The sequence below is a fragment of the Ostrea edulis genome, chromosome 5 (genome assembly GCF_947568905.1).
Source record: "Ostrea edulis chromosome 5, xbOstEdul1.1, whole genome shotgun sequence".
NCBI lineage: Eukaryota > Metazoa > Mollusca > Bivalvia > Ostreida > Ostreidae > Ostrea > Ostrea edulis.
The window spans coordinates 15,189,899-15,254,089 of record NC_079168.1 but is presented as its reverse complement, the minus strand read 5'-3'; the positions used below and the strand labels follow the sequence as shown (position 1 = coordinate 15,254,089).

The 64,191-nt window shown below is 34.9% G+C and overlaps 2 protein-coding genes and 2 long non-coding RNA genes across 13 annotated transcripts in view; 2 read left to right on the top strand and 2 right to left on the bottom strand.

Moving 5' to 3' along the window:
- The first annotated feature begins 4,855 nt into the window (after positions 1-4,855).
- On the top strand, positions 4,856-34,100 carry LOC125650467 (uncharacterized). Of its 2 annotated transcripts, XR_007360996.1 has the most exons (3): positions 4,856-5,236; positions 6,234-6,319; positions 33,990-34,100. It is a non-coding gene; the product is annotated as an uncharacterized LOC125650467 (long non-coding RNA). The 2 variants fall into 2 exon arrangements; XR_008803432.1 differs by lacking the exon at positions 33,990-34,100 and having other exon boundaries at positions 6,234-6,469.
- On the bottom strand, positions 23,234-45,558 carry LOC125650441 (dynein regulatory complex subunit 7-like). 4 transcript variants are annotated; one of them, XM_048878753.2, is made up of 18 exons: positions 45,177-45,558; positions 43,521-43,692; positions 43,186-43,311; positions 42,323-42,517; positions 39,525-39,683; positions 37,355-37,573; positions 37,102-37,221; positions 36,699-36,728; positions 34,274-34,352; positions 34,056-34,184; positions 33,569-33,697; positions 33,060-33,292; positions 32,685-32,900; positions 30,298-30,408; positions 29,475-29,585; positions 28,824-29,018; positions 28,285-28,424; positions 23,234-23,572 (listed from the first exon to the last, which is right to left on the bottom strand). In XM_048878753.2, exons 1-18 carry the CDS (start codon positions 45,344-45,346, stop codon positions 23,491-23,493), a joined length of 2,616 nt encoding a protein of 871 aa, XP_048734710.2. In that variant the 5' UTR covers positions 45,347-45,558; the 3' UTR covers positions 23,234-23,490. The 4 variants fall into 4 exon arrangements, with proteins under 4 accessions (XP_048734710.2, XP_048734711.2, XP_048734709.2 ...); XM_048878754.2 differs by lacking the exon at positions 36,699-36,728 and adding an exon at positions 36,379-36,396; XM_048878752.2 differs by lacking the exon at positions 36,699-36,728 and adding an exon at positions 35,660-35,713.
- Positions 45,559-61,169: 15,611 nt separating this feature from the next.
- LOC125649683 (calmodulin) overlaps positions 61,170-64,191 on the top strand; it is an 11,221-nt gene continuing 8,199 nt past the window's right edge. For 3 of the 6 annotated variants that reach the window (XM_056166780.1, XM_048877392.2, XM_056166779.1), the window contains exons 1-3: positions 61,170-61,216; positions 61,388-61,467; positions 61,576-61,708. In XM_056166780.1, coding sequence (XP_056022755.1) covers positions 61,706-61,708 — 3 coding nt within the window. In that variant the 5' untranslated portion in view covers positions 61,170-61,216; positions 61,388-61,467; positions 61,576-61,705. Of the gene's footprint in view, positions 61,217-61,385; positions 61,709-64,191 lie in introns of those variants that run through there. The other 3 variants (XM_048877391.2, XM_048877390.2, XM_056166778.1) reach the window with 2 other exon arrangements.
- The window catches only part of LOC130055159 (uncharacterized), a 6,641-nt gene continuing 4,079 nt past the window's right edge, over positions 61,630-64,191 (bottom strand). The window contains exons 1-2 of the long non-coding RNA XR_008803431.1: positions 64,145-64,191; positions 61,630-64,007 (exon numbers count right to left, since the gene is read on the bottom strand). The exon at positions 64,145-64,191 is cut by the window's right edge and continues 4,079 nt beyond it. This is a non-coding gene — a long non-coding RNA (uncharacterized LOC130055159). The remainder of the gene's footprint in view (positions 64,008-64,144) is intronic.

The window sequence follows — 64,191 nt, the reverse complement described above, 5'->3', positions numbered from 1 at the left end:
ATCAACACCCACCTCAGGAAATTCAAAGGTATATCGAACTTATCGTCTATAGACCACCACTTAGTCACGAGTGCCTTTGGTCGGACAGGTGAGATATACTCCATTGAAAAAAAAATGCTAAGAGAAAAAGAAATTCCCCCTGGAATCTAATTAAATTCCTTTTGTAATTTTGAAATTCTGTTTTACAATTTCCAACAGCTAGATAAATAATTTCCTAAGGAAAAATAAACTCCTTATAGAAGAGATACAATTCCTTTAGTACACTGTAAGAAATCCCACAGATTTTTTGTTTTGTTTAATTTTTCCTGCAGGATTTTTAAAACAATTCCTCTACATGTTATTATTCTTCTATGGGAAATAAAATTTACAATAGGAAAATCAAAATTCCTATCGGATTCTTAAAAAATCCCCATAGGATTCTAAAATCCTACAGGAAATTTAAAAATTCATAGGATTTGCTTTTCAAAGGTGAATTTCCAACCTGCCAGGTATCTCACCTGTGACAAAGATAGATCGAAAGACTACAGTTGTTGCTTCATTCCATGGCATCTTTGATTTTCGTGAGATCTGAGAACATGTTCATGAATAAGATATGTTAAAAATTGAAGAAAACATGGAACAACTTTTGAGATGATGAAAATCGGATTTTTATGAATCATACTTCATCATTGTGATCAGATTTCGTAATTTTCAAATCTTGGGAGAAAATTAGAAGCATGTATTGTATTGTTTATTACCAAAAACCAGTACTGCTTATAGGTTAAAAAGAACATGTATTACAATAATAACATAAATGAGGAAGACGTCAATAAGTTATAATAACAATTTGTAAACACGAAATAGAGCACGCGCATCAAATAGTATAAAGAACATATGTATTTGCGGTACTATTTACAAACTTTGTATAACATATACTAGTATTCGGGAAAACGAGGCTATCAAATATAACGATCGCCATTGATGCTTATCATAGATGATACCGTAACTATGTCACCCTTTGTTAAGAGAATAGTACATTATACGGATTAATTAATTGTTAAATAAGCACTGTGTACGCATGAATGGGATGTGTTCAATGTTATGGAGTCTGAATTGGCTAAACTATTTTCATATTTAAAGAGTCCAGATTGCAAGTGTCTAAATAGACATATACATGTACATCAATGAAGTTAGTTTACTGATCTTAAACATGAACTGGCTGGTTGTGACTGATCAGGATGATCAATGCAATACCTCGGGGACTCCTGGAGATAAATCTGTTCATTTTTACTTGAAAAACAATTTTTTAATAAAACAATGAAATAAAAACAAAACATATACACAAATTGTTATATAACTGTATATTTTTTAACGAAGTAATACATAGACCTTTAAATATTGGCTATAGTAAAATTTTACATTTTTTTACCTTTAAAACAGATATTAAATATCTCGTGTTTTAATCCGTATCTAGTGGAAAAATCAAATTAGACAAAGTGAAACTGAAGCACAAATCAGTTATAGCACACTGAGATTCGCTGTAGATAGGTGAAGTACAGATAACGTTATATGAATAGCTAGGCCTTGATTCACTAATTTTGACACTTGAATGTTAATCAGATACGGTTTCTTTTTCATCTGAAGGGTCATTCTTTGTTTGAAAATGCTTTGAAAAAAGTTAAGATACGGTTTTCATCATGATTAAAAAATTTCACTTCAATATATACTTTTCAAACTTAATATCACTTACAATCATGAACAAATTTCGGTGGATAGAAAAAATTCTTTAGTTTGAACAAAGCACATATTCAAAAACTCAGATCTGCAAAATGTATTACTTATCTATGCAACAAGGGAAAATAGCATGCATTTACGAACAGGGGACTACGTTGGTGGTCCCCGGAACTACTGGAGAATTTCGTCTTGTCGCGTCAATCAATAATGTGAAATTGCACCCCACATCGTGATGTTTAGTGACCAACGAATTTTTAATGCGAAAAATTAATGGGTAATTTTTTTGTTATTATTTAAAGTACATTTCCATATATAAATTCATACCGTGGCTGAATAGAGACAAAGTGAAAATAGAATATCTAAGAAATTCGGTCAAATTGTTCTTGGAATTGCGGGAGACAAAAACCAGAGGCAACAACATGAAACGAATTCGTAGAAAACTTAATCGGTATATTGTAAGATCACCTCTTTGCACAGATTGTGAAACTTTTGAAATAGAAAATTGAGTCCATTCACAGAAATCGTGTTTGATGATAACATTTAATTATCACCACACCTCAAACAATGATAGTGCAATATGCCACCGCGGAAAATATGCTACTTTGAAAAGATTTATAGCCAAACTAAATGTAGATTTTTAAAGATTCCGTAACAGAATAAAATATTTATTGCGAATATACAAAAGTATATATGTTTCCTTCAGATAACCCTTTGGGAGGTTAAATTAAATCCTCTTGATTGGAATCAAGAAGTTATCTTCAAATTTGATAATTATCGCACCACACACATAAAAATATACACATAGCAATAAAGAGCAAAAAATTTATTTTCAATCATATCTACTATCAAAGGAGTTCTGGAAACTGACACCGATCCACGTTTCCTGGCGTGGTCACGTGATCGGGCCATGACGCAAGCCAAAGAGATATAAACAAGCATTGGTTGCTACTCTTACTTATCAATAAATATGTTAACCGTGTGTAATCTACTCAATTTGCATGACTTGATTTATGTGAAAGGCATCCAGATTTAAGAAATAAGAAATTTCGGTCATGTTTTTACGAGAGGGGGAAAATAAGTTTATTATGAATATATATATATATATATATATATATATATATATATATATATATATATAAAATGAAATCGATTGAAAACAAAAACAGGGTCTGTCTTTTGTGAAATTGTGAATAGGATTGAACAATATATATAACTTTGCAGATATTTTATTCAATTAAATAGGTTCAATGATAGCGCAAAGAATTTTTACAGCTAACACATGATTTATACATTGACAAAATCAATAAACCAAACAAAAAGAAAACGAAAAACCAAAACAAAACAAAAATTAAGTGTGCTGTCACGCATAAGTCAAAATTAAGTATGGTATCACGATTCCCTCCCGGTGCAATTATCAACAGCTCTATGGTTTTAAAATTTGAACATTTCCCAGTTTGTTAGTTTTTTGAATTATTATTATACAGTATTGACATGCATTGAACAAATAATACCGTGCGAAAGAATTAATCTTAAGGAGGTACACTACACCGTCATAATGGCTGACTTCCTTTTAAAACATGAATGAAAATATAAATATCAGCAATATTTGTCTATTCATTTCAACATACATCGTCTAGCTGAGTAGCTCAGTAAGTTAGGACGTCGACTGCTGAACTGTAAATCGCGGGTTCGAGTCTACCAGAGTTTCAATTTTTCCCCAGATTGGTTTCTACTAAAATTGCATTTTTTGACTAAATAAATTTTTGAAAGTTTTCAGTTTCAAAATATTGTTGTACATATCCTCCACTTTTCATCTATATCAAATTTCTCCGATGTAGAATACCTCCTTAAGTGTTAGAGTGTAGCCATTAACATGTTCGACAAATCACTTTGGAAGGTCTAAGCATTCAATGTAAAAGATACAACTTTCCTTCATTGAATTTGGCTAACCACTAGTTAACTGATGGCTATCGGTATAGAACTCAACACTCGATAAATTCTATAATTCATAAAGACTTTGAAAAGAATTGTTGTCAGCGAAGAATCTAGCTGTCATCTAAGGTCAAGAATATGCACACTGGTATTACAAACAACAGAAAACAACAGATCATATCGAACTTAAACATCTGACTTCATTTAGACATACGACTATGAGTATTATACATGGTTGTACACTATATTGCACTCCGCTGTGATTGGTATGTTAGTCATGGAAATCATGAAACACACAAGGTGCATGGGAGAACAAATATTCACCTTTTGTCACCTGTGTCGAAAGCTCCAACATTACTTCCTATCTTTTATATTGTTAGCGAGTGACCGTCTCACATTAAGACATTTTAGGGTTAGTATTGTAAGTAGTCTGTTTTAGAATCCATCCCAGTATCTGCTTTATACGCTTAGTACAGTAATATGTAGTGATAGTCGTATATAACATCATCACAAGTACGCAAATGATGTTACTATGGGAAAAAACGCCTTCCATGAAATGCTATTGGGAGAAAAGCGTTCTATCGTTATCATTATATCAAGATATATGATTAATGAATTAATCATGAAGTTATATACTTTTTGAGATTTGAAATTCTTAAAAAATACATTTAACTGCTCTGCCTTCTGATTTTGATAATTAGAGACAATTATAACATCGTCAATGACCTTCAGTCATGAATTGTTAACACCCCTCTCCCCTCTCTCAACTTGTTAATATGGAATAAATTATTATGATTCAATTTTACTTCGTTTCCAATCAAACACCAGCCCAGTTCAGGGTGGCTGTAAAGTATATCTTTACTGGCGCAACATTCATTGAAATCTTATAAGAATATATCGATTTTCAAAATATTATTATGAATGAAAATGTTAATAACAATAGTAAGTAATACGGTATTACTTGTACATTTCGTACAGAACAATATCGGTAAACTGCAAGCATATACATGTAATAGGTTTAATGACAAACATTGCATACATAATATATATAAAAAAAAAAATAATTTCCCAAAACAACATAGATATAATTAAATCTATATAAAACACAATTTACAAACACCATTCATGAAAATATTTTAGTAAAATGATGAAAAAAGTTATATCTGAAAAACGTAATAATTTCTTTCAAAGTGTGACTGTACTACAGAACAAGCATATATCAACCGTGTATGTATCATAAAACGATCTAAGTGCAATAAACGTGTTTTATTGTTGTGATTGCATCTTTCGCTGCTAGTATTGCACATGTGTCTGCAAACAGGGCGTTTAGCTGTCCTCTTATCTCAAAATGCGGAAATGATCGTATATAAACATTTCTGCTGTTGACATGCAATGATTTGTTGACCGTTAAATACAATATATTGCTTTGGTTCTGTTTTATATATATTTAAAAAACTTAACAGATTTAGGTGAAAGTTTTATAATTCAAGAAATATGTTTCGCATTAACTTTAATTCTTCGTTTTCTGTTTGGTTCAGAAACTTATGCAGGAACAAATTGATGACTTAATTGGAATATTTATCAATGAATGGTGAGTAAATTAACAATAAAACAATATATAAGAAACGATTAGTGCCCAGATTTTGTAACTTCAAAATGTAATATTAATGAGTATTGTATTGTTTATTACCAAAAAGCAGTACTGCTTATAGGTTACAAAGAACGTATTACAATAATAACATAAATAAGAAAGACATTAATAAGTTATAATAAATACGAAATAGAGCATGCGTCTCATATAATATAAAAAACACATTTCTTGAAATGCTGAGGATAAACCTCGTTATGTGGTTACTTCTGATTTAAGTTTAAAAGCCTTATATTAAAATTTCCCCAAATTACACACAACACTTGTATCTGTATTTCATTACAGTTGTAATAATTCATACATTGACGGGTTTTCATGATAATATTTACTAATGTATAATTTTCTTAGTTTTTCATATCAAGGAGAAATAAATGTAATGTGATATTCGTCTTCAATATATTTATTTGTACACAATTTACACGTTCTGTTACAGTCAGGTATATCAAAATATCTCCCTCTTTCGATTTCCAGCTTATGAGAGGACAATTTAAATTTACTTATACATTGCATATATTGAACTGGAATAAGTTTTATTAAATAATGTTGCAAATCCGACCCATAGTAAATGTACCTATACATACGACACTTCGATGAATTATTGAAAAAAACCTGATGTTTACAATGATGTATAAAACTGATATCCATGTTGTAGTAATCACAGCCCCTAACTTTAAGGGCTTTGAGAGTGGTATTTTGTATCGTTGCCAATGGGACTCATTTTACGAAATTAAGGTCCAACTTATAATTTTGATTGATCAAATATATTTCCATTTTTATGTAGAAAAGATGGTTGTATAAACTTCTATTCTTTATTTATTTAGAATTGCCATAAATTTGCACAATAGGGTAAGGTGCATATCCAATGAATGGCAAAACATATTGTGGTCTTTATTTGTGGATCGTTATGAAAAATGGGCTTCATGATTTTCTTTCATTTTAGACGCTCGGACACTGGATCAATATTTACATTGAAATTTTGCTTTACTTCACCTTTTCTGAAGAGCGCACTTGCAATCTCTGAATACTGTATCCTTTTAGCGAACAAAGCAGCATGTGAAGGGAGTTAACTCATACTAGTATATAATATAGATGACAAGTAAATATTCATATACATATATTATATTTACAAAATGTATCAATTTTCCTTTTATATCCGAATTTTTAAAAAAAAACAAATGAAGAAGAATTAATTGCAACTATTCCTCAGTAACGTGGTTGTGCTTTCTGATCATAAGAATAAAGTGATGGATTTGACAGATTTAATTTCTCGTCATTCATTTTTAACACTTCCATACTGTAAATATTACAGAAATGTTTGTGTTAAGTGTTAGATCTGACAAAATTTCCATTACATGGTAAACACACCCAGATAAAACTTTAAATCGGGTGATAAAAACTCACAAACTTTAAAAAGTCAAGAGATACAACCGTTGTTTAATGAAATGGGAAATGCGATGAAAGAAAAAAAATTTACTTGATGAATGATTAAACTGCATGCGTGACGATTTGCACATCCCATATTTTCAATTTCTTTCAGACTGGACATCATATAGATTTCATTCTTCTACAAGACATTGAAAAATATAGAAGTTTAAGAAAACAAATTTGTTCCATGCATTTACATGTACTAGAAAAGATCAATCCATTAGTGTAAACAAATATACATTTTTTTCTAGCAATGATCGTATGCATTAGACATAATAAAAAGTGGTTTTTTTTTTTAAAGGAATCGGAAAAAACCCAAATCTGTCTGCTATGACATGAACATAATATGCAACAAATATAAATAAGTTGTCATGGTGTTTGGTAATATCCTCAAACAAAAAAGAGCACATTATAAACTTTATTTTATGGAAAGAACATCTCATGATATATATAAATATGTCAACTATTATGAATTTAACAACTTTTCTTTCAACACACATTGGATTTGGTTAATTTTGATGTGTAGGTACTGGAATGAGGAGGCATGAATAAATAAATATACATATATAACAAAATCCACAGTAAATTACATATAAAAAGTAAAGAAACACGAAAATGTTTAGTTAAACTTTCACTTTAAATCTTGAAAAGCTTTATAAATCTTCTGAAAATATGAAATGAAAGCGCTAAAGCTTTACTACACGTATCCGTGTTTCCTTCGTTCTTAATATCATAATTATAATATATATATATATATATATAGGTAAAAAATAAAAATGAAACACGAAGACGTTTAGTAAAGCTTTAGCGCTTTCATTTCAAATCTTCAGAAGCTTTACATTTACATTTACAAATGTAAAGCTTCTGAAGATTTGAAATGAAAGCGCTAAAGCTTTACTAAACGTCTTCGTGTTTCATTATTATTTTTTACCTATACTTTTACCGATCATTGCGAAAAGTAACTATTATATATATATATATATATATATATATATATATATATATATATATATAAACACGGGACCTCCTTTTCAAAGATCATACCCTAAAGACCCGTAAGCCGAGTGTTTGGCGAAGGAGCAATCACTACCTAAATTGTATGTTTGTGTCTTAGGTTTGACCTCACGACCTCCCTGTTACGTGTACATATACTTTCTGTATATAAAATTCTGCTGATTTACCCAATATGATTAATGTGTATGTAGTTTCATTATTTTCAAACGTCGTGCAAGTATGGATCTGTATTCATGTAGGCTGCATAGATATGATCGCACTTTTCATTTTTTAGTTTCTTATCGTTGGAAAATGACCGAGAAATTAAGCACTAATGTGTGCGAAGTATAGATCTAATCAGGAGTTGAATTGTGGTTCTGATAAAATAATCCAAGGAATTCCGAAAGTTAATAAAACTATCATCCAAAACAAATATGTTTTTCAAATTTAAGTCCAATATGATCTGACGAATTACGTTACAGAAAACATACATAGCTCTGTACCCACTTGTTAACGGACAAGTACAGACAGTGGTAGAAATGGGATATTACAATGACACAGGGGAAAATCCACATTTAAAAGATAAATACAAGCGTTAAATGTTTATTTTTTGACATCCTTATACTAATAATACAAAATGATATACAGACAACGTGTTACCTAATTAGAACTACATGTACAGTTGTACATGCATGAATTACTATATGTTTATGATATACATGTACAAGGGCACTTCTTAATAATTATCAAAAGGAGGTCGATTAGAATTTTAGGTTATTCGCCGGAAGTGCGTATGTTATCACGTACATGTCTTGATACTGCAGTCTGTATTATTCAAATTGTACAATATACTTGAATGATATTACTATTTAAATACATGTCTTCAAAATCAAAGCGAGGGCATGTTCTGCGTATGATAATTTTTTAATCAAAGAGAGTTACTGATAAATAAGTTTATGCTACAGGGGTTTTAACAGTATCGTTTAAAGTTAGCATTTTACAAATTCTATAATCGCTACATGTAAATTAATCTAATTTGCAAATACGACATATAGTTAGGTCGAATGCTGTCCGACGTGTTTCATATCAATTTTAAGCCGTTCTTTACATACTGATTTTATTATGGGTTACTCCGTTTACCTGGTCAAGATATAGGGCTCACGGCGGGTGTATCCGGTTAACAGGCGATGCTTTCTCTACCTGGACACCTAATCCCACCTCTGGTGTGTCCAGGGATCTGTATTTGCCTCCCCTCAATTTTGTATGCTTCTAGTATGCATAGCATTCTCAACACCACACCATAAATATCGAGAAATGTACATGGATATATTTTTTTCATATTAAAGACGCATGTCCATTCAAAGGTTAAATGTTTCCTTTATTATAATGAATCCCCCATGATTTCGATAGACACATTGACTGAGTATTTTCAGTGTATGAAAGTGTAGAGAAATTTTGTCAGATTTGAAAAATAGACATTTTTATTGGTGGGTACTATTGTTGAATGAGTTTCCTGACTCGTAAAAAAAGAAAAACAGCACGATAATTATTTATATGCATTTGCACGAATGCAAACTTCCGGTCAGAACTATGACAGTTCGACAGTGTTTACTCGACTGAAAGGTTGGGGGTCCTGTACGAATCCTATCTACGTGAATGATCTTTATGATTTATCTTCAAGAAGAAATGAAGGCATTTGTCAAAATTTGCAGTTGATGTTAGACTTATGTGTTTGCACATGTGGCTTTTTAAAAATAAATTGAAAACCTCTTCAAAGTAGGCTTAAATCTCAAATCGCAAAGACACCTCTATTATAATTTTTTTTTTTTTTACAATTATCAAAGAAAGTGAATGGCCTGTTCACATGTTTTATAGGGGGTAGGGAATTAGAACAACAATTGCAAGAACCATTCGATTGATTGATAGTATGTTTAACGTCTCACCCAAGAATTTTTCACTCATATGAGGGCGTCACCAAGACCGATGAAGGGCTTCAAATTTAGGCCTATGCTCGACGCTTACGGCCATTGAGCAGTGAGGCTTCTTTAGCGTGCCACACCTACTGTGATACGGGACGTCCGTTTTTAAGGTCATCTCCGAGGACCCGTGACATTCACACCTGATGCCGAGCGTTTTGCGATGTAACTGTCACTACCTGTTTTAACGACTTAGGTCTGTCGCGGCCGGTATTCGAACCCCGGCCTTCCGCATGCGGGGCGAACGCTCTTTTTTTAAGGGCGAACACTCCAACCTCTAGACCACCGAGGCGGTCTGCAAGAACCATTCGAAACACACGAAAGTCTGTGTAGAGCTATTCAGATACTCAAGAGTAATAGTCAGTGGACAATACAGCTTGCCGGCTGGAATAAACAATCTCCTGGGACAAATCCATGTAAATACAGTGTATGAATACAAGAAATCAACATAACACAAGCGTCAAAGATATCAGGCTGCTGGAGATGAAAGAAATCATTTTCCCATTCTTCTTTTCTTTCTTTCTTTCTTTTTTTAATCGAACCACACTGACGATATTCATTTTGTGCATTCCTTCAGGACGAAGAGTTAAGTGTGAAGTCATACTTTTAATTCAAATACCAATATCTTTTAAAATTATCTTGTGGAAACAATTTTATGTGGAAGGGTAACGCTTTTAAAAGGCGTATACAGTGTATATACATGTACATATGTTTGGAGCTTTCACGTGTCTGGACTCCCTTTATCACCTCAAGACCACTTTGTTGATCCGCAAAAATAGTCCACTGGACACCCTTTTTGTATTTCATGAATGAATAAATAGATATAAGTAATTTAATTTAAACATATTTTATTGAGAAACTCAACAGGATTGGGCAACAGGCAGAGCCTATGTAGGCCCTTTCCCAAATACGAAGGTCAAGTACAAAGGTACAATTGATAAAAAGGATTTTTGAAGATTTAGCAATATTGTAATGAGGTTTACATGAAAATATTTAATAAAAGTTTTGTTGAATTTTGCTTTGAATTGACTTTTTTTTTTTTATAGATCAACATGTTCTACACATACACACATACTTACATAACCCTCCACCTACAGTCACACACTTACATATAACATATAATATAGATCAATACTAACGTAGATCAATCCAGCCCGTTAGAAGAAAAAAGAAAATAAATAATTTGTATATATATAAAAAAAGAAGTAATAAATGAAATACTGCGGTAGCCCAGTGGTAGAACGTTCGTTTCGAAACCGGGAGGTCGTGAGTTCGAGCCCAGCTCGTGCCATGGCCGCATCAAACCTAAGACGCAAGCAAAGGTAGGGATTGCTCCTTCGTCAAACGCTCGGCATTTAGAAGTGAGAATCACGGGTCTTTCGGATATGACTTTTAACACGGAGGTCCCGTGACGCGGTAGGCTTTGACATCACTGCTACGGCCCCGAGTGCAATGCATAGGTCTAAACTTACAGCTTATGAAAATTTCTCGACGGGACGTAAAACAAAGAAACAAAAATAAATTTAACCCGAAATAACGCAGTGAATAGATAAAGATAGCGAACAGTGATCAATCTCATAAAGAATACAAAGTTTAAAGTAGGGAAAACACGGACCCCTGGATACACCAGAGGTGGGATCAGGTGCCTAGGAGGAGTTAGCATCCCCTGTCACACTAGCAGTGAGCCCTATATCGATCGGATAAACGGAGTAAACAGTAGTCAAAATTAGTGTACAAAGAACGGCCTCAATTGGTTTGAAATATGTCAGACAGCTTTTTACTCAATGACAGATTGTATTGGTAAATTACATGTAGATCGTTATATCGACCATACAATTTGCGAAATGCTGACTCTAAACGAGACTATTGAAACCCCTGTAACATCAACTTGTTTGTCAGTAACCTGCCTCGATCTAAGAACTGTCCATATGCAGAACAAGCTGTTGAATCAGTTGAGAGACATAAACACCATATGCGGGAGACAGTGGAACATTGCTACACAAATATTGGAAGTTGACGATGGAGAAGCTGAGGTCATTCCGTTTGTAATAAAGCCACCGTCAACATCCATGCTCAAGAAGCAGTACAAGTTGTAAACTACTTACATGTACATATGTACAAATTGACAACTACTTACATGTACATATGTACAAATTGACAACTACTTTCATGTACATATGTACAAATTGACAATTGACAACTACTTACATGTACATATGTACAAATTGACAACTATATTGTTGTTACATATATTACAGCGACAGGCCTACATTTTGTTGTAAGTTGTTAAAACAGGTAGTGACAGTTTCATCGCCAAACGCTCGGCATCAGGTGTGAATGTCACGAGACCTCGGAGATGATGTCCCGTGTCACAGTAGGTGTGGCACGCTAAAAAAAACCCTCACTGCTCAATGGCCGTTAGCTCCAAGCATAGGCCTAAATGAAGCCCTTCACCGGTCTTGGTGACGTCTCCATATGAGTGAAAAATTCTCGAGAGGAACGTTAAACAAGATACAATCAATCAATCATGTAATACATTTTGTTGTTAACACGCTTGCTTTATTTCCAGAGATTATACAACTCAAAAGCGAATATTAACAATAACTTTAATCCCCAATTAAATATGTATTACATTAATTTTGGAAAATAATTTTCAAAATACATTCAAATCAATCTCACAGTTGTTGTTTTTTTAAAAGCGTTAATCCGCAGAAAAGCATGTTCAATTTGAAAACCCATATCAAACAGGCCGCGTTCTTGCGTGGCTTGTAATATCAATGAAATATATCTTATCTAAGAATATCGAATAGTTCTACAGTTAATGAGGAACGAACTTATAATTCATAAAAAATTTACCCTCAGCGGATTGTCATTGTACATGTACTATATTTGTCTGCAACAATAGACTATGTAGCGACGTAACTGTGTATAATGGTTATGTTTAGAGTAGTATGCGTCTTAAACTACCTCTGAAATATCGAAAACAAAATACATATATGTATTCAATTATCGAAATTTTCAGGTCAGTAACATTAGTATTAACCCAAGAGAAATGTCGATAGTTGTTGTATTATGACACTGAGTGAAGTAGAGCATTGAAACTGGCAACTGGAGCCTTTAGAACGATACCTGGGCTGGCCGGCCATGTTGATATACAGCTAGACTGCAAGCCCTGGTCGAAAGTGATTAGAGATGTGAGGTTTTGGTTTTTCTTTTTGTGAGTCAACTAAATGATTGAAAGCATAGAAACCGGCTACTAGAGCATGTATAACTTACCAAACGATGCCTGCTCTGACATCTTTAGATCGGGTTCAATATCGTTATACTGTTACGTCAGTTCATGGTAGGATTCTCTCTCTCTCTCTCTCTCTCTCTCTCTCTCTCTCTCTCCGGGTAACAAATTTTTAAAAAAAATTTATTGGATGGATTTGGTTTAGTCTTTGCAAAAGGCTAATTCATATTTGTTCTAGGTTATGACTTTAGGCCAAACAAATTCACTAAGTTGTTTTTCACTCGATCATCGCACTGCCTTCAGTATGTGGATATAGGAGTACGTTTTTAATATATATATCTCTTATAACAAATATACGATGTAGCATGTTTAAAAGCATTTTGCGTTCGTTATTTCATTTTCAAACGATATTTCATATTTATGTAATGGTAATAGCCTGTCGTACGTACTTGAGGATTAATTGCTCTTTTTTTTTCTTGCAGCAATAAAACATGTCACTATTGCACGATATCAAAATTCTGAGGGAGTGTAGCTACTGTTTCACAAACAAGTTCTCGAGTCGCACAGAAATGTTTGCCCGGCATGTTTTTATACGCGACACATGTATTCGAGTCGAGTAATACAGAATGGTTATATTGTCCTCTAAATAAAGTCTGTTATCTTGAGATATACATAGTAGTTCCACTTGACTGCGTTTCGAATCCACCTCGCGCCATCCTCTTACATTTTAACAGATTCGTAAGGAAAACATTAATTAGGTCAACTTTGACAATTAATTTCACAGCATCGATTCCTTTTTGTGCAAGATAGTCGAAATCGAGATTAAAAACGCGAGTATTCATTAAGTGACCAAAAATGATAATCAATTGTATGATTTTGGAAATTTTCAATTTTTTTTTTCCTGGCATACTACTGCCCATTTTTTAAACATGCCATTTTTCTATAGATTATGCCAAAATACAACATATAATTATATTGACATGCAACATAAATATATATCAACATGTAACTTAATTATGTTGACATGCAAGAGAAATGCGATCGGATATGATTTAGAAAAAATTAAAAAAAATAATATCTCCAATGTGTGACATCTAACATGCAGACTACATATATTAACATGCCTCTTAATTATGTTGACTTGCAATTTTTCTGGTCAGTTTGTGCAGTGTCAATAATTAAGCTGCATGTTAACATAGAAATTCCGTGCAGTTTCAATTCTTCGGGACTACTTTCCCACACATGACATACATGTAACAGGGTATACCGAGCTGAACAGAGCTTGGTTGATATAAGTAAGTTTCATGTCAATCTAGATAAGTTACCATAATCAAGTTGCATGGTAACATAATTAAAATGCATGTTGACATAAATGTGCTGAATGTTGCACGCTGGCTATATATATATATATATATATATATATATATATATATATATATATATATACATTAAATTCTAATTCGCTCATACCCGATCAAATTTTTCTTGCATGTTCGCATAGTTAAACTACATGAACATGTGTATATGATGAAATACATGTATTTATGTTGCATGTCAACATAATTATCTTGCATTTTGATATAATCTATAGAAAAATAACTTGCTTTCATGGGGCAAAAATATCTGCAGAATGACAATTCGTACCATCAGGTAGGACCAGGGGTCACTCGAAAGTAGTTCTTATATCTCGAAATAAATGCGCGTAATGACAAATGAAAGTGAAACGAAAAGGTGGGAATATACCTACTTTCTGCATGACAGTGTCTAAGCTCAAATCTTTCGGCAGACAGACAGGCGCCTATTTACTTCCTGTTATGAATTCTTGTATTAGGTCTTTCCACTTTTCTGTGTTTTCCTTATGTTTATCACTATCATAATTATCTTTCTATATTTCTTTTGCTGACGGAGTGATTTTTTGTTTCGATGCTTACAGAAGGATACACGTCATCATTGTATATGCTTCAGTGAGACCATCTCGATAGAGGGAAATTGTTCCCAACTAGCTGATTAATGGTTCTACAAAAGTCAACATTGATGTATTGGTCATATAAAGGGTTACCTCTGGTCAACATTGATGTATTGGTCATATAAAGGGTTACCTCTGGTCAACATTGATGTAATGGTCATATAAAGGGTTACCTCTGGTCAACATTGATATAATGGTCATATAAAGGGTTACCTCTGGTCAACATTGATGTATTGGTCATATAAAGGGTTACCTCTGGTCAACATTGATGTAATGGTCATATAAAGGGTTACCTCTGGTCAACATTGATATAATGGTCATATAAAGGGTTACCTCTGGTCAACATTGATGTATTGGTCATATAAAGGGTCACCTCTGGTCACCATTGATGTAATGGTCATATAAGGTTACTTCTGGTCACCTTTTGAAGCGCAATGATTATAAAAGGTCACCTCTTGAAGCAATAGTTATAAAATGGTTACATCTGGTCACCCAATGATGTAAAGGTCATATAAGATTACGTCTGGTCACCCATTGATATAAAGGTCATACAAGGGTTATTGCTGGTCACCCATTGATGTAGGGGTCATGTAATGGTTACATCTGGTCACCCACTGATGTAATAGTCATATAAAGGAAACCTTTGGTCACCCATAGATGCAATAGTTATAAGAGGTTTACCTTTGGTATACCCATAGGCGCCTGGGTCAAGGATATTGCACTATAACCTATATGTAAACAATGGAGGAAATTCGAACCACGAATAAATATTTCTCTCTGATCTATGTTGTCTCTTTATACATTTTTTCATGTTCCAGGAAGCTTAAATACACGTGTCATTATCACAGAACACTAATTTATCCACGTTTTAAAAAATGTCTCGAATCAGTGGAGTATGACATTTTTTAAAACGTGGATAAATTAGTGTTCTGTGATAATGACACGTGTATTTAATCTCCCCGGAACATGATAAAATGTATAAAGAGACACCATAGATCAGAGAGAAATATTTATTCGTGGTTCGAATTTCCTCCATTGTTTACATATAGGTTATAGTGCAATATCCTTGACCCAGGCGCCTATGGGTATACCTTATTGTATATACTGTATAATTTCACATCATATAAAGATGTCCTGAGGTAACTGACATTTCAGTGCATGGATGACCTTAGGTCACCCTTGTTTTATATTTCTAATTCTACTTCAATTACATAGAGACCACATGATCAATCTCCTGCTTCCGGTATGTTCGAAATTCATACTTCCCGTTATCTCTTATACACATCTTACATGTACAAACAAACCTTACGTATGCTTTAATTTCTATTTACAACAATTCTGTTGCACAGTTACAAAGTTAAAACATTATATAATTTAGACTAACTACACATGGACCATCTGAACATTTTGGACAATCCTTACCTAAGGTTTTGTGAAAATATGCCCAGTGGATAAATTTGAACAGTTTACAAACGGAAAGACAAATGGCATGTGATCAAAAAAGCTCATTTTATCCTTTGGCTCAGGTGAACTAAACATTTCACCCCCCCCCCCCCAGTGCAACATTGCCACAGTATCTTAATTTTTTTAGTTATCTGTAAATAAATGACAAAAATTAAACAAATAAAAGGATAAGTTTCAATTTCACTGCATTGTTTTAATCATACACGTATGATAGGTGTTCATATCACATTCTAGTGTTTGGGAAAATTCGGGAGATGCAGAAAACATTGATTATATCATTTAAATTAATTATTTTTTTGTTTAGAAATGATGACATGTAAATGATCCATAATGAGTTGCTTATGTAGTGTGCATATATATACACATGTATCTGTACTTTCACTTTTATGTTGGACTATTTTAACGCGCAGTAAATAGTGTGACGTGGGGTAATACTAAAATGGTGTGACCCCGGGTCCTACTACAGGGTAGGAATTATTCTTCTACCAGAAATTTGCCGTGTAAAATACGAAATAGAAATATGGCACTTTATACATGTAATATGATCGATTAATCCCTCGTCTTCTGGGTTCGGCGAAGTGTATATTTCTCAGTTAAATAAAGCATACTTACGTGGACCCTAAGGTCCACAGAGAAATCCTATAAGCGAGGTTAAACAGGATGCTATACTATGGGGAAATCACCGGAGTCAATCGGAATATCACTCGGCCTTCTCCGTAAAGTCTAGAAAATTCTCGACGTGACGGAAAAGACCGAGCGATTTTCCGATTGTACCGGTGCGACTTGGAACCTAACATGCAAGTAGCACATATTTGTGAATGCACAAGCTCATGTTTATCGGAATCGGCAATGTTTCATAAACATTTGTCAAGAGATTTTAAAAAATGTTGACTATGTTTTGTGAGAAACAGATTTTAGTGTTCTATATAAAAATGTTATATGACATCAGCAACGCTCGTCAAAGGAAGCAATATTTTGTTGTTCATATCTCAAAATGGACATCATTTGTGAAGTTGCACTGAGGTTTTGAAACGAAAAACGACAGTTAAGCTTCTGAGCGTCAATATTTTGTTGCCAGATCTATACCACTGGATTAAGGCAATTTGTTGCCATATTGATGCAAGGTGAAGATAACAAACAGTGATCAATCTCATAACTCCTACAAGCAATACAAAATAGATAGTTGGGCAAACACGGACCCCTGGACACACCAGAGGTGGGATCAGGTGCCTAGGAGGAGTAAGCATCCCCTGTTGATATCATTTAATGAAGTTATAAAATTTCATCTAGACCAGATCGTGTCACCTGTTGAATTTAAACTTTAAGCTCTAGATCAAATACAAGGAAGAATCTTAATTCTGAGGTTAAAGGTCAAAGCTACAAATATTTCATATTCATTATCATTAAATAAAAATACTTTTAATGAGATATTTGCATGTTACAAGATAGCTGCAGAACTGTAGCTCTCTGAAAAAATATTTTGACGAAACAGAGAGCTACAGATCCTCCCCTTATAAAAACCTTCGATTTACGCCGCACAAAAAGCTGCGCACGGATGAGGCCTTATATAGTTGTATTCTTGAGTTGCTGTCTCATAAATTTAATATAAAAAAATTCTTAACATATTTTCCTACTATACTTGTGTCTAAACATACTTTCAAATAATCATTAAAGCCCCATACGACCTGAAAACTCCCAGGTTCAAATTATTTCGTTTGTTGACGTAACCATGTTAGGTAGCCGGATCTGTAGCTCTCTGTTTGTTTACTATTAATAACGGTAAAAAAAACCCAACAACTTTTTATCCCTGTTTACAGAAGTAAGTTAAGTTTAAATGAAATACGCATTAACAGTAGTGGTTACGCTTGCAAATTCTGTGTTAATAAACTTAATCGTATTCTCAAACTTGATGAGGAAATTCGGGGGAAAATGGATGTGTAGTTGATCGGACAATTATATAAAGAGAGCGGCGTGGTTACGCATTATTATAATATGGTAAAATTATTACACCAGTGAAGTCAACAAAGAAGTGTCCATTACTTACAACAGCTACAAAATGTCCAGTTTGTTCTCAATCGACAATCCTCGGATTATTCCGCTACACGCACGTAATGACCTCCGAATTATATTCTTTTCACCAAAAAAAATCACGGAAGCTCACCGATTGGTTGACTAATGAACATAAATATTCATGAACTCGAGGATTTTTTCCATCATACAGCCACTGCATTTGACGTAGTGTGAACGGAGACAATAGGCGTGGCTTGCGACGATGGCGAAGATGATTAACGATTGATACGTAACATTTATCAAGAAAAGCCATCCTGGTTTTGCATTTGATAAGTAGTTTCCAACCTCTATGTCAGTTGATTGCTTGTTTTACGTCTCGTCGAGAATGTTTCACTCATATTGAGACGTCACCAGCTGTAGATGATGTACCATGGATTTAGACCTCTGTTTAGCACCCAGGGCCGTAGCAGTGATGACCCTTTATCGTGCCAACGCATGCCGCAACACGGGACCTCCTTTTTTATGGTCATATCCGAAAGACCCGTGATTCTCATTTCTAAATGCCGAGCGTTTAGCGAAGGAACAATCGCTATCTATTTTAACGTCTTAGGTTTGACGCGGCCATGGCACGAATGGGGCTCAAACTAACGACTTCCCAGTTACGAAGCGAACGCGCTACCATTGAGCTACCGCAAACGGATCAGTCGTAAAATCGTTACCTATAACTAGCGCTCTGTAAACTATAGGTACGCCTGGTAAACCTAGTTTAACAAATGTGAAACTGTATGTTTCTCTTTTCTGTGAAATCGCCTTTCCGTGTATATCTGTAAATACTGTACTAGTACTACTCATTGACTTGTAAACAAACAATATACGTGTATACCAGTGCATTCATCGTACTGAGCCCTTAAACCACAACTATCAAAAAGATATTTTAGAAATTGTATTCACCACTTGCCTTACTACAAAATGTAGGTCAAGTACTGAAAACTGAAAATAATGACAGCAAGCATCAATTAAGCTGTGGAGTTTTGAGATAATGCATCAGATATTAATATTGCATGACGTTAGGTATGTTACTGGAACGTAAAAAATGCAATGAACCAGACCGGTATTCAAACCCGGGTCCCCTGAATTTCTAGTAATCTATCTGGCACCGGCGATCAAATCCGTCTGACTGCCAGACGAATATAACACACTGACCATTTTCCTTTCACGCACAAAGGACTTGACGGTTGACATAAAAGGATGATTCTTTATTTGTAAACTAAGTCTATATACTACTATACTTATTTAGATAGGTGGACTAATTTCGGCTGGGCTGGATATATGGACTGATGCCTTCACCGAATATCGTAGCAGTCCTTCATAATTCATGTCTGCAATCTACAAATCCCATAAATAAAAACAGTCACCACATTTTCCGTTCAAATGAGGACCCCCCTGAAGGAATTATTTATCTCCTTACAGCTGTATAATGAAGAGTTCCTATAGTCTGTTTTTCTTTATCAGTGATATGTAGTAACTGCCCATACCTACTGTATATCACTAATTGAAAAAAAAACAACAGACTATAGGAACTCTTCAATATCAGGAGATAAAAAAAAATCCTTCTGTGAGTCCTCATTTGGACGAAAAATTTAGTGACTACTTTTTATCAATCAAAAATCTACTGTAAGTAAAGACAAACACACAATTCAAATTAACCCGGAACAGAAAATTTCCTTGTGACAGATGCATGCATTTATAAATGTTAACTTAGTAGAAATAACTTGTAAATTATGCAAATCCAGGCATATTCGAGTCGACAATTTGACCGAAGCGTAAACCGTCATCGGTTCCGGCATTTACATGTTTTCCATACTATAAACATGAAGGTTTATTGATTGATTGAATATTGTTTTACTTCCCTCTCGAGAATATTTCACTCATATGGGAGACGTCACCACTGCCGGTGGAAGAGAAGTAGAGTGTAGGCTATGCTTGTCCAGTTCTCTAAAGAGAACAACAATCGCATCTTTGTAACATCATGATTCCAAAACCTGATAGGCATGAAGCTCAGGAACCCACAAGTACTTAGGAGTGTATTCAGACCTACGCTCGTACGCCAAATTTCAATTAAAGTAATTCCTCCCTTCTGTGACGTCACAGGATTTTTACAAAATCAATGATTTATTTAGATTTATGCATGATATTACTATAAATTTTGTTGGAGTCTTTTCAATGGTTATTGTAAAAAATCTTGTTAAACATAAACTATTTTAAACGTCTAAGTTTTATATAAATAATCAATAATTGAATCCAAGGGCAATAACTACATGTATTTTCATTGAATCCTTTATCAAGTTCATTATGCGATAGTTTTAATAGAAATTTTGAAGAGCTTTGTAAAGAAATAGTTTCATGAAATTAGTATGAATACTATTATATATTTTTAACCAGTTTTTGTGAAATTTTAATAATGCTGTTGAAGGAAAATTGCAATTTTCTGATGTTGATAAATGATTCTGTTTATGCAAGTCGTGCATCTCAAAAAGTATGATGACCTATATATTTTATTTGATGATTTAACCCTTATAAATTGAAATAAATAAACATTTTATCAGATGATAATGCGAGTATGGAGTTACATTAAAATTGAGAAAAAAATATGCAGTTAAGATTTTTTCCATTTACATGGATAACGTCATCACAGATTTTGTTTGATCGAAAGAACAGCGTTTGTTCTGGCTGTACGTATTCTCAAAAATATCAAGGAACTAAAACATAAAATCCATGGATTTTCTTGAACTTTGTAAAAAAAAAAAAAAAAAAAAAAAAAAAAAAAAAAAAAAAAAACTCCTATAAGCAATACAAAATAGAGAGTTGGGCAAACACAAGCATATTATCTTTTTCGAATTGTGTCTTCCGGAAGATGCTAAATTCCACGTTAAATGCATAGAATCCTCCAGCTTCCGGGGGCTTCGCCTTGACCCTTACCAGGGCTTAGCCATGAACTCATTAGGGGCCGTAAGGCGTACTCTAAACTCCAGCCTGTTTAGGGAGTCCACTCGCCCCCAACCCCTGATACATGTACGATGCCTAGAAAGCTTATACTTAGTATATGTAGATTTTTTTAATGTCGCGTATTGCACAACGTGGATTTCAAATTTAAATTGATAAAAATTGTATTTTGAGAAAGAGAATATTGATGTCAAGAAAGTTGTTTACCGGCCAAAAAAACCAAAACACAAAAACAAAACGATTTGACAGTAGAAACAGAGAAAGGGAGGTAAACCACCCAGCGCACATGAACTTTTCACGCATGACTTCTATGACCTTGTTGCCTAAAAGAAATGAACAATATTCAGCGTAAACATTTTAGATTTACTGTCATATAATAAATACTCCATTCTTTCTATGAATGATTAAATAAATGAATTGAGGGCAAAATGGATTAATTTTGATGATTTTCCACAAAGTTTAAATAGTTTTATATCTAAAATTACTCAATATTACGTTAACAGCGAGCATCAATTCCAGAAACAAATCACACCTTCATAATAATGTAGATTTACATTTTTCTTTCGAATGGGGATGGTACAAAGAAGAAGCATTAAATCAAATTAAAGGTGACGAAACAATATGCTTTTTGCCATATTAATTACTACAAATGATATCATTGAAAATTGTCCGGTGTCATTACTTTTAAGTTAATTCATTCGATATACAATACACCAATCAATCAATTATACAGGTTTTTATTCATAAGAGCACTTTTAAGCGATGAAATTCGTACAAGAAACTATCTCATATTGCGGTTGCGGGCTTATCAGAGAGCGCTTTCTTCTGTTTCGTCTTGGAGGGGAAAAAATGCCCACATTGTGTCCAGTTACATGCAAAAATTATTTGATGCATGATGCAGGTTTCTCAAATCAGTATGCAGAAACCGAATTCCGGCGGGAAAGCCTCATAAATCTGCTCTTGAATACACCGTATCTAGGTGGGATGGCCTTTATTATATAGACATTTTGACAGAATAAATCTTGTGAGAAACTTTATATTGCCTACCAGGACGAAATGCATTCAAAAACTTCATAAAATGCATCAAGCACGGAGCAAGTGCGAGTTACGATTCGCGCTCAGCGGTGGGGGATCGGGATAGAGTTGCAATTTACGGATCCAAGCAGATGTAGGGAAACATTATATACCAAACGATATATCATTATTATACGATAACGCTTTCCAGCCAGCTGTAAGCCGCGTTCAATTCCGCACTCTTTTTCACATTCAGATATATATTTTTTATTGTACATCTATGTTTCTCATTAAATTAATGACTTCTTTTAAGTGTGTCAGGTGCGAGAAATGTACACAGCACTTGGGAGCTGAAACTCTCCAAATTATGGACCCCATTCCTCGAATGCCGCAATTAAAAGATCAACATCAAGATTTCATGGGAAAACTTGCCACCTCTTGTGTCAAGCATTGGAACAGTAAAAGAATTAAAAAGAAATACGGGCCGATCAAATGTGGCCGAAATAACAAATCAAAACTTTAACAGAAGCAAAAATCAACACGATCTGGGGGTTCTTCATAGTGATGTGTTAGCCAAATGTTCAGGAAAAAACGAAAATGTGCTCAAAACTATCAACTAATTGCTTTTCTCTTGGTTTCCATCACAGATAGATTTCTTTTACATGATGGTAAATATAAACAATCTGTAGCAATAAATGACATGAGAAAAACAAAAACAGCACCTTCGTTAAAGATATCTAATCTGGTTTCTTGTAATCCACTGAAAGCTACTTTTGATCTCTGTGAGGTATCTCCTGACTTTTATCGTTACACACTGACAAGGCTATTTAGTTAATCCAGAGAATAAGAGTACGAAATCGTAGAATAACAATTTATTAGATAATTCAATACAAGTACATGTATATATTTCAAGCCTTAAATCACGTATGTATCATAGGCCTCTATAAATTAAATTTTTAACAAAATGTTCACGTGTTCCATATGAAACAACACAAATTGTGTTAGAAAGTACATCGACATGCTTCTTTTCTGGACGGATACTGCTTCATAGTACATGTAGTCATCACAACAAGACAGGACGGAAACAAAAAGTCTCGTCAAATCACGAGAGAACTCAGAAAAATTCTGATAGCCTGTCGTCGTTTCTGAGCTTCTGTTCTAGCTGCATATACTTGTGAGGGGCTTGCTCCTTGTGTCTGTTGGGGAAAATGAAGTAATGACTTTAATATTTTATAGCAATAAGCAACGCAGGGTGTTTTTGATAATTCTAACGACATGAGCCCATAACTACATGAACATCGAAATAACACGTGCGTCTGTGTTATTTCTGTGAGTGATTCAAAATGAATGTTTAGGATGTATCCTTCTTTTTAATTGAAAAAAAAAAATGCATACACTCTTTAACATAAGGCCCATGGGCCTCAACGGTTACCTGGGTATAATGCAACGAAAAATTTATATTGTCGCTTGTTGTGCTACAGTATTAGAGAATATTTGATTCAATCTCTCTCTGAATTGTCAGTTCTTTATATTCAAATTTTAATTTCTTCTCTCCAGTATGAATTCTACACTTAGCAGATGCTTCTTTAAGACTGTTGACGCAGTTGTTTGGTTGGTGGGGGTTTTTCCGTATTTATTACAGTGGGGAAAAAATTCTTGAAAAAAAAATTATTTGGTTCCATTGATGCAAAGCGTAAAAAAAAAAAATAACATCCATATCGCGGATTCTAAAAGAACAAGAATTTCCCCTGACTATGAAAGTTTGTAATATATAAGGGACATTCAAAGATTCTAATAAAATAAATAAATGGTTACGTTTTATTTCTGATTTAACCTAATCACGGTGGCGAATCACGTGACTTTGGCATGACCTATTACCCGGAAAAACGACGAAATCAACACAAGGGAAAATTCAAACGAGAAAGTAACAACTTTTTCAATAACGAATTGTCACATAAGTTACATTGTATATCAATATTTGAAGAATTTCCCCAGGAACAAATCTATACTAAAATGGCAACTCTAAGTGCGATAGAAGCAGAGAACATTGACACAGTTCTTTGTTTTCAGTCAAAAACTCCCAGACCGCCAAACTAGTAACTATGCATCCATTTTGTTCCGATAAAACTATTTTAAAAGATATATATTATATGCATATTTTCACTATATGATTCATATATCCAAGTCTCCTGGGACCTAAACCCCTGACTATGGGGCATTGCATTTCACAATTTTGCTCAATATAATCATGCTCTCAGTTTCTGTGCCAGATCTTCTGGAACAGAGAAGAATTTTTAATATTTAACACATTTTTACTATGAGCCCTTGAATCATGCCCTAACGCCAAAACCCCTGACCCAAGGGCCATAATTTTCACCATCTTGGTAGGAGTTTCCATGTTCATTATCATCATGTATTCAGTTTTATTAGTTGTTTGAAAAAATCATGCATCATTCTTTCCTAGCACTAGAACCGTGACCCAGGGCCATGAATTTAACAATTTTGTTAGAGACCTCGTTGCTTAGCATGACTATGCACACATTTTGTCTGCTAGATATCTGGTGACAACATTTTTTATTACTATTATGATTTTTTTTAAAAAGAGTTTTGTCCTGTCCTTAGCACCCAAGGGGCCAGGGACTATAAAATGCCCTATTTGTATTACCTTTTACCATATAGATGCTATCTTACAAATTTTGTAAAAATTGACCCATGACTAGCTGAGAAGAAGCTAAAAATGTTCAACTGTTAACACATACATGTATATGACACAATAAGAGAAAGAAATCAACAAACTAGGTTTCAGAGGTGGGCTTTTCAACTATCATGTATCGATATTGCATGCTGTATTTTGATGAACTGCAATGTTTCAGTGTATGTATCGGGTATCAATATTGATATTGATATCTGGCCTGGAGACCATAACGGAGAATACAGTCAAATGAGAAAAAAAATCTATTTAAATACATTCTCAATCTTTAAGATCTTGCATGCATAATTTAATAGGATATTGAATCAGGCAATACAAATGCATTGTGGATTAACTTTACTCAGAAACATTAAAAGGTTTTGAATAAGATGAATTTGAAAATATTTCGGTTTGTTGTAACTTAGCCACATGACATATTGAGATCAAATGGCTGTGCCAATAGGATTTCCAGATGTCCTACATTGTGATTCGCTTGAAAATTCTGACCTGCTGATATATGATATGAATCTTGTTTTGAATTCTCCAACATGTTTGTACAGAATTACTATCAAACACTGCATAAAAAATACACAATCTGCTGCACACTGTGACAGCCTTTAGTGATAACAAGAGGCCCATGTGCCTTAACAGTCACCTGAATATAAGACAAAATAGAATATAAATTAGAAATGTTGAGAGATGGTGCAAGTGTGATTTTTCATACTCTGAGACCTGGATGCCCTCCTGGACAAAAAGGATGTTTTTAAATTCTTCTGATTCTGGTCATAATCAATATTTGTGCTGAAGATGAGCCGCTAAGCTGTGGCCCAAACAAATATTTCTCCTTAAGTTTACACCAAAATTATTTTCTTTGCAAATATTGATGGACAGTACAACATAAAATGATAATAGGAAAAGAATCTGGAAACAACCTGTAACAACTTTTTTTAATATGGTGACCTTGACCTTGATTCTGGCAACTAACTGGTCATAAGCAACCTCATCTTCGCAAGCCAAGCGTCTGATTTGCTAAGCGAACCGGACACTTGGCTTGCGAAGATGAAGCAACCTTTGTTCAGAGCATGAGCTAGCTAGCTGTTCATGAGTAGATATTACTTTTGTAGATGTACAACATTTTTGGCTTATGAGCCCAGGAGTCCCACTCTGGGGCCAGTACTAATAATTTAGAGGTTAACAATTTTGCAACTTTGGTAAAGACCTCCATCATCATTGAAACTATGTGCCCAGTTTGTGTGCTAGATGTTCAGAGTTAGAGAAGAAGATATTTAAAGAGTTAATGCTTTTCACTATGTGATCTCCTTCCCTGAGGTATAATCCCTTTTTTCAGGGGTCATGAGTTTAACAATTTTTTTTAAAGGTCTCTATACCTATTATCAATATACACTCAGGTTTTGAATTTGAACTTGATAATTAGGAGTATAGAAAAAGTCTACAATAATATATTACTATATTTTCACTTTACAATCCTAACAGCCCCACCCTGCAACCTGAACCTGACCCACAGGGGCCATTAATTTCACAATTTTGGTAGAGGTACCCATGTTCAGTATACATGTAACTCTGCACCAATGTTTCCTAGATGAACAGAAATGAAGATTTTTTAAAACCAATGTACATGTATGTATTTTCAATGTATGATCGTTATAGCTTCCCCTGCAGCCTGAATCCCTGACACAGGGGCCATGAATTTCACAACTTTGGTAGAGGCCTCCATGTTCAACCTGACTCTGAACCTAAGTTCTTTCTTAGATGTTCAGGAATAAAGAGGAAGATTCTTAAACATTTAATGTATTTTTACTGTAGGATCCATATATTCCCACCTTGAATTCTGAACCCCTGACTTAGGAGCCATAAATTTTACATTTTGGTAAATAGCTTCATGTACTTTATAGCCATGCATATGTTTTTCTTCAAGCATTGTAGGGATTAAGTAGAAAATTTTTGAAAGAATTATTGCATTTTCACTTCATGACCCCACTCCAGCCCCATAAACCCTGTCCCAGAGGACTTAGAGCAAGAGTAAATTTGAACATGGAGGCCTCTGCCAAAATTGTAAAATTCATGGTCCCTGTTACAGGGGTTCAGGTTAAAGGTTTTGACCCCTTGCCCTAGCACCAGATCCCTTGACCCAAGGGCCATAAATTTTGTAACTTTGGTAGAAAGGTTCTCTCTTTATCATTGCTATGTATTCAGTATATTTATTCAGTGTCCAGGAATCAAGAAGAATTTTAAACAAATAACATAATTTCACTATATGAACATAAAGCCTCAGCCTAGCACCAGATCTCCAGACCCAGGGACCACACATTTCACAATTTAGGAAAAGAATACACCTATCAACACTTCGCCGCGAGTTACGTCCCTTTGCGGGGTCAGCCAAAGGTCAATCGGTGAAAAACCAAGTTTTCCTTCTTTACCTTACCAAATGTAAGATGTTATTACTTTGAATTTTAGCCATTTACCAAGTTTTCATACAAGTTAATGGGTTGCCCCAATCTGGGGCATATTGTAGTTGACTGTAATTGATGGAAAAATAACAGATGTCAAAGCTACAGATGGGAAAATTACAAAGGCCAACGTGGGGAAATACGATTTTTATCCGGGAGATAGCGGACAAGGGACGTAACTTTCGCGAAGTGTTGATACGTGTATTGTCTACATATTTTTACTATGTGCTTTGTTTGGTGACCAGGAGTCAGGGAGAAGAATTTTAAAGAAATAATGCATTTCAACTTTATGAACCATAAAACCAGACCCTGGCACAAAAACCCTGACCCAATTTCAGATATTTGGTAGAGGTGTACATGCCGTGGCATTATTGCTCACCATGACTATACAAACAGTTCATCTGCTAGATGTTCCCGAATAAGAAAGATTTTTAAATATTGCATGATTTTTTTTAAGGTTTTGATTCCCATCCCTCAGGGCCCAGGGGTTCAATGATCATGAGATTTACAATTTTTGTCACCCTTCCACCATAGTTGCTCCATAACAAATTTGATGTAAAATAGCCATGCTCTTTTGGAGAATAAGATGACTATGTTCTAATGTTAATGTACATTGATGGACAACCACCAACCGCAATAGGTTACCTGAGTGACTCTGGTGATCTAATAAAAACTATGACTACAAAATTGCAGATAATGTCAATAGGCCTCCATCCATCCAAGCTCTGTAATAAACAGATAGAGCACTGACCTTGTAAGTCGAAGATCGAGGATGTGGATCCGGAAGATGGCCTCCTTACAGTAAGTCAGGTATTCTTCCTCGTCCTCTTTACCCATGGAGACCTGGTTCTGTTGGTACCAAGCCTGCTTCTTCTCCAACTCCTGGCTCTCCTAATCCATAAAATTAGTTTTTGAATTTTAAATAACTTTTTGGTAAAAAGATCAATATGCAATTGGAAGTATTGGACACTGTCTGCCAAATTTCAAAATACATGTACATGTACCTTCAGTGCTACTGACTATGAATGCGAAACTAGAAATATTGGAGGACATTCCCCACAGATGGGCAGTGATTCAGATTTAAACTTCAAAGAGGTACATGTATCAAAGATACAAAAATAGCTGTTTTGATTGAGAGTTTATTACATATATATATATATATGTATTGTTTTACATGCATAAAATCATACAACAATGGAGAAAACTGTATCATGTTTAATATCCATGTTTATTCTGTTTATCATAAGTTCACTGGAAGAGCGTTATATGTACAGGTAGTCACTAAATTACCTTCTCAAACCTGGCCTGGATGAGGTTGGCCTTGTCGATAAGTCTCTGTTTGAGGTCTGCCAGACACTCCTCCTTCAGACTGAAGGCCTGTTGTTTGCTTAACTTCTCGGGGCTACCAATCTTGGCCAAGAATGGGGCCAGGTAGTCGATGTCCATTTCTTGTTTCCTCATCTTCTCTTCAAGTTGTTGTCTTTCCTAGAAGGTAAGAATTGAAGTCACTACTGTATTTAGATTACAATAGGAAGAGTCCTGTTATACTTGCATGTAACTGCTTCATGTACTTGGTAATGCATGTTGGATGCAATCTTTTTCGTCTGAATTTAGCATTATTTGGAAAAAGTACATAAAAGTATCAACTCAATCATTATTTTATGTCCTAAATTTGCTACTTCATTTTCTTATAATCCAGTGAATTCTGTAAGCACCATTCAATATATATGGACAATCAGATGAATTCTTAAAATATAATGATACATGTAAATTTCGTACAAATTATTTACAAAGCCATATCCTAAAAGTCATTCAAATACAGTTACTGGTACTACCAAAAGAAGACGAAAATAATTCTAAAATAATGTGTAATGACTGTGCACATAGGAAATGAATCAAGTCCACAAAACTAAACATTGGAGACACTGCACTTCTTCTTACCAGTTCCCTTCTGTGTTTCTTTGCCTTTTCATTTCTTTCTGTGTCATAAACAGATATGTCAAGCTCCGAGGCGGCCTCCTCTTTTGTTCTATCATCCAAGATGTTCCTAACCTACAATGTACATTGTAAACATTCAAGGAGAATTTCAAATGCCGTGAAGTTGGTATCTAAAGATTTTTATAATACAATTTTATCAAAAACTTATAAACATGTGTCAAAGGTGTCTGCAAGGCTAATATTCAATATAAGGAATTACATGTACCTTATTTTCAAAACATAAATTCACTCAAAATATGATATAAATCATTTACAAATGATAAAAACTAAACACAACTGTAAATTCACATACTATTTCTTTTATCGGTCTTTCTCACATATGAATCAAAAAGATTTCTGGATTTGATTTCAATATTATTATCAGCCAGAGAAAAAAGTTAGATATTCACAAGCAATTCCTGCAGACCTATTGATATCACTTAATCTGAAAAACAACATCGGTACGTGCACGGATTGTACTTCGTAGCTCTTAAATGAATTCTGCAGAATGTGTTAGAATTAATTTAATGTGAAAAACAAAATTCTGTACAGATAATAAGCCTGGGAACCATTAATAGCAGCCAAGTCATGTTAACCATGGAGAAGGAACACATCCTTCTGACACCAATTAGAAAATGGATACCAATTCATCTTCTCAGAGTACATACATTTATCATCATGAAGAATGAAAGAATTACAGATATTTTCAAAATTTCAGGATATATATATATGTGTATAAGAACAGCAATAAATAAAAGAAGAAAAATGTTATTTAACGTAATCTGACCTCATTCTGTGAGTCCCTAACTTCATTTCGACATTTTTCCTCTGCTTTTAACAACTCCATTAGCGTTTCATACAGCTCTACTTGTTTGTTCATGGGTAGGGTGGGATCAACCTGAAGTTAAAAGAGACAAATCATTTCTATAAACAACACTTCTACATCATTCATTTAGTCATAAAGAGAAAAGGCTGTAAACTGGCCTCTTGATTCTGTTCAAAATAGAATTTTAAATCCAACAAAATGTGTTTGTGAAACGACTGAAACTCCCATATGGCAGCAAAGTCGATAATGGACAAGGTTAAAGTTTTTCAAAAGTAAGTCAAACCCCAAGTCAGGGTCACAAGATCAAAAAATCAGTATATACACCCAGGGGTGCATGAGCCGGGTTGCATGGGATACATTGTAAAGTCAGGAATGATGTGGCATATTTATAATTGTGAAGAACTAATTTCAGTTTTAAACTTTTCGAGTTACCGTCCAGAAACCATATTTGTCTGAAGTTTTCAATCTATATTCGGTCACTGTGACTTTGACCTTTGTTCTTCAAAATCAATAGGGGCCTTGCTTTGCTGGTATCCAACAATATATCCAAGTATCATTTGATTCGGATTTAAACTTTCTGAGTTATCATCCGGAAACCAAATATTTCTGAAATTTCATTCTATATTCGGTCACTGTGACCTTGACCTTTGATCTATTTTCTCCAAAATCAATAGGGGTCTTCCTTACCTGGTACATAACAATATCTGTAAGTATCATTTGATTCGGATTTAAACTTTCTGAGTTATCATCCGGAAACCAAATATTTCTGAAATTTTCATTCTATTTTCGGTCACTGTGACCTTGACCATTGACCTTTTTTCTCCAAAATCAATAGGGGTCTTCCTTACCTGGTACCCAACAATATATCAAAGTTTCATTTGATTCGGATTTAATCTTTCGGAGGTATCATCCGGAAACCAAATTTTTCTGAAATTTTCATTCTATTTTCGGTCACTGTGACCTTGACCTTTGACCTTTGACCCTTTTTCTCCAAAATCAATAGGGGTCTTCTTTACCTGGTACCCAACAATATATCAAAGTTTCATTTGATTAGATTGTAAACTTTTCGAGTTATCATCCGGAAACCAATTGTTGACGCCCAACCGCCCGCCCGCCTCACCAAACCAATAGCCGAGTTCAACTTCGTTGCAACTCGGCTAAAAATTTGGTACCAAAAGAAAGGTCTTGTCACAAGGAATACACATTTGAAATATGAAAGCCCTATCAAAGTTCATTCAAAAGTTACAGCCAAAGTTAAAGTTTTTGCAGACAAACAGACAGAATCTCTGATTATCAAAAATATTGTAAAGTGCCAATTTTGCTACAGTACTTATTCTTGTTTCTGTAAAATAAAATGGTCAAGACCATCAAGTGAAGCAGTGAAATTAACAAATCAATTTAAATGTAAACATATGTAAACTATTGATGATCATTTAGAAATTGTTGACAAATACATTGAAGAAGGATAATATCTCTTCAGAGCAACATTAAAACAAGATGTACTGTGAGCAATGCTCACTAAGAATACCCCACGCTTACCCCAATCTCCTAGAGGGTGTTGTTAATAGGTATAAATTACCTCTTTCCTGAGTGTAAAAATATGGTATGCCTTTGTAGAAGAAAATGGAAGATATAGTCCGAACACAAATCCATGGCATAAACCTATAATTTTGACCTTGAAATTAAAGGTCAAGGTCATAAAGAGGTCATGAATGAACATGACACATAGTCTCATGGTGATACACCCATGTCTTATAGTATGACTATGTCAAATCCCTATAATCAATTTTGACCTTGAGGTCAAAGTTCAAGATCATATAGAGGTCATGAAGGAACTCGACACATTGTCTCATGGTGCTACACTCATGTGTCAAATATGATATGCCTATGTCAAAGAACAAAGAAGTCATGGCCCTGACACAAATCTATTGTAAAAACCTTTAATTTTGACCTTGAGGTCAAGGTCATATGGAAGTCATGAAGGTACATGACACATTATCTCATGGTGATCTACCTGTGTGCCAAATATGGTATGCCTAAGTCAAAGAACAAAGAAGTTATGGCCCGGACATGAATCTGCACAGACAGACAGACGGATGGACAGACAGACAGACAGACGGATGGACAGACAGACAGACAGACAGAGTGATTCCTATATACCCCCCAGAACTTCGTTCGGGGGGTATAAAAAGCAATAATTTTAAAATTTCTCTGCTGCACACAGTTTCTGTCAATTGGCATATTGTATATCTAATTAATGTTGTTGAGTGAGTATGATATATTACAGACATCCATTCATTGTATGGATGACTGAAACATTCAGACAGTGGAAACTTTCCCTTCCTTACCTGGAAGGTTTGATGCATTTCAGAGGAGAAGGTTAGCACAGCTCCTTTCTCGTCCCAGTTTGGAGGTTTGAGAAATTCCCGGGTTGAAGCTGCAATCCTCAAATCCTCCGTGTGGTAAGACAGTTGTATCTTATCCTCAGCTATGTGGAATATTAACTCAGCAATATCCTCATTAGCAGGCTTGCTCCTGTTTCTGTGGAATTTCTGGATCATTTTCTGAAATATCGTAAAACAGTCCCGAGATTGCATGCAAAGAAAGGTAAATCTGAGAGTTAAATACTCTTTACAATCTCTGTAAAAAGCAATTCAAAGAAAGATAACTCTGTATATAGAATAAGTCTGTAAAAAATCTCCAAGACTTCGAATTAAAATTACATTTATTGGTCTTCCTTTATTGGCACTTGATGTTTCTTGGGGTCCAAATTTTTTGGCTCGTTTTCCGAACTCGACATATTTATAGTACAGGAAGTCATCCCTGTTGTCGTACTCCTCCGTCATCTCACTCGGAGTTTCCTCCCTTTTCACAAGGCCATCCACTCGGGCCACATGGTAAAACAGCATAACTCTCTCATTTTCTGGTCCTGGTGCACTGGACTTAAACTGATGCTCTGCATAAAAGGATCAGTAAGAGTATGCTAATTTGGACAAATTCTGTTGAAGCAATTCTGATACTATGTACATGTATTTCTTGTAAAGCAGAAAGATTTATTGGAGAAGTTACTTTTTAAAATTCAACATTCAAATCTATATAAATGTCAAATTCGTTATCAATTACAAAGCCTTTAAACATCTACTCTAAAGAGGACAATGATTACATTATGTTTTTTGTATATATATATATTTGAAAATCAACATTTATACAGGACTAGCTGTTACTAAAATACCTTTAAGACATCTTGGCCTGCCCGGATCAAAGTTCTCACACACTTGACCTGTTCTGTGATTGGTCAGCCTCTGTGTCAGTTTGTCCAATCGGTGGGCATAGTACTCATGAACTTTAATCAGATCTGTCACTAAAAAGGGAAACCCAAACTCCAGGAGTTATTTGAATTTCACATGATCATTTTCAAATTAAAGTAAACATTTCTTTCTGAAGCAGAAAAACTACAGTATACCGTAAAACGGGTATGTTTTGCGGTTGGAAATTTTTGTGATATGATCCCTAAAAGATAGCAAATTATATTCTGTGTTTCCAATTCCTGTGGTTGCATTATAACGATGCACTTTGATAACATCTTAATTTTATTATTTAGAATATTTTGTAATTGTTAATTTTGCAGATTTTTCTTATCCACATAAAATAAGACAACACAGCAGAAAATACCCATTACACGGTATATCCTTCAAACACCAGAAACGTCTGAATCTTACACTCTCTGTCTTCATAGACACTTAGTCGGGAGATGAGGCCGTCCTTCATCAGATAGTGAGCGAACTTTTCCAGCTTAGCTCGCTTGTACACCTTTGTCTTCTTACCATGTGGACATCGCATCTGGAAATCTGTAAACAGTGGACCAATCAAATCACAAAATAAAAATATAACAAAGAGATGGTCAAATGCAGGACAGAAAAGAATTATCATAAGGTACCTCTGAGGGAAAGTTTGAGTGCATCAACCCAAGATGGTGGCATGTCTAGATACTTTTCAACCTCATGCTCCTCATCATCCTACAAAAAGAAAAAGCTGGATTAAGTCATTGTCAAAAATCATACATACTACTGTGCGGTGCACATCATAACGTGTGTGTCTGTAATATTTTTTTTTTTCAATTACTCAAAGTAATTTCTCTTTTTATTCATTGTACTGATCCTATGTAATAAGGAAATATATGCATGTATACTAACAATATGCAGTTATACTGATGGTGAAACCACATAAGACTATTAGATAATAGATTCATGAATATATCTTTTTTTACAAAGACGATAGACTCTGTGTATAGGTACTGTTTCAAATTCATCTATCATATGATAACACACACAAAATATCACTTCAACACATCACTTCCTGTCCACCGTATTCAAAAGGGTTAAAGGTTAAGAAGCAAATCTTCAAAAGCTAAATATGAATACACATTCAACATTTCAAAACTGAAGTAATGACAATTTTCACTGCTGATTCAATCGACATTCTGACTTACTAAATATTTCTTTCTCTATATAAAAGAGTAAGAGTGAAACTTCACATAAGGAAGGAAAACACAGGATCTCTATCTCAAGAAATCAGTTGTATGTATCACTTGTTACTTGTATAAAATAAACTAATCGTAGTCATGGTTTTGCTTTATGTATGCACATACTTGTAACTTTGGTAAATAAATGTATCCATTTATGTAGTGTATGTGTACTTATACATACAGTATTTCCCTGAATAAAAGGAAACCCAACTTCTATGATACAAATTATTAAACGAGACAAAATGAAGTTACCCTTATATCTAAGACTATGTGTATCTGAAATTTATTTTAATTTCAAATCAATTAACTCATGAAAGTACAAGCACAATGCATTGCTAATATTCCCTCATCAGATTCTTTTTACTCAAATCCCAGAACTATTTTTAGTACAAAAAAATTGATCCTTCAGATAGAATGAAAATTTGCACTTCACCTGCAAAAAAGAATGGTCAAACATCCATACATGTGAACAAAGTTAATTTACACCAATGCGTATATATATTGTATAACAGATATATTTTCCATCATGCATAGATTTTAATTAAAATATTGCATACTCTGGCATAATATATACATTGGCAATTATGCATTACAATGTAAAACACAATTTTAGATAAAAATATTATATCATATAATTTCATATAAATTCATTTTCATTTTACATATTAATTAATGTACATGTATCTATTTTTAATCATATAATAGAAAGCTTATCAATTGTATATTAACTGTCAGATTATGCCAAAGTGTACAAAGTTAGCGTGAAGCACATGCAAGTTTATATGCATAGAATTTGACCATAGCCATGGACGTGCGTGTGTTTTCCCGAGTTCGTCCACTGGTAGCTGTTCTCTGTAATGTCATAAACTGCACAATTAAAGATCTGGTCAGATTTCAAAGCAGGTATAATTTAAACACTGCCTTCAACTCTTTCTGAAATATCTTTCAGGGGAGGGAGGGGTTGGGAATGGAAGACATATCAGAGGAATAGGAACAAGACTTGTGTTACAAGAATTTTACTTGTAAATAAATAAAAAGTCAAGGTAGCCTAGTAGTGTGGGTGCTCGCGTTTCACAAGCAGAGACCCCGGTTCCCTTCTAAATCCCAGTGCAATCCAAATCTAAGGTAATGATTGTTCCTATAGTCAAGGATTTTAAGTGTACGTCTCTACATGAGTGAAAAAAACCTCGAATGGGACATAAAAATAAACAAACAAAACAACTTATAAATAAACTATTCATCATACACTGTATTCCTGGGTTTTACTCTTTTAGGCATTCAAGTTTTTCAAATCTGTTTGTTTCTTCTAAAATAGATTTACAGTCTGTATAAAGAAATAAAGCATACTAAAATGATTCTTCCAAAAAAAAATTAAAAGAGAAAGCAAAAGTAGGAAAAGAAGCCTTATGTATGCAGTTTGCAATAGGATAATCATATCTTCTGAATGACCTTGACATTCATGAAATTTCTGATTACTTTTAGAAAACAAAACATCAACAAATGAAAAAGAAACTCACATCTCCATGCTCTACATGCTACATAAATCAATATCAACACATAAAAACAAACTGATGAGCATGCCAATGTCTGGATTAAGATCACATAATAACTGCCATCTAGAGGTATTTTAAGTCCCATGCATTGTACTTAATAACCTATTTTTATTTTAAGTTTAGTTGGTTGAATTAACTATATCCCATGCAAATTTAATGTTGCTGTTATTTACTGTTCAAGATTTATACAAATTTATTAAGAAACTGCATGAGCATGCAATATTTTTGTCCACTTTGATTACATCCTAATTTGGGTTTATTCACTGAATGGACAAAATACTTACAGTAGCAATGGATGAGGACGTGTATTTTCTCTACATGCATGGAAATATTGGCATATCATAGAAATCAAATTATTTGAACTTTTTTTGGAATAACTAAAATCTTGGATTAAAAAAATGCAAATTTCAAATTTGAGCTCTCCTAAAAGAGGCTAAAATAATAATGATAAATAACATCAAAATTCATGAATATGTTTCAAAATAAATTCTACTGTTCTACTGCTAATAAAATCTCTAAACTAATGTTAAGCTAAATGAATAGATCTAACTTTCATATATTTGTGCCTACAATAAATACAGCAATTCTAGTTTACCCTCTATCTACTTCACATAAAAATTTGACATTTTCATCATACTTATGAAATCACCCAATTGACATCCAGTGGAAGATGCAATTTGATCATACCTCATCATCATCCATGTCATTCAGATCATCTTCTGCATCAGGCACCTTCAACAAGGGCTTGTCATTGTTTGGGAACATGTACTCCCAAACTGTAGGGTCACCAAGGTCAAAACTCAAACCCTACAATACAAAACAAAACTGCATTTTACTTTCACTTAACCTCTCAGAGAATGGATGATGTTTTAGGGTCCCAGATAAAATACCAATAACCTTTGCTCAACTGACCTTGACCCCTAACTTTTGTTCAACTAACCTTGACCCCTTCAGAACAGTCTTGCATGTTGACCCAGTAGTTGACGTTGTTCCACGCCGACTCAATTCCCAGGTAGTTACAGCTATCCATTGGGTGGGAAAGTCCAGTAAATGGCTCAATGAAAAAGTTCTCTGGTACCTCCCTCTTACCAGACAAAACTAACACCCAGGCATGGACACGGAGACCATAGTAGGGGTCCGGTGGTGGTTTCTCCATCTCCTGTCAAAGTAAAATCATAGTACTGTCCTCTCAGATTGTTCTTCTATATCATATCTGATAGCAGTATGTGTCTATCTATGAAATATCAAATAAGACAGCTGTTTAATCTGAGCAATCATGAGATATTTATCAAAGTAAATGCACAAGAAAAGAGTAATTGTGCATTGTAAAGTGATGACTGATTGGAAATTTTTTATTGATCAACAATCAGAAGCACGTTAATGAAATTAATTATAATAGTGGGAGTGCACTTATGATGTAATTAGTCAATTGTCACTCAAATTTTCAAGGAAGTTAATATTCCATGCTCATAACTCCCTACTTCGCATATAATTTTCACATTTTGTGATCGTGGGTCCCTTATAGTAAGATTTCACCAATTATTAGAAAAAATCATGGACAAATAATTTTTTCATGTCAACATGTTGCCCACATGTAAATGTATCCAAAAAAAAATTGATTGATTGAAATTGGAAGCTCAACTAATTGTTTTTCAATTATAATTGATCATTGTATCATGAGATAATATAGATTGCAATATATCATTATATTTTTATGAAAAATAATGCAATATTTCATGGTATATTGTGTTATAGAATTGAATTGTTTTCCTCTTCAATTCATTCATCATTACATAATTTTTTTTTTTACAGATTTCCAGAGTTCTCACTTTGAGTGAACATATTCAAATTAGTTACTACATGTATGTCCTATAAAAATAATTCATTCAGTACTTGTGGACAGTTGCTTTCCATGATTTCAACATTTTCAGGTTGTTGCACCATGTTAATTTAACACTTTTTAATTCAAAAGTAAAAAATGCAATAAAATATCATTTAACATATATATTCTATTCTGTGTGTCGCAGAATCATATCAACTACTTCTACAACATGATGTATTGATGTATCAATGTATTGTAACACCGATATCAGTTATAACCAAGTAATTTTTTTAAAACAAGAGGCCCATGGGCCACATTGCTCACCTGAGTCAGGAAGCTTTCTTGTAAATGTAAACTTTTCTGGCTCAGTGGTCCTTGAGAAGAAGATTTTTAAAGATTTTCCCTATATATTTGTATGTAAAACTTTGATCCCCTATTGTGGCCCCAACCTACCCCTGGGGCTCATGGTTTTAACAAACTTGAATCTGCACTATCTCAGGAAGCTCTCATGTAAATTTCAGCTCTTCTGGCCCAGTGGTTCTTGAGAGGAATATTTTTAAAATGACCCCACCCTATTTTTGTGATTATCTTCCCGTCTTCATTTGCCCTTTACCCAAGAATGCTTTTAGACAAGTTTGGTTGAAATTGGCCCATTGGTTCTGGAGAAGAAGTCGAAAATGTGAAAAGCTTACAGACAAACGGCAGACAACAGGCCATGAAAGAAAATTGAATTGAATGTAACAAATGACAACTATCGCACAGACATTTTGATGGTTCCCACAAGCATATATGTCCATATACACATTCATACTGTTTTGTCTATTACTTACCAGAGTATGATATGGAAATAAAAGAATTTTATAGAAGTCTCTGCACTAAAAAATACTAGGTATGCATTGTGAATATCTAAACTTTGTAATTTTACATTAAAATTACTTCATATGACCCTTTCAGATGAATTTAAATTTGTAATTGTTAAATTCATGAAAGTTTTCAAAATTACCCTGGCCCACTGTCATTGCATCTAGAATATATCTCATTGATGGAAGCATTGGTCTTCATTTAACATGTTAGAGATGCTGAAAATGTGTGTTCTAGATATATTGATATTATGAAAAGTTTCAAACATATATACAGGCATACAAAAACAGAGATATATAGATGACACACAAATATTAGTAAGGAAAACTCACTTGAGCTGACTCCCTATGAAGATGTTGGATTTAAATACATGTATATGTACAAGGGGAATGATCTGCAAAACACAGGATTGATAAATAAAACATACCGCTATCCTTTCCTCCTCCTCCTTCCTCAGCTTTTCTTTCTCTGCTTGCTTTTCAGCATCTCTCTTAGCTTCCTGTTTCAATTCAAACTTACTCCTCAGATCACGAGGGGGCTTTACATTGTATTTCTTCATTTCTCTCTTCTTAGCTTCTTCTTTTACCTACAAAAACAATCGAGAAATCTTACTTTCTAAAATATTTTGAACAACCTTGAGAAATGTACATTTCTGATATTTAACCTCTTTTATCAAAGCAGACTACAGGGCAACCTCTCTAAATTGGATGCCATGCGTTCTGAAATGCTTTGTAATACATAAATACAATCCAGCATCAAACTTTACATAGTAGTGCATTCTGTATCCTGAATGTTGTCATGCCTGAATAGCTTTTTCTCTCACATCTAAGCATGTATAATATTAGACATATATCCTATGAAAGAAACAAATTGAAAGACATTTCTATCTTTCATATCACCAATATACAAAAAATGTGAATGAATAAATGATAGATTTGTCTATTTGATATATAAAAAAAATATATATTGTAAACAACAATCATGGCAGCATCCTTGGCCTTTAAACATAGATGACTTTATAAAGTCTAATGAAAACAAGAACACATTGATGCAAACAGCCAGTCACATTGAATTACTGATGGAATTAAGGGAGAAAATCCTGTGCTTCATTCAATAACCCCCCCCCCCCCCCACCAATGAATTTGAAACTTATTAATTTCATTGTATCCCATCAGCTCTATTATTTCTATCTCTGCACTTCTCTTTCAACATCCCCTGTGCCTGCGATATAACAAGTGTCTCCATTGTCAATGAGACTCTAGCCTTTGTATTTGTAGAAAACGAAAGTAATTCCTATATCCAGCGACAAAAACCACTTGGGATCTCTGTTTACAAACTAGTCGTTAAATAGCTGTACAATTAATATCAGAATCATTGCTCTTTTGAAAAGAAAACTTGCGATTTTAGACTGCGATTCAAATTACTTTGGACTCTGTAGAAGATCGAAATATTTCAGGCTGAAGGACTTTCACCAGATGTAGGCCAAATGATGTCCCAAATCAAATGGATATTGCTTTAATGTTTACTTGAAGAAAAAGTATTGTAGATAGGACTCATTTTTATCATGTGTTAGTTTTCTATACTACATGTATAATCAAAACTATTGATGTTGAGGTTTGTTTAAAGATCTACATTGTAATAGATAAAACAGCAAAATTACAAATACTACTTGGTGTTTGTGCAGGCATGTAAATAACAGGTGTAGAGATCTCTAGGAATAACTCTACTATTAGAGTGTTCGAAATTAACAATAGAGAGATAGACTGAGTCTTTGTCAAATGACACTGGTCTATGCCAATTGTAATTGAGATGGACCAAATTGTCTATGCCGATTTTCCAGATTTAAAGCATTAAAGTTATCCCAAAGGACCTTACATGGTCAGTCGACGTCTGAGAAATGTTATGAGGAAAGGAGGATATTGTTATGGAAAGAAAATATGCTTTCTAAGTACATTAGAAGTAAATGAAAATGTTTTTTGTGATATTTCTTTTCAGTGTTGCGGTCTATGCCAATTCGATGAGGTCTATGTCATCTTGTTTTGGCATAGACCCGTGGTCTTCACCAGTGCAAGTTTAAAACCAATTTCAAACACTGCTATTATTCACTCAAACATTTTACGGCCAGCAACATACAGTGTAGTTGCCAAAACTAAGGTCATACAATTCATTTCTGGGGTCCTTTTCATTGTCAAATGAAAGATTAATTAATTTGAACATTCTTGATACAGTGTTGCTCAGCACAAAGAAACCAAATAGAGATATGATGGGGAAATACTCTCTTAAGAGTACTCATGAAATACTTAGGTAATTCCATCCTCGGGTTGCAAAAAAAATATTTTTAAAATATTGTAAAACCCTCGGCAAAGTCTCAGGTTTTATCACCTTTTTACATCTTTCAGGTGGAATTACCTTATATTTCATAACGACTCATATGAGAGCAGGGTTCCAAATTACCACTCGCCCACTCGCATTGGCGACTAAACTTTGCTTGTGGGCACCTAAAATTTTCGTTCTCGTCGCCCACTTGGCGACCGTAATTGTCCGATCAACATTTTTCTTCCGACCAATCCGAGTCCTATTATAATTGAAGTTTAATTTCTGGTTGAGGTTTTGCCACTTGGCGAGACATTCATGATTCCTGCATGGGTATCAAACCTTCCAAAATGTATTTAAACCAGAAGTTGAACAACGCAAGGGTTACTTCAAACGAAAAGAAAGCGTCTGCTTTTAACCAAAGTGGAAAGAAGGGGTGAATATGGCTCGAAGAAGGCAAAAAGGGGTTGACGTGCTGTGTGTACAAAACATGACACGAAAGGTCCAATCGTTGTGACAGCTTGCCCAAGTTATAAACTTGACAGCATCGTAAAGCTGAGAAATTTTGAAATAACATAGAAAGTCTGAAGAAACGTGTGTTAAAGTCAGACGCCGCGAAGATCATAAAGTTGATAGGTTGACGAAATGAGAGTGGAAATGAGAGAGGTATTTGAAAGAATTACGGAGAAGGAAACAGAATTTAAATATTGATATTTGAATTTTTTAAATAAATTGCAATGTGACCTGATGTTTCTTTTTTTCTTGTGAAAAAATTCCATGTTATTAAATTTCATGATATGTGTGGGCTGCTAAAATTTCATGCGGGCTAACAGGATTTCTTATTCAGGGGCCCACTTGGCCCCTAAGGTATTCAGTCAAAGTTGGAACCCTGTGAGAGTCTTATATTCTTACCTCTTCTTTCTTCTTAAGGAGAGGGCAAATGTCTCTTGACTCATCTGCTAGACACGTCTCCTTAGTTGCATATCCACTGATAACATAAGCATCATAACCAGCTCCAATGAGAAGAGAACACAGCAATGTGCTGTACTCAAAGCAATTTCCTTTCTGACGTCTTAACACAGTTGCTGGAGAAATCAACCTTTTTGGCTAAGAGAGAAAAATATCAAAATTTTGAAGCATAAAATTCAAATAAATCATACTTGAATTTGAGACATGTCAGCAACTGATAATAATTCACCTTTATCTTCTTATTTTCTATTGTTAATATTTTGGTTAGAGTACAAAATCAAGATATTGAAGTTATACCCTCCAGTGTCACTGCAAATCCAATCATCCATAGAAGGTCATGAAAATTTCAGTAATAAAATTATTTTCTTAAACAAAGCATGTGATTCACCATTCCTGATTTTGAAATTCACTTTTCTTTAAATTGCATTTTCTCTGACTTGTACCTTCACAAAGATTATGCAACAAAATTGACCTAGTTAGCCCTTGACTTTACATCTTAGATGATGTAATTCCACTCTATGTCTTTTTAGTGCAGTTTATCATAAATGTATACTTTATGTCACTATCTACAGGTATTAAACAGCAATTGTGTAGGTTGAATTTAGAATTTAATATACCAGTAACTTCCATCTCTTGATGGTAGAATATGCTGAAATCAGTAGAAAATTTATTATCTTAATTGATTATTATAAGCTTCTTGCTTTGGGATTTCTAGCTGTAATATATTCCTCGGACACATTGAAATATACATGTAGTTGTGAAAATACCACTATGAATGTTTTAAGATGTTTCATTCAGCCACTCACCAGTTCATATTCAGGTTTCAGGGGCTCAATGTTTAAATAATCTGCAACAAACTCAGCAGCTCCATCCCAGTTGTACAGCTCCTTAAATTCTAGCAGTGTTGGTCGAATAGTTGTACAAACAAATTTCTGGAGTGAAAAATACCCTATACATTAAACTGTGTGCAAGGTCTGACTAGCTCCTCAGATAAGAAAACTTAATTAACACAGTCAATTATCATGGCACATATCAAATGTATCTGATGATATAATTCAAACAATTCTATTCAGCTAATAATGAAATGTATAGAATATGAAACTATTTCATGTTAGAGAAGTATTTATCTGATTATCATTACCTCAACTCCACATTCATTCACTGGATTCAGAGACAGTGGTTTTCTGTCCCTGTACAGCTGGACCATCTGCCTTCTGAAGTTTTCTGCATATTGAAGCACTAGATTCTCTTTCGGCAAATTGTCTTTGTATGATGGTGAAAACTCAGCTTGATCAAATTCTTCCATTGGTGACCTTTTATATAAGGAAAAAATTAAAAACTAATCTAGACCATTTTGTCAGGCTATCCTACTAGTAAAATTGCAATACAGAAACATTGCTATTCAGGTTAGTAAAACATTCCTTATGTACTATTATTATGAAATGTGACTGAAAAGTGGTGTATGCCATATATAAGAAATAAATTTCATTTTAAAAAGTAGTTTTACATGAAAGTATGAACTGTGATGCTGATCGACATAAAATGTTGTAGTTAATTATACAATCCATTATCTTAAAAAATGAAATTAATTTTTTATATTAATCCCTGTTCGAATTACCAGCTGTTAAAGTAAACATATAATATTTATCAAGAAGTTCTGTATTCATGTGTGCATTGCTTTCAACTGAAGCAATGGTTCTGAGAAGATGCCTATCATCTACAATTTGTAAAGATATCAACAAAAGATATTGAGGGCTTCAAGTCATCCCTTGAACTGCACAACTAAGGTCTGCACTCTCCCACCCACTGCAACATCACCAAAACAAAAAACAAAAACAACAAAAAAAAACCTGGGATCTGCAGTGTAACAATACAGATAGAGATCAAAGACAATTTTGAAGCATTGGAAATACCAATATATATATATGTAGCATTGTACAAAATGTACATCATAAACATATCACTATCCACCAGGAATTGTACCAGGGTTATGTACTTCAGTCAACACTGAGAATCTTACCATGGAACCAAAAATCTGGATCAGACGGCCTAAACAGTATTCTTCCATATACAGAATACTTCACCATCAAAATTCAACACCGAGTTGACTCTAAACATACATATACACTGCATGTACAGTGCTAAATCAAAATGTAAAGGGAAATAAAGTTTAATGTACATTTGCCCAAAGGACATGCACAACAGGTTGGGAACACTTCCCCTATAGCGAGATCTTGATAGCTGAAGCGCGATGATCCTTCTTTAACGAGAAAGTAAACATTACCTTTTAAAAACAGGTGTTTTGGTGTCTTTATTGAAAAAAATGGCAAATTCCATGCAATGCTGAATAAGTGTGACACACACTCAGCATGATGCAAATTGTCTTTATAAAATTTTCGACACAGTCGAGAAATTCCATATCAATGTTGCTGCGTAAGAGGATCAAAGGAGGCTATCAGACATTTTAGCACTTTTTTTCTTTTCACGTGAAACACGAAGATATGTACCCCACAGGTGTTTTTCTCGATTGTACGGAATATATTTACTCTCGCTAGAGAGGGATAATTGCGTTTTTGCGAGAATATCTCGCTATAGGGGAAGTATTCCCAACCTGTACAATGGCCTATATGTCCCCGATATCAAACGTTTATCTATGCAGTAAATATATTCCCATTTACCTCACAACCATATGCTTAATATGACTATTCAACTATATTTTTGTTTCTCTTTTAGCGTGCGTGAATACCTAATCAATAGATCTAACATTTGAATAAGCGAGGTGATAATATGCACTTACGGTTCATACGAAGGCGGATGCACTACAATCTTTGCTAATTCAGCTTTCAAAGCCTCGGCATCTTCAGTAAGATCTTCCCCTTCTTCTCTTTCAGTTTCATCTTCCTCTTTAATGACGTCGTCGTTCTCATTTTCAGCAACTTCACCCTCGTTAAGGTCTGAGGAATCCATGTTTTCGTGTTGCCTTAGCACATCTGTTTCATATAAGTACGCCACTTAGCAACGAAATAAACCTTATAACAGAAGGCTCTAATACCTATATAAATGCTCAAAAATATCTTGTATATTATATATGATATATCTACATAATGATTTGAATAATGTTTTTCAAATTGAAAACTTTTTACATTTTTGTTTACAAAATATATTCATCCGCAAAATTTAGACAACTCGGGTCTATATTTCTTTTGAAAAATGATAGATCGTTCATAGAAAACTCGTTCGTATGTTTTAGATCGTGTGTATTTTCCCAGTGAAAGTCTAACTTGGTCTTGTCTATGGTTAAATAAAGAGCAAATGTCTATTTCTTGTGAGGTTTTCAGTACGGATATGATGTTTTAAAAAAAGCAGGAGAACTTTTCGGGAGATGCACACAGGTTCATTTTAAATCTCACTCAAATGAGTTAATTTATTTACGCGCAATTTTTGAAATTTTAGGCGCAGTCAATCATGAATATAACACAGCTCAGTTATGGCTATCTAAGAAAAATCAGCGACGTTATAAATGTACCTCTGTGCACTTCGCACCATATGAGGTCACAATGAAAAACTACGTCACAGCATACATGATAGTTGTATCGCGGGGAAAGTGTCATAATATTTTGTCGTTATTCACAACTGTTATCAAGTGATAAGCTGTATACGTGAAAAAATATCTTGTCAAATTATTATATATTTTATTCCTTTATGATATCAAATCATTCTCCCTTTTTAATATATAGTATGCACGAAGGTGATATTTCTATCATATTATGACCTTTAAATCGCCCCTAATCTGAATGACTGATGCGTTTAAAAAATTCCATCGTGTACATAAACAATCTCATACTACAGAAACAGTGACAAAGTTCAGGTTCATCTGCTATAAAAAAGCATTATGAATTTTTCTGATATATAATCTAGATATATTTATGTGTTTGAAAAGTGCGGGAAGCAATTTCTGTTTTGTATATTAACGGTGTAATACAGGCCCGTAGAAAGCAATTTCACTTGGGGAGGGGGCACACCATAATATACGACAATTAAAGGGACTGGTTCACGATTTTTGATAAAAATATTTTTCATTTTTGATGTTAAACATTAGAAATATAACTCATTTAATGTTGACAGCCAAAATGTTGACCTTCTGAATGCAAGAATGAAAGCAATATTTTAGCCTTAAATATGTGTTATGTAAACAAAGACTCGAGTCTTTTTATGTAAACAAACAAGTGAAATATTGATTTTGTAATATAATGCATCTTAATTTTGCATAGTCACAAATTTTAACGTTTAGATGACACATTTCACCTCAAAAATGTTTGAAATGTGAAAGATAGAATAATACTTTGATCGATATCCATTTCTTTTGAAAATTTCGTAAACAATAGCATACCGCAATATTTGTTTACAAAACAAATAATAAACTCTCTAAAATGAGCTTCTGTGATGATGTATAACCTTAATTTTCATGTGAAATCTTTCAAACACATTAGACAGTAGATTTTGATCATTAAAAGCGAAAAACAAAATTTTGGGTAAAATCGTGAATCAGTCCCTTTAAGTGATATCGACAAAACCATTAGTAAAAAGATAATAACTGCATAAATATGTGCAAACATTGAGGTGTACGTCATGTACATAAATCTTATTATGTACATAGAATCTAATTAGTTTCCCACAACCCCTCAACTTTAATTTTAAGTTTTGTTTGTTTTGGAGGGGGGGGGGGGGTGTTAAGGATTTTTTAAAATCTTTTTTGTTTTTGTTTATATCTTTATCATTTTGTTATCAATCATTTCTGAGTCATAAGGTATTTAGTACTCGGTAAACTTTCCAAAAATCGCCAGTCTGTGTTCACTTCCTCAACTATTTTTTTTGGATTCAGTTCATCAGTTTCATTTAAATTGTTTGTTCGTATTTGGCTCATTGTTGATCTCAGTGATGTTTTCAATCTTTTCAAGGCGCTGAATGAGCGCTCACTGGTAGTGTTAGTTGCAGGAAGTACCAAAATTAGTTTGAGAATTTTGAGGATCTCGGCAAACAGACTTTTTTCATTTGAATGTCTGAAAAATTCAACCACACTTGGTATATCTGGCGTAAAGTCTTTTGGCAAAACAGTCTTTAAAATTATAAGCTGGCAGTGAAGATCCTTTGGCTTCAAATCTGTATCATATAGGGTCGTGACAAAATTGAATTCTTCTTCAAACGTTTGACCTGTGCAAGCCTTAATTACGAGGTTTTCAAGATTAACATAAGCTTTGTAACCTGGTTGGTCAAATCTAGATTTTATGCCAGCTAAAAGCAGATCTGATGCCTCGTAGAAATCTTTTCTATACATATCTGCGCACGATGAAAAAGTATGTGCTGCTGTCCCATCATCAAGTTTACGAGGAATTTTGCGTTTTCTAGGAAGAACGGGATCATCGATGTTCATCTGTTTTGCTTTTTCAACAACTTCCTCGTAAAACTGAGTGAAGATTGTCTTATCTCGGAGACTTTGCAAAGCACTCATTGTCGTTGATGCCATTTTTTGACCATCACTCGCCGAGAGATTTGGAGCCTGCAGAGCCCTTGCCAAATTATCACTATAACGTAAAAGTTTTTCACTCAGTAAACACCCAAAGAAGAAATCAAACCTGCGAATAAAAGCAGCCACTCCCCTAATTCTGTTTCTCATTTCTACCTCACGCACGTATTGGAGGCTTTCATCCCAAACATTTCTTAGAATTTCATAGTTTGACAAAATGCTCAAAAATGTGTCCGCTTTTATTGTCCATCTTGTGGGACACAAAACCCTTATTCCCGCTGACGTTTTCTCTAGATTTTGGGCATTTTTTAATGTATTGAAAATCATCTCCCTTCTTGGAGATTCTTTAATCAACTTTGTTATAATCTTTGCAATGTCCAAGGTGTCTCTAAGCAACTTGCATCCCTTAATAGAATCACTGCAAGCTAGGTTAAGAGCATGACCATAACAGTGTATGTAAAGGGCTCTGGGTTAAAGTGCATGAATTTGTGTTGCAACACCTGTCTTTGAACCAGCCATAGAAACAGCCATGTCATAACACTGGCCTCGTACTTTGTTGATAGGCAGATCGAACCTCAAAAGGGCATCTTTAATTGCTAGGGTTATTGAATTAGCCCCAATGTCAGAAAGACAGTACATCCCTAATAAATCTTCATGAGCGGGAAAATTTTGATCAACCCATCCAATGCATAAAACAAGTTGCTCTTTGTTGGAAATATCTCGTGTTTCGTCTGCCATTACTGAAAAGAATTCAGACGATTTGATGAAAGCAGCAATTTGTCGCAAAACCTGCAACCCCATCACCTGCAAAATTTCATTTTGTATATCTGGAGCAACATACTTATTTGTCTTGCGTTGTAGCCATTCCTGAAGCTGGGGATCGCGTTTAGCCTCTAGCACGAGAAGTTGATTAAAGTTCGAGTTTTTCTCGTCTTTGTCACCCCGAAGAGCAATTCCTTGTCGAGCAAGAAACTTCAAAATGTTTGTGATTTTAAGCAAATTCTCTCTGTTAGACTTCTTCTCGACTTCGTGCGTCTTAGAAAGACATTCTCCAACATCTTTAACCTCCTCCTTTATCGTAAACTCCCTTTCCATTGCCTCTTTATGGCAATCACTTTTCTCGTGTGCGGCGAATTTTGTGGTTGCTTTTTTCCAGTTTTTAAAACCACTTGATATGAAAGATTTTTCTTTCTTGTGACAACTGAGAGTCTTCTTCTGAAATGATTTTATGCAAGGAAAACAGAATACAACATCTTTGATTTCTACATAATGTAACCAAGACCACCGATCAAACCAGGAGGTATTGAAAGATCTCATCTTTTTACCAAACTTTTTTGCTGGAAAGAAGATATTCCGTGGCTGATGTGGGGTACTACCGATCTCTGGTGTATGCCATTTTTCATGTACAACCTGGGCCTTTTGAACTGGTATTTCTGAGATATCATCTTCTGAAGAAGAAGAAGAATCAATAAAGGAAGCAACCTTAACATGTTTGTCTGTTTCTTTGTTTGCAGTTTCTCCCAATTTACCTGTTTCAATAGACTCCTCATTTGTGTTAGACTCCAAGAGTGGGGAAGGACTATCTTGTGATTGTTTTGGTTCAAATGAACGATGAGGTTCAGAATCCTCAAAGGATAACCTCGAACGTTTTGAAAGAGGTTCCTCGTGCTTGTGAATACAGGCAACAAAATGATTAGGTGTCCAACCATCTATTTTTGTAGCAATTGTTTGAGTCCACATGATGTGGATAGCACCCTGATATTCTTTAGCATCAGCACGGTCAAGAGGAACAATAAGCTGATTATGATCTTGTCTGTTTACACCAGGGTTTTGCACCTCGGGGAAAATCGACATGATTGGTTTCTGCAAAACGTTAGAAGCTACGATCATATGTAAAAGGCTTGAATAGTAACCGTTCTGGGTTGTTTTTATTGTTTCCTTTTGTAACGAAGCAATCAAATCACCAGTAATTAAACACTCTTCTGACAGGGAACTTTCAAAGACATACTGAAGTGAACTTTTGTTTGTGGACATGGTCACATAAGTGTTTTCATTCGTGTAGCGCTTCAGGTTTGAAACAAGTTCAAACACAATTCGTACCCTCATTTCCTTAAAATTGTCCTCATGTCCAAACACAAAAAAAAAGAGAGAGAGTTCTGAATAAACAATTCCCATCACCATATATCTGAATCGGGATAAGCTCAGAAGGAGCATCATTTGGATAAAGCTCTGAGGAAACAGCATCTTTTCGAATATTCGAAGTTGGGATATTAGGTATGCTTGTTGGAAGAGGATATTTCTTAAAAATTTGCCCTTTGAGTCTAACAAGAAAACTTAGTGCTCCCCATCCCTTTTTTCCTGCATTCCTTGCTTCTTTGTGCACTTTTTCGAAAAATGCCTTTCTTTCGTCCGTCTGGGCATACATTGTGAAATATAATCAAAGTTAAAACTGTGCGGAAGGTTGATCTTACACTGATACGATAGTGTCTACTCTTGGACCAAGAATGAAACAGGTCTTGACAGCCTGAGACTTTACAAGCTTTGAAAAAGTTGTTACACGTCATGACCTACGTCACATTGGGGATGTTATGTCACTGATAAATAGTACTTCACACATTGTCGGGTTTACCTTTACCATAAAAACTGTGATGATAAAAAAGTCAACAATTCATCATATTAGCTTTACAATTTTTTCTTTAAAATATATACAAACGTTGAACTGGTATTAGGGCAGTTGGGCATAGACATTTTTGTATCAAGACGAAGTTTCTATGAACAAGCTATCTAATGAATTATTAGACCTTGAAAGTTAGTCAAGGTCACACATATCAGATACCTTTTGATCAGTCGTCCCTTGCGAGATTTTTTCACTCGTTTGAGTCGTCAACAAATACCGGTAAAGGACTTTAAACGACACTAGTGCCGGGCACTTGGCAAAAGAATAGTCACTACATATCATAGGTTTGACGCCAGATGCGGAGTTGGGAACGAGAACCGAACCATTTTCATCTATCAGTTCCAGGGGCTGGTCTGCGGCACCAAATATAACAGGAAGGGAGAAAATGCAACGGACCAGACCGGGATTCGAACCCGGTCCCCCTGAATCTCTAGTCGGGTGCTCTACCAACTGAGCTAACTGAACACCGGCGATCGAACCCGGCTGACCGCTACAATTTCAATAAAAATTCAGCTAGTTACACGCATGAACCTGAAGTTTTGTTCACAAGTAGGGCCTCTTGCTGTTTTCCAAAAATAAAGTGCTACGTGATATTCAACTGACGTCACGGGAAATTGCCATGAGGGGGGTTTACGGTAACTCAGTCACCGTCACTGTATGGGTAGTATCGTTTCGGTGTTTAACCGTAACAAGTGTAATGATACCTGTAAATTTGAAGTGCAATTTCACCCCATGATTGTGCATTTTACCATGGGAGCCCTTAACCTAGTTGCGAATACTTAAAATGGTGTCGCTTTTTTCGGAGTAAATAAATTTTCTTGTAATACATGTACATTTGGGTGATTTGAATGCAAATTCCATAAAAAGCCTCACTGATGAATCCTGAAAATTATACATTCACAAAGCATTTTTGTCAATATTTGAATGAGTATTTTAATCTAAGGTACACTCAGGATGTTATATATATATATATATATATATATATATATATATATATATATATATAGGCCTATACTAGTATATGATGTTAATGTATGGTGTACGGCTCATGTTTGGTAATCGTCAATAAAGCCTTTGAATTTGTAACACTTTTCGTTATTTCGGGGCGAAAAGTCGCTAATTATCATTTTGTCGTCTTTTCGTTTTGTCGCCTTTTCGTCTTTACTATCAAAGAGTATTTGATATTTTAGTTGTTTGATAACTACTCTACATTAGCTAAATATTTATCCTGAGTTTGAATATGATCGAAGAATTTAATATAAGACTGTAAGATTGTACATTTCTTAAAGGTAACTGCTCGGCATGTATCATTAGAAACTTTAGAAAAATTAGAAATATCATGTCCAGCAAACACGTGACGTCAAGTCGATGTCGGATTTTGGTTGAATTTAGGTCGCGACATCATATGCCTAAATTCCAACGTCAGATGGACGTCAAATTGCTACGTCTAATCAATGTCGGCTATTGACGTTAACGTAGTGGAAGTTACATGTATGAAACTGCATGATATATTAATTAATTAATTTTAATTTCTGGTCGTCTAAAAAAATCAAACATGCATTCAAATTCAAATTAGAGTTATAATATTGATATATATATATATATACAGTTCACTTCTAATGGGAGCAGGGCTCGGTCAAAAATGTGTAATTTTTGTAAGGATCTGCATATAGGCAATTAATTTAAGATAATATATGTAGAGTAGTGCAATATTAATTTAACCTGCATGGTCGATTAGTCATACGTGCGAACTCCTAGAATTTCTTTTATAAATTCCAAATTAACATTTTTTATAAGATTCAGATTCTTTATAATTAATTTTTAAAAGTCCCCAAATTTCACTTCCATATAGTAAAATGGGAACAACCATGGTATCAAAAAGTTTTTCAACATATGATTTGAAAGCTCAAGGCCGAAACGAATTGTTATATGATCTGAGTTGTGCTTGAATTGTTGTTTTTAAATGGCAGGCTTCGAAATGTGAGACTGAAAAGTTTCAATAATGGTACGATTTAGAATAGGTCAATACTCAAGCCACAAGGCGAAACGAAGTAAACTGAGTTACTCGTTGAAACACTGTTTTGGGAGACAAAACGTGATCGAAAGAATCCCGAACGATGCAATAATGGTACAACTTCAAAACTCGTGGTGGTCAACACCCAAGATCGAAACCGTGACGAAAGAAGATAAATTGTACGTTCAATTACATTGTATTAGGCATTAACTAAATTAAATTAAGGCGAGACAAGCAGCAAATACGAGTCAAACGACAAAGACACCTGCACGAAAACAATGACAAACAAATAAAATGTAAAGGGGGAGGGGGTAGTTGAGACAAACTATGAAATCAACAGGAAAATAGGTAAATAGGCGGATCAAGATCATGCAGTGGATAAATAATGATACAAAACAGCCCCAAAAATCCAACAACACCCGATACCTAGAAGTGTCAGATCCACATAGTGGATACAAGGTCATTTAAGGTGAATTGATCCTCGTGTAATGTCATAGGTTTTTGCAAATTTTTTTATCAAATTAAACTTTGCGCATGATAGAAATATATCTTTCAGAGGAATTTTATTCACTGCATAAAATAAAAAAAAACCTGGTAAACTATTGATTTTGAAAAAGTATATATTTTCCATAGATAATCAACTCTTTGTAATTAAAAAAATGTTGTCAAGGGCAATAACTCCTATACTGGTATTTCTTCTACTGTATGTCTATCATACATGATTTCCCTAATATCCACAATTCGTTTATACATATTTATGAATTAACTTTTTTTTTAACTGTTGACATTTAAAATTTGTAATTTCAACAGGTTTTTATCTATTTTAATTATTCTGTATAACGAAAATGTGTGATTTTCTGATGTTAACATATACTTCCGGTTTTTTTTGGGTTTTTTTTTATGTCTGACATCTTTAAAAATGTGGCAACATGCATATTTGATTTGGTTATTGATTAAATTTAACTATATTGAATGAAAATTAATACAGATTTTGCACTTTTAACCATTAATATTGATAAGTCACATGAGGATCGACCCACCTTAAAAAGAATATATGTCAAAAAGCACCGATGTATGACCAACGAAACGAACAATTCCAAATGTCCTTGCATGAGACGACCTGTCCCTTCCTCAGGACGAACGAAAAAGTTGGCTAATATATAGATATAAACTAAAGGAAGGGCCGTGCGAACACGGACCCCTGGACGCATCAGGGTGGGATCAGGTGCCTGGGAGGAGTGAGCATCTCCTTCCGACCGGTCACACCCGTCATGAGCCCGATAAGATAATGAAAGCTCAAGACCTAAACGAAGTTACATGAATTGTGCTTGAATTGCTCTTCTTAAAAGACACACACACACACACACACACACACACACACACACACACACACACACATATATATATATATATATATTAATAAAAAAGCAGGAAAATATACAGTTCCAAAATATATTTAAATATATTTTGGAACTGTATATTTTCCTGCTTTTTTATTGAATTATTTTGACTGTGTGATATCAACTCTTATATATATTATATATATATATATATATGTATGTATGTACATGTAAATAAACTGCTATAATCTTCTGTGGTCAGTTTATTTTTCTTTCACTTCCTTTTAGCTCACCTGAGCCGAAGACTCAAGTGAGCTTTTCTGATCAAAATTTGTCTGTTGTCTGTCGTCGGCGTAAACTTTTCACATTTTCATCGTCTTCTCCAGAACCGCTAGGCCAATTTCAACCAAACTTGGCACAAAGCATCATGCCCCCCTTCAAAGGGGAGATTATCACAAAAATGCAAAATTAGGGTGGGGTCATTTAAAAATCTTCTCAAGAACCACTGGGCCAGAAGAGCTGAAATTTACATGAAAGCTGTCTGACATACTGAAGATTCAAGTCTATTAAAATGATGACCCCTGGGGGTAGGATGGGGCCACATTATGGGATCAAAGTTTTACATACAAATACGTAGGGAAAATTATTAAAAATCTTCTCAAGAAACACAAGACTAGAAAAGCTAAGCTTCCTGACATAGTGCACATTCAAGTTTGTTAAAATCATGGCCCCCGGGGGTAGAATGGGGTCACAATAGGGGATCAAAGTCTTACATACTAATATATAGAAAAAATCTTCTTCTCAAGAACCATTGGGCCAAAGAAGTTTACATTTGCATGAAAACTTCCTGATATAGTTGCAAAAATCGTGGCCCCGGGGGTAGGATGGGGTCACAATAGGGGATCAAAGTTTTACATCCAAACATATAGGGAAAATCTTTAAAAGTCTTCCAAGAACCACTGGGCCAGGAAAGTACAAATTTACATCAAAACGTCCTGATATTGCGCAGATTCAAGTTTGTTAAAAGCCCCCCCCCCCCCCCCCCCGGGATAGGATGGGGCCAGAATAGGGGATCAAAGTTTTACATACCAATATATAGGGAGAAAATCTTTAAAAATCTTCTTCTCAAGAACCACTGGACTAGGAAAGTACTTTACATGAAAGCTTTCTTACATAGTGCAGATTCATGTTTGGTAAAACCATGCCCATCCCAGGGGTGGAATGGGGCTAGAATAGGGGATCAAAGTTTTACATACAAATATATATATGGGAAAATCATTAAAAATCTTCTGATGAAGAATCACTGGGCCACAAAAGTTTACATTTACATGAAAGCTTCCTGACATAGTGTAGATTTAAGTTTGTTAAAATCATGGCCCCCAGGGGTAGGATGGGGCTACAATAGGGGATCAAAGTTTTACATACTAATATATAGAGAAAATCTTTAAAAATCTTCTTCTCAAGAACCATTGGGCCAAAGAAATTTACATTTATATGAAAGCTTCCTGATACAGTGCAGATTTAAAGAACCCCCCCCCCCCCAAAAAAAAACACCGTACGGTTGCTCCACGGATCACTGAATGTGGGCGGAGCTTATCCATGGTCAATGTTATTTACCTGGAATTTACCTGGCCAAGAGATCGGTTGTTGTGTATATTTTTATGATATACACAGGAAATTTCTCAGGTTATTACAAATTATGCTTAGTGTCTTGATTTGTGCAAAAAAAAAAAATAAAAAAAAAAATTAAAATTTCTACCTACATGCATACCGCATTTCTATTTCCCGTAAACCTTCAAACTTGGTCATATTTATGTATTGCAAATGACAGGTTTAGCCCATTTCTAAACCTTTGATTTTTAAAACTTCTAATTAAATTGTTATATATCGTATATAAATAATGTCCTAAATATAATATTACCCGGCGTTTCCGGGCACTTCCTGGTGTCCTGGGAGTTCGCGGTGTCGTGGGTGTAGTAGGTAAAATATCCATGTTTCGAGAGAATGAATAAATCCAAGTAGATCTGTGTACATGTACAACCAAATGAAGAATGATCAAGATACCCCTCAATATGGGCCGTCTGTAGGGTTTCTGTAGCTGTAGTGTTTGCGTAATGGTGGTATCCCAAACAGAAGCTGACACGAAGTCTACCCCCCTCCTCTCTCTCTCTCTCTCTCTCTCTCTCTCTCTCTCTCTCTCTCTCTCTCTTTAGGGTTTCTGTGGACGTAGTGTTTGTATAACGATGGCACCCCCCAACAGAAACTGACACGAAGTCTACACCCCCTCCTCTCTCTCTCTTTAGGGTTTCTGTGGACGTAGTGTTTGTGTAACGATGGTATCCCAAACAGAAGCTGACACATAGCTAGTCTAACCCCCCCTTCTCTCTCTCCCTTTCTCTCAATCATTGACTAAATGAGTAATTATTGTCATACGTATGCAACACTATTGCCATACCATATTATTTCATCTATATTATTGCTACAGTTTTACACACATCTCTCTCTCTCTCTCTCTCTCTCTCTCTCTCTCTCTCTCTCTCTCTCTCTCTCTCTCTCTCTTTATAAATATAAAACTGTGATAAATTATAAATAGCTCAATAACTCTCTCTCTCTCTCTCTCTCTCTCTCTCTCTCTCTCTCTCTCTCTCTCTCTCTCTCTCTCTCTCTCTCTCTCTCTAAATATAAAGCCGTGATAAATTATAAATAGAAATATCTCAATAACTTATTTATGCTTTTTTACTATTGTTTGATTTCTGATTGTGTAATTTATAATCCATGTGGTATCTCAAACAGAAGCATTTTTTTTTAACTACTGTAACAGTTTTAGGCATGGGCAATATAACCATTATACATGTTGATGTGCTGCGCCAATAAAGAATAACTTATGTTTGTTTGGTTTTTTAAAATTATTATTATTGTTTGATTTCTGATTGTTTAATCTATAATACATGTATAAAGATGGAGAGAGAAAATACGGTGATAAATTGCATTGTATAGGGGACATTAGAAATTAAAATATTCTAGGTGCGAGTCAATGCTATCAAAACTGAGGTATACTGGGGCTTTCCTCAAGATCTGAAGACTGCCGGTCATCATTAGCCATGATTGTTATAAAAACATCTTTCTCAGGTAGCTGTAGACCACGGTCTCTGCAAACGTCAATCAACTTAAGCTCTATTGTTAAAAGTTTGATTGACCAGTGGCTTATCATTGATCACGACACAGGTAAAATTTGGGGGCGTTAACTTAAAGTTGGGTCTTTAAGTTTGTCAAAATCATGGCTCCCGGGGTGGGTTGGGACCACAAAAGGGACCAAAGTTTTACATGCTAATATATAGATATGGGCCAAGGTGACTCAGGTGAGCGATGTGGCCCATGGGGCTCTTGTTTTATGTCAACAACTTAGTACTAATTCTATCAATTTTGACTTTCTTTTTTTGTATGTTGCTCTTCATTGTATGCCCTCAAGCCAGTCAAGGGCTCAAATATTGGTTTCAATAGATATTATTATCATATATAGAGAGGTTTAAAGATAAAAAAGAAACACGATCGAAGCTTTAGCTTAGACTTTCATTTCAAATCTTCAAAAGTTCTATATAGCGACGTTTTATATATATATACACACACAGAGCATATTGCCTTGTTTCAATGCATGTTTCAAACAATTGACACAGACCTGCATCTTAAAGATCCAGAAATAATTATGGCAGTCCAAATCCTTGTGTGCTGAAACCTCGGAGTGTTTTGATCTTCTCTTTCTCATCTCAAGATTCTCAGACTGGAATCGTGTGGTGAATATTGTTGCAAGACTTCAACGCTGTCTAATGGTATTAAAGGAAAACACGTTCCATTTTTACAGGAAAGACAGAGTGCTGAGACTCTTAGATCATCCAGAACCATTCCAAAGACCAGTAGGTTGTATCCGCTTGATCCAATTATTCTTCGTGGATTACTCTGCGTAGGTGGCCGTTGAAGAAAAATTTACTCAGATTTGTCCTTATTCAAACACCCAGTGATCTTACCAAGGGATTCACATGTTACTCAACTCATTCTCTCTCAAGCTCATGAGAAAGCATGTCATCAAGGGAGAGGTATCACATTAAATCAACTGAGATCTATGGGATACTGGATTCTAGGAGGAAGTACGGTTGTGTCCGCCTTTATTCGTCAGTGTGTGAGATGCAGAAAACTGAGGCGACCTACTGAAATACAAAGGATGGTATATCTACCTGAAGAAAGGGTGGAACCTACTGCTTTGGTCCATTTATCACCAAACAGAGAAGGAAGGAAACAAAGCGATATGGACTATTGTTTACCTGTATGTGTTCACGTGCTATACACATTGAAATGCTCGATGATATGTCTACTGGTTCGTTTATCCACAAGGGCTAAGCCCGTTTTGGGCCCGAACCCTGTGATACCATAAATATATTTATGGTATCACAGGGTTCGGGCCCAAAACGGGCTTAGCCCCTGTGCGTTTATCAATGGATTACGGTGTTTTATTGCAATACGTGGTGCTGTCAGTCAGATTCGATGTGCTCAACATATCAAGGCTCAAATTTCGTTGATGAGAAAAACGAATTTCAGAAGGAAATCAACTCCTCTAAACTCACTTTGTATCTAACAGAAAAGCAATGTGATTTTGTGTTTAATGCACCCAGCTCTAGACACACTGGAGGAATATTGGAACGACAGGTACACACCGTAAGGAATATTCTTAACGCTGTCTTACAACTTAGCCCTGGAAGATTGGATGCTTCATCACTCAGAACTTTGTTTTATAAAGCAATGTCTATCGTAAACAGTCTTATACTAACTGTTAGTGAGCTCAACAACCCAAAGACTATAGAACCTCTTACGCCAAACCACATTTTAACAGCAAAAGCTGATATTCTGTCTCCCCTACCAAGTAAATTTGTGAAGAAAGACTTGTATCTCAGAAAATGCTGGAGACGTGTGCAGTATCTCCTAGAGCAGTTCTGGTCAAGATGGAGAAGGGAGAATTTGGCTCAGATATCACTTCGACAAAAATGACATTTACCACATAGAAACATTCGCGTCAATGACGTTGTTGTTCAGGACATTGATCTACCTCGGTGTAGATGGCCACTCGGAAGAGTTGTAGATTGATTGATTTATTAAATATTGTTTAACGTCCCTCTCGAGAATATTTCACTCATATGGAGACGTCACCACTGTCGGTGAAGGGCTGCAAAATTTAGGCCTATGTTCGGGCGCTTATGGCCATTGAGCAGGGAGGGATCTTGATCGTGCCACGCCTGCTGTGACACGGGACCTCGGTTTTTGCGGTCTCGTCCGAAGGACCGCCCCATTTAGTCGCCTCTTACGACAAACAAGGGTTACTGAGGACCTATTCTAACCCGGATCCCCACGGGAGAAGAGTTGTAGAAGCAAAGAACTATGACGATGGACTTGTGCGAAGAGTCAAAGTCAAGTTATCTAGTGGAGTACTTGAAAGATCAGTATGTGTTGCTTGTCGAAGCTTAAATTGCACAAGGTGTATTCAATATCTGTATCTAGGAGAACTTTATTGCATTATTGTAAGTTCTCAAATGAAGGGTGAAAGATGTAAGCAAGCCTTCTGTACATTTAACTTTGTTTCTTCAACCCCATTTTGTTTGAATTTTGAAATCATTTTGTGTTGATGAAGTTGTCAAAATGATTTGGTGGGAGTGTAACTGTCAGCGTTTAATACGGACTTTTTTGTGCATTATGAAAAGTGAAGATAACGAACAGTGATCAATCTCATAACTCCTACAAGCAATACAAAATAGATAGTTGGGCAAACACGGACCCCTGGACACACCAGCGGTGGGATCAGGTACCTAGGAGGAGAAAGCATCCCCTGTCGACCGGTCACACCCGCCATGAGCCCTATATCCTGGAGTGTACTAAGCAAACTTGCTAGACCAGCTGAGAGCCGCCATCCGTGAAAAACGCCGAGGTAAACTCTCTATTTGAATCAAGGTGTTTTGCTGCAACAGGACAACGCGAGAATCACACTTGCAAAGTTGCAATGGATGCTGTAGAGCGAAACGGGTACATGAATTAATACCACACCCTGCCTATTCGCCTAACCTAGCTCCTAGCGACTTCTTCCTATTCCCAAACTTGAAAAAGAATATCCGTGGACGTCATTTCGGGTCTGACGAAGAAGTCGTGACGGCAGTTGAGTGGACCAATGGCAAGAACCCTGACCGTTATGAACACCGTTTGTCTAAGTGCATCACATTAGAGGGCAATTACATCGAAAAAGAAGAGATGGATCTCAAATGGAATAAGTTAGCTAGGCTGGTTACTTATTGACTCGTCCTCGTGTGTGTATATATATATATATATATATATATATAAAAGCACGAAAACCCAACAACACCCTACTTTCTTAAAGTGTCGGATCAGAGAAGATACAAGGCCAGTAAGGAAATTTATAAAAGCATTGAAAAGGCCACGACACTGTTGGTTATTTAAAACTCAAATCAGTACAACAGTGTATTATTCTTGTTACCAATGTAGTTTATTGATACTTGTCGTTTTTCGTGGTGTGTGTTATTTGTTTATGTAATATATGTCTCTTGATAGAGACGCGGGTTGCGTCAAATATTTGAGTTTTAAATAACCAACAGTGTCGTGGCCTTTTCAGTTCTTATATATATATATATATATCTTATGTACACCCCCCCTCCCCTTCTAGGTTGAATTTACTTTTATACAGAATCAATAAATCATCCAAAATTTCAGTTTCTACCTTCCGTAAGTTTTTAAGATGACCATACATATTAATTAGTATCTCACAAGTGGTCATCTCAAAAGCTCACAGAAGGTGGAAACTGATTATTCATGTAACAACTTATGAAGCTGATCGGTGGGGAAAGGGACATGACGTTTTGGATAAATTATTGGTTCTGTATAAAAATAATTTTGATGTCATTTTAGAAGGGGGGGGGGGGGGTTATGTAAATAAGACCTATATATACAAGCTATGCCTGTGATACTATACGTATCCATGTATGTTGGACTTCCTCCTATGAACAAAATAATAATAGGCCTAATAATAATAAAATAATTGACGGGATGAATGAATTTCTGGATCATTACATCAATGCTACATAAAAGTTTAAAGTAGGCAACTGCATCGGGAGCAGGTCCTTTGTATATCACTATAGGCCTAGATCTACATGCATCTTTATAGATCAATATAAATACTGTATTATAAAACTGTCGTGTGTAAGACAGATTGTATAACTGAACGCATACAAAGGTAGGTAGGTTTGCAATAAGTGTTCATTATTTGTGTATAATGTATTTCTCACACATATCAAGTATACTGAAGTAAATTGATTTCATCAAATTCATGACGTTTCACTCCTGCGACATACGTACAGTATAGATTGTGTTTACATCTGCCGCAGTGCGCGTTGTCGCATTGCAGGTGAGAGTTGGCCAATGAAAACGTGCGTTACACAGAAATCGAAGATACCGGTTTATTTCCTTCCCGCGACTTTGATCTTAGTAAGTGAAAATAGTTCCCATATTTCATTAGGACTTTTGAATTGAATTTGGGAGGAACATTAAAGGAATTTGAATTTTCTTTCATTATTTTTAAAATTCGTTTTTCAGATATATTGTTTCTCGCTGTTATCCTCTTAACAGGAAGGAAATTATTTGCGTGTAGGGATACACCATCAATTGAGCTCATCATCTGCACGACGATTGTCGGGTTGCCGCTTTATTTTCTACTGTATCCGCTATGGTAAGTTGTAAATTTTAGCCATCGAGCCACCATTTAGTTAATATTATGGTGGAAGAGACTTGTATATTGAATACTGCGAATATTTTTTGGATTTTCATGGTTGACACAGAACAACCGGCAATGAAATGTTTACATTCATGACGACTACTATAGTCCATGGAGAGCTAACTCACTTCGTCTGTTAGATTTATTATGAATTTAACTATAGAACAGACAAGAACATCAGAAACAGTGTATGTTGGTCGCGAACACTAATTTCAATAAACTAATTGTGAATTAATAGATCATACATCAGCATGACAAGTGGTAGGCTTACGAGTTGCACTCTCCCGAAATTCCAAGTTGATGCAGCATTCTCTAGTGAACATGCTCAATGTGTAATGTTGTACAAGTAATTGAAATTTTAATTATTCTGATTCAAGAAATTGATATTTCGGAATCATTGCTTTGTATATTGTTATTTTAGTAATAGTATGTTGTTTTATGGGGGAAACACTAAACAGGTCCAGCCCAAAGACTATTTCTACAGGGTCTATGTAACATTCTCTAATGAACATGCACAATGTGTATTGTTGTACAAGTACTTGACATTTTATTTATTCTGATTCAAGTAATTGACATTTTAGAATCATTGCTTTGTATATTGTTGTTTAGTATGTTGTTTTATGGGGATAACAGGTCCAGTCCAAAGACTATTTCTACCTACGTAGGTACTTATAGCTACCTTGGTACTTAAACCTACTCCAGGTAGCTATTTTTACCTACTTTTTCCTTTACTTGCATTTCGTGGCCAAATGCAGGAATGGCGCAATATGGTGTATACCAATTTTTTTCATTCACTTCCACTGATGATGAATACCACAAAAATATTGGGAGAAAAAAATGATTACTTTTTAACCTTTCATATATGCATCAATAACTGCACCCAGTTCCATTTTCTAGGAGCTTGGGATCAAAGCTACGTGATAAAAAGTCTAGAATGTCTTGCAAATCTATTAATTTTAAAGTTTACCTTCATGCATTTCCTATACATTCTCCACCCTCATAAAGTATTAAATTTACACTCCGAATTTTGCCATGCACATGCACAACATGATACATAAAACGACTGACCTGTTTAAAAGATGCGCCTTAATTATTATTTATTTATATTTTTAAAAACGGGTAAAAGTAGGTAGAATTAGCTACTTTAAGTAGGTTTAAATACCTAGGTAGCTATTAATAGCTACGTCTTTGGACTGGACCAGATAAAGGTATTGATATTCTTGGATACTTCCTGGATTGCCAAAGGGGAATTAGAATAAATTCACAAAATTTAGTTAAATGTTTTTAGCAGCAATCCATATATAACTAACAGTGTTATGTTAACATTAAAACAATTATTTTTGTATTTAATAGGACTCTAACCTTGTACACATGTCATTTTATATCTGTACATTTAAAGAGACCTGTGAATGGTGCAAGACAGTTGACAATCTCATAGTGTATCAGCATATCTGTAAAGTATTCTGCGATCAACATGAATGAGTATTAAATATTAAAGAGTTTTAAAAATATGGGTAAAATTACTGGATACCTGTTCATTTGATACAAAAAATTGACCAGACTAAAGTTTAGATTTAATACCAGTGTTCGAAATTGGTTTAAAACTTTGTATAGACCACTGGTTTATGTGAAAACAAGATGAAATAGACCTCATCGAATTGGCATAGACCACAACATTGAAAAAAAATAACCCAAATTTAATACATTTTCATTTATTTCTAATGTACTTGGAAAGCATATTTTCTTTCCATTTCAATATCCTTTCCTCATAGCGTTTATCAGACGTCGGCTGAACATGCAAGGTCCTTTGGGATAACTTTATTGCACTAAATCTAGAAAATTGACATAGACAATTTGGTCTATCTCAATTACAATTGGCATAGACCAGTGTCAGTTGACATAGACTCAGTCTAATGGTCTACGGTTAATTTCAAACACTGTAATACTAGATGTCTAAAAAATTAGATTGAGTATAATCCTGTGTTTTGTCACTTAATGATTTATTATTATACCCCCCGCAACAAGTTGGGGGGGGGGGGGGATACTGGAATCGGGTTGTCCGTCCGTCCATCTGTAGATGCAGTGGTTTCCGGGCTCTAAAGCATTATCCTTTCCACCTACCGTCACCATATCATACATATGGACTACCCATGGGATGAAGATGTTCCCTATCGATTTTGAGGTCAAAGGTCAAGCGCACTGGACATCGAAGTAGCAATATGGTTTCCGGGCTCTAAAGCGTTATCCTTTCCACCTACCGTCACCATATCATACATATGGACTACCCATGGGATGAAGATGTTCCCTATCGATTTTGAGGTCAAAGGTCAAGCGCATTGGACATCGAAGTAGCAATATGGTTTCCGGGCTCTAAAGCGTTATCCTTTCCACCTACCGTCACCATATCATACATATGGACTACCCATGGGATGAAGATG

What these genes read in the sequence shown, in the direction of transcription:
- LOC125650441 (XM_048878752.2), bottom strand. Translation starts at nt 45,346, where the DNA reads ATGGATTCCTCAGACCTTAACGAGGGTGAAGTTGCTGAAAATGAGAAC. An exon ending in ATGACATGGATGATGATGAG is followed by an intron (nt 35,714 to 37,101) that starts GTATGATCAAAT and finishes ATGACATTACAG; the next exon opens with AGAACAGCTACCAGTGGACG. An exon ending in CACGCACGTCCATGGCTATG is followed by an intron (nt 34,353 to 35,659) that starts GTCAAATTCTAT and finishes TTCTTTTTGTAG; the next exon opens with GATGATGAGGAGCATGAGGT.